Source organism: Salmo salar, chromosome ssa09, assembly GCF_905237065.1.
Source record: "Salmo salar chromosome ssa09, Ssal_v3.1, whole genome shotgun sequence".
NCBI classification, from domain to species: domain Eukaryota; kingdom Metazoa; phylum Chordata; class Actinopteri; order Salmoniformes; family Salmonidae; genus Salmo; species Salmo salar.
In genome coordinates this window covers 118,536,518-118,589,616 of record NC_059450.1, presented here as the reverse complement: position 1 = coordinate 118,589,616, position 53,099 = coordinate 118,536,518, and the positions used below count along the sequence as shown (strand labels likewise).

The window sequence follows — 53,099 nt, the reverse complement described above, 5'->3', positions numbered from 1 at the left end:
CTGGTCCTCAGTCACTGAGGTTGGGGGGGTGGGGGTAATAATATTGACTTCTTGAGGGATATGAAACCATATTGCTAACATTTCTCGAGTGGAATTAGGCGGATGAGACTCCCAGCAGCAGGGCCGAGCAGCCGCTTGTTGAGTGGCTTTTGCTGTGTGTCTTGTTTTGCACGCTTTGTACAAAATAATAAAATGCAGTACTACAGGATATTTCTTAACGTAGCTCTTTATTAGCTAGCTACAACTTGCATGTTCACGTATCTCCAACCATGATCAACTGACCATGACCTAACCATCTGGGTGGTCTTAACCAATCATAGCACAGTATGATATGGCGGTAAAATGCATCCAATTATAATTCAGTATGTTTACACATGAATATTACATCCCCCTTCTTTTAAAACAAAAAATGTTTTACATATTCTAAGCGTTTCTTTTGAATACATGCTCTGTAGTTTGAACTCAAGGTAAGTAATAAATTATATTGCATACTACACCAACTGAATCAACAGACTCTGAACCAATGATCCAACATACTGTTACTTTTCAAACAAGGGATTCTCAGCAACTCAGCTTTCACTGTAGAAATGACATCTTAACATTTCAAACAAATACAGTACCAAAGCATTTCAAGTGAACTTTCAATAACAAGTTTACAGCCTGGAACTCTTTTAGGGCAGCGATCCGCCTACACCCTTTGACATTTCACAGGTCTAGGACAGCTCTGGGCTTGACCTCTCTTCCTGACCTTGTGCGATATGATGCTGAGCATGCTTCTGTGTCAGTCAACAGCTCTTGTGGTGTTGCAGCTATGTATGGTGTATGTTGTGCTGTGTGTGTGTGTTTAGTCCATCACGTTCTCTTTCAGGGGAACAGTTCATCTCATCAGTGTGTTCTTTTGTGTTCAGTAGGTGACGACAATAGCGGCGGTACACTGCTCCTTCTGTGGTGCGGACGTGATATGAACGTTCAGTGTCAGCTGGCTGGATGACGACTGCTGGCTTCCAGAGGCCATGCTCCTGGATTCTAACTGACTCTCCGTCAATCAGTGGTGGCAGTGGTCTAGCTGACCTGTCGTAGTATCGCTTTTGTTGTTGTCTCTCTGCACGTTTTTCATGCATTTCCTTGTAGCTGACGACCTCAGGTTGCAGGTGCTGGGAAGGGTTGAGCGAAGTCTGCGGCTCATCAACAGCTGGGCTGGTGATTTGAAGTTGTCAACTGGAGTGTTGCGGTATTCAAGGAGACTGAGGTAGGGGTCTCTCTTGTCTGCTTTTGCTTTGTCCATGAGTGATTTAGCAATCTGCACAGATTTTTCAGCACGGCCATTACTTTGAGGGTAATGTGGGCTTGTGGTGACGTGTGAACTCCCATGCTTTTGTGAAGGATTCAAACTCATTTGATTTGTAACAGGGCCCATTGTCAGATATTAAAGTCTCTACAATGCCATGCCTGGCAAAGGCTGCTTCAGCTTGTGTATCACAGCTGCAGATGTGGTGCTGTGAAGCTTTTCGAGTTCGAAGTATCTGCTGTAGTAGTCCACTGTTACGATGTAGTCCTCGTTGTTCCAGGTGAACAGATTGGTTGTCACGACCTGCCAGGGTCGGTCTGGGATACAGTGAGGTAACATTGACTCTTTGGTGTTTGAGGGGAGTCGTTCAAGACAGATGGCGCATTTACCAACAATGTCCTCTATTTGTTTGCACATTCCGGGCCAAAACAAAATTTCCCGTGCTCTCTGTTTGCACTTTTCCGTGTCCAGCATGGATCTTTGTCAAAATCTCTTCTCTGAGACTGGTAGGAATAATGATTTTCTCTCCTTTGAAAATGATTCTGTTGATCTGTAATAGTTCATCATGATGGTTCCAGAATTCTGAGATGCTCTGAGGGCATTTTCTCCTCTCCTCAGGCCATCCATCCTGTATGACTTCCCTCAGCTGTGTGAGTTGTGAGTCCTTTTCTGTTTCTGCTTGGATCTCCTTCAGTTTTGTCACTAACTGGTAACTTTCTGTACACAGTGTGCACTTGCATGTCCATGCCCTCACTGAGGCTGCTGTCCTTGTAGGTAAGAAACTTCCTGGAGAGTGTGTCTGCGACAGGGATGTCTTTGCCTGGACGGTGAGTGATTGTGAAGTCGTATTTTTGTAGTTGAAGGATCATTCTCTGTAGCCTTGGCAGGGCTGCGGCTAGTGGTTTCCTCATGATTGACTCAAGGGGCTTGTGGTCGGATTCCACAATTACTTTTCGTCCATACACGTACTGATGGAAACGTTTACATCCGAACAGAATGGTGTAGAGCTCCTTTTCGATTTGAGCGTAGTTGATTTCACAGTCTGTGAGATTTGGAAGCGTAGCCGATGGGCTTTCCTTCTTGCAGTAGCACTGCACCTAGTCCATACTTCGACGCGTCCACTTGGAGTCTGAGCTCTTTGTTGGGGTCGTAGTAGGCAAGGATTGGTCCTGGTTCTCTCGTGATCAAGTCTTTCACATTCTGGAAAGCAATGTGTTGTTTGTCCCAGAGAAACTCACTGGACTGCTTTAGCAGTTGATGCAGGGGTGAATTAGCATTGGAGAGGTTGGGTGCGAACTTGGCTAAGTAGTTGACCATGCCAAGCACGGTTTCCAGCTCTGCACGGTTCATTGATGGCTCCATTTCTTTTATGGCTGAGATCTTCTGTGGATCTGGCTTGATTCCATTCACAGTGAGAAGATGTCCGAAGTAGCTGATCTCTTTAGTGCCGACTATGCTCTTCTCGGGGTTGAGCCGGACTCCTCTCTCGCGGGACCTTTGCAGCATCGCGCGGAGGTTTCGGTCGTGCTCCTCTTTGGTTCGACCATAGACAAGGATGTCGTCCACAATTGTCACAACTCCGTCGAGGCCTTCGTACACTTTGTCGATCTTTCGCTGAAACTCGTCTTGGGCTGAGATAATCCCAAAAGGCAGGCAACGGGACCTGTAGCGTCCAAACGGTGTGTTGAATGTTGTGAGCTTAGATGACTCTTCTCTTCTGTGATAGCCCAGTAGCCTGATCTAGCGTCCATGACACTGAAGTAGTGTGCTCCCGCTAGCTTGTGTGTGATGCCATCTAGCGTCGGTAAAGGGTAATGGGGGCGTTTGATAGCCTTGTTCAAGTCTCTTGGGTCGAGGCATACTCGGAGCTTGCCTGTGCGTGGTTTCTCTACCACCACTAACGCGTTTACCCAGTCAGTCGGTTCTGTAACCTTGGAGACTATGTCAGATTGCTCCATGCTCTCCAACTCTTTCTTCAGACGGGCACGGAGAGCAAGGGGAATCTTTCTCGGTGGGTAGACCACATGGGTTGCGTCTGGGTCATGGTGAATGGTACATTCTCCTGGGAATAATCCTATTCCTGTAAAAACATCAGCAAACTCCTCCAGTACATTTTCTGTCTCTACTGGTGCTGTCACTGATACAACTAGCTTAATGAGGTCCATGTCTAAACATGCTTTAAGACCTAGCACTGCAGGTGCTCTAGTGTCAACAACGTAAAAGTCCAACATGTCACTTTCATTGTATTTGCATTTGAAAGTGCATGTGCCTTTTACTGGGAGCTGTTCATCACCATAACCAGTCAGTCTGTGCATGGTGGGCTGTAGCTCGCACTCAATGTCAAGCTGTGGTACTTATTCAGAGGAATAATGTTTACTTGTGCACCAGTGTCTAGTTTGAACTTTAGCTGCACATGCTGTTTGTACTTACGCCATGCATCGGGTAAGTTTGTAGACTCCCAGTCCATTCGAGGTGAAGGAACTCCTGCAAAATCCATCTTTTAAGACCTTTTACTCTGACACCATGTCTTGTTTTGCACGCTTTGTACAAAATCATAAAATGCAGTACTACAGGATATTTCTTAACGTAGCTCTTTATTAGCTAGCTACAACTTGCATGTTCACGTATCTCCAACCATGATCAACTGACCATGACCTAACCATCTGGGTGGTCTTAACCAATCATAGCACAGTATGATATGGCGGTAAAATGCATCCAATTATAATTCAGTATGTTTACACATATGAATATTACACTGTGTTTTCACTCATAAAGCCCAGGCTCAAAATAGAACAACTTCATTAAAAGAAAGTCTAGATCATTTACCCCATCTCTCCCCCTTGAAATTCCCCCTAAGGCTGATGACAAAAATGACATTCTTTGTGGTATAAATTATGATTTGGCAATTTTGAATAATTTGGTTACCATAAAGTAGGTCTAAATGTTTTGAAGTGCCTGCTGCATATCAGATGTCGAAATCAGGGAAAACAAGTAATTTATTTTATTTCATGATATTTGAAGATATTTTACATTGACAAATAAGGTACAAAATCTTAAAATATCTTGATATTAGATAAATTACTCGTATTAAGCCTTTTTACGGTTAAAATAATAATTTTGCATGGTAAGAACCCCCCCCCCCACACACACACACTAATTGTAAGTTATTTATTACTCAATATAAGATTGCTTACATTTCAACTTTTTGCAGTGTAAATAAATCTGAGCTGCTTTTTTTCTGTCAGGACCATGGGCTCAAAGACAGATTGATGTCTCAGACTCATTACCAACATATTTATCCATATTTAGCCCTAATACTTAAGTCTCAGATAAACATAAAATATTACAGGTTTAGGCAAGATTCCAAATCTAGAAATGGAGAAATACAAATATAACAATACAAATGAAATGCTACACCTGTCTCAATTCACTGCAATTGGCTTATCTGTGTTTCTTTTGAATAAGTTTCTTTTAGATCTCACCGCAAGGTGCCTGTCTGATGGGTTAACATTTGTAGACCTAAGAATGGCCACAAGGGGGTTATGGCCTCTGTCCAATATCAAGATCTATGAAGTGTGGTGCCCATTGGATGCCCAGTAGTAATTCAAGTCAATAGCCAATTCGGTGGAATCATTAATCGGGTTATCTCTTGAACCATTCAAGAGCAGAATATTTCTGATTTATGTCTCCATATACATTTTTGGATCTCTGTGTATAAATATAATTAGAATGGAATGAATCCTCTTAAAACAAAGTACATATTTTTAGTAGGAAAGTGGGAATAACTGTTGGATGTTTACCCCTTAGAGATGGTGATTCAGGACAGAAAATAAGCAGATAGGCCAAAACAGATTCCAAGTAAAACCGCAGTGGGTGGAAGAGTTTGACTTGGGTCTCCCACAAAACATAAAATGATGCTTGACATCTATTTGACTCTTTGACACACGTCTAGCCTGTGCTGAGTCTGTTTACCATGCTTCTGAACCCACTGTGTTCCCATAGCCTACCCCACTGGAGAGAAGCCATCTCCCTTTCACTCTCAACGAGGACCGTTTAATTGATCACCTTCCAGTACACAAGCCTGGGAAAGCTGATACGGCATGTCTTTCTCTCTGGTCTTGTGTGCAGTATTTATGTCGGCCATTATGAATCAATCTCCAGCTGGATATGCAGAAGAGATACACTGGGATTCCTTTTCCATTTGTGGCTCGCTTGTGAATTATAGATGTGCCCATAAACGTTCTCTCTTCTACTTTATAGCCCTGACATCCCAGCAGACTGGATGAAAGACTAATTGGATCTCACACCATCACAACGTAGACTCACAGGTCATGTGGACAGATGCAGTGATGCAGTTTTTACAACACCCGAGTGACCACTGAGATGAAAAGTCTACAGTGGGGTCCAAAATTGACAGCCTTGATAAAGATGAGCAATAATGACTGTATAAAGTAAATTATTCAAATACTGAGCTATATTGTACGCTCCCAAAAATTGGGAAATGATATTATTTGATACTAATACAATTGCGCAGAGAAAGACATTTTGTTTAACAAGGTAGGGGTCAAAATTATTGATTGTTTAGTATTTTGTCCCATATTCCTAGCACACAATGACTACATCAAGATCTTGACTCTACAAACTTGTTGGATGCATTTGCAGTTTGTTTTGGTTGTGTTTCAGATTATTTTATGCCCAATAGAAATTAATAGTAAATAATCGATTGTGTCATTTTGGAGTCCTTTTTATTGTAAATAAGAATATAATTTGTTACTAAACACTTTTACATAAATGTGGATGCCACCATGATTATGAATAATCCTGAATGAATCGTGAATAATGATGAGTGAGAAAGTTACAGGGGGTCAAAGATCATACCCCCAAGACATGCTAACCTCCCCTATTATTTGTAATGGTGAGGTTAGCATGTTTGGTGGTATGATCTTTGACAGATTTCAGAGCCCACCGTATTTCCACATCATATACTGTGAGCAGGAATGTTGTTGTCATCATGTGGGAAAGATACCTGGGTGAAAAATTGTAATAGATACCTGCCCTGGGTGAAAAATCCCCTTATCTATGTTTCAGGCTTTAATCCTCCATGTAACAATAATTGAATGTTTATATGTAGTATATAGATGTGTAATGTATGCTTCAGGATATACAGGTAGGAAATATTTGTAAATCCTTTGGTAATGTTTATCACGTTTCAGGTAAGACCCAAATGCAGACTGTGTTGAAGTAACAATGTTTATTACAGCAACAGGGGCAGGCAAATGACAGGTCAAGGCAGGCAGGGGTCGATAATCAAGAGTAGTGGCGAAGGCATAGGACGGCAGGCAGGCTCAGGGTCAGGCAGTGGTCAGTAATCCAGAGTAGGTGCAAAGACACAGGATGGCAGGCTCAGGGGCAGGGGCAGGCAGAGTGGTCAGGCAGGCGGGCTCAGAGTCAGGACAGGCAAAGGTAAAAACCAGGGGAGTGAGAAAAAGAGACTGGGGAAAAACTGGAGCTGAGACAAACCGCTGGTTGACTTGACAAACAAGACGAACTGGCAACAGACAAACAGAGAACACAGGTATAAGTACCCAGGGGAAGATGGGCGACACCTGGAGGGGGGGTGGAGACAAGCACAAGGACAGGTGAAACAGATCAGGGTGTGACAGTTTGTAGAAACCTGCCTGGGTGAAAAAGTCCCTTCTTTAAATGTGGAAAGGTTTAGGCTTCATTAATGACATATTTATGGTGTGCTTATAGATGCCTAATGAATGATTCCTTATACAGTTAATGTAAATCATTACCAAATGTATGTGTAATTCATTCTCACTGTGACCTCTGTTTCACATTCTCCCTGTGTAGACTGGATATAGTATTTATGACCTCTTCAATAGACCTTCTATCAATACTATAGTCTGGGTTATATCAGAATTTCCAAATCTGTTTGATAGCTCAGTTATTTCGCCATTGATATCCTCTATCTGGTGAGCTCTGCCCAGTACAAAAGGACAGGGAACAGAGGGTAATTTCTCTCCAGAATACATGTACCAGTCTCCTCTCTGGGAATATTTCACATATCCAGATACTACTTTTTTAATTATGCTAACTTTTTATTAATCAATCATAGCAGTCGGCCTATGTTATGAAGTCATGGTCAGTAAAGGCTATTATCTCTTTACAAGAGACTACAGAATCATTAAAGCATGGTGATGCAGCAGTGTTCTGTCCAACATTTTGTTTACAATATGTGTTACTGGAAAATTGTACTCAAAAAAAGAGCCTGGGTTTGGCCTGGGTCAAACCCCAAGCCAAGACAAAAAGACACAGCTAGGAATGTATGTCCATAACAATAATTAATTGACACTACAAGGGATCCATACACTGTGCTTTTGAAGTGGAATGTTGATGTTTCTGTATTGAATGGCTGCTAACTGGTGCATGATGTACACTGAGTATACAAAACATTAGGAACATTTTCCTAATATTGAGTTGCACCCACCTTTGCCCTCAGAACAGCCTCAATTTGTTGGGAATGTTGACTCCAATGCTTCCCATAGTCTGGGTGTCCTTTGGGTGGTAAACCATTCTTGATACACACGGGAAACTGTTGAAAAGCCCAGCAGTGTTACAGTTCTTGACGCAAACCGGTGTGCCTGGCACATACTACCATACCCTGTTCAAAGGCACTTAAATATTTTGTCTTGCCCATTCACCCTCTGAATGGCACACATACACAATCCATGTCTCAAGGGATATCAAACCTTCATTATCCTGACTCCTGCCTTTCATATACACTGATTTGAAGTGGAATTAACAGGGACATCAATAAGGGATCATAACTTTCACCTGGATTCAGCTAATCAGTCGATGTCATGGAAAGAGCAGGAGTTCTTAATATTTTGTACTCTCAGTGTATATATCCTGCAGTGCCTTGAAGCTTTGCAGTCCCCGACATTTGTTTACTGCTTGGCCCAGTGCTTGTAACAGTAGAAAGTTCAGGCTTTTACAGGATTGAATGGCTGCGCATTCTGAACTCTGATGAGAGCGAACCAGATAGCTGAGATGGGCTCTGAGTAATGTAGTAATTAATGTAGGCTACACTGTTGTATTGTGTGTGTGTGTGAACTAAAAATGGATACCGGTAAGTGGATTATTTTGTTTATTTTTATCATGGACACAATGTCCTCCTCCTGTCACGGTGTTGACTCGTGTTCAGAACATACTGGGGTACTTGGTGGGAGGAGCTCATAGAATATAGAAAATAATGTGTTTTTTTATGGTGGAAAAACTTGCATCTAGCAAATAAGCATTTGATCTGACGTGGAAATCTGTATAAGCAACAATGCATTGCTCCATAGGCTACTGTAGGTAGGTTACTATGACTCCAGACCTGCATTTGACAAACCCCTTGCCGTTATCGCTCCTGTAGATTCTAATCGCCCAAGGCTATCTATCTCCGTGTCTCTTTGGAGGTTTGGTTTGATCAGAGCTGTTTGTGCTGTGCATTTGACACATTCCATTTGCCACAGTAGTGGGTCGGCAAGGCATAGTGCGGTACACTCTCTCATTCGGTACAGTGCGGTACACTCTCTCATTCTCTCTTACTCTCTCATTCTCTCTCTCTTTATCTCTTGAGTTCATCTGGTGTAACACATGATGAATTTCTCTGAAATGGAGCTATGCACCGTAAAATAAGGAAGGTAGCTCTTTTAATGGACTGGAATGACTCTGTTGTTGCTAGGATTGAGACCCTTTAGTGTGATGTACAGAAAGATGGGCCTTGATTTCATTTCACATCGAATCCCTCTTTTTGTGTTGACCATTACTTTCCAATCATTTAAGGTCTTGTTCATGGCTGCAATTGAATCACTCTCACTCTCTCTCTATCTTTCTCTCTCCACCACCTCATTACATACAGTGCTGGTATAACAGTTTATTTGAAGTATCCCACTGTTGAGGTGAACCTGTAAATGTTCCAATATTATGAGTATGAAGTACTGTTTTCATTCAAAACTCTGCCCCGGGATCCAGCCCAAAACCCCATCTTGGCTGTCACGGTAACGGCACTTAAATCTTTTCTGAGGTGCAGTGCATTCGGAAAGTATTCAGACCCCTTGACTATTTCCACATTTTGTTACACTACAGCCTTATTCTAATATTGATGAAAATATTTGTTTTTCTCATCAATCTACACACAATACCCCATAATGGTGAAGTGAAAAAATGTTTTTTAGAAATGTTTGCAAATGTGTTAAAAATAAAAAAATGAAACACCTTTTTTACATAAGTGTTCAGACCCTTTGCTATGTCACTTGAAATTGACCTCAGGCGCATCCTGTTTCCTTTGATCATCCTTGAGCTGTTTCTACAACTTGATTGGAGTCCACCTGTGGTAAATTCAATTGATTGGACATGATTTAGAAAGGTACACACCTGTCTATATAAGGTTCCACAGTTGACAACGCATGTCAGAGCAAAAACCAAGGCATGAGGTCGAAGGAATTGTCCGTAGAGCTACGAGACAGGATTGTGTCGAGACACAGATCTGGGGAAGAGTGCCAAAACATTTCTGCAGAATTGAAAGTCCCCAAGAAGACAGTGGCCTCAATCATTCTTAAATGGAAGAAGTTTGGAACCACCAAGGCTCTTCCTAAAGCTGAGCAATTGGGGGAGAAGGACCTTGGTCAGGGAGGTGACCAAGAACCCAATGGTCACTCTGAAAGAGCTCCAGAGTTCCTCTGTGTAGATGGGAGAACCTTCCAGAATGACAACCATCTCTGCAGCACTCCACTAATCAGGCCTTTATGGTAGAGTGGACAGACGGAAGCCACTCCTCAGTAAAAGACACATGACAGGCCGCTTGGAGTTTGCCAAAAGCCACCTAAAGGACTCTGACCATGAGAAACAGATTCTCTAGTCTGATGAAACCAAGATTGAACTCTTTGGCCTGAATGCCAAGCATCACGTCTGGAGGAAACCTTTAGTGGCAGGGAGTTGGAGACAACTCAGGACCAAGGAAAAGAGGAACAGAGAAAAGTACAGAGATCCTTGATGAAAACCTGCTCCAGAGCGCTCAGGACCTTAGACTGGGGCGAAGGTTCACCTTCCAACAGGACAACGACCCTAAGCACACAGCCAAGACAACGCAGCAGTGACTTCGGGTCAAGTCTCTGAATGTCCTTGAGTGGCCCAGCCAGAGCCCTGACTTGAACCCAATCGAACATCTCTGGAGAGACCTGAAAATAACTGTGCAACGACACTCCCCATCCAACCTGACAGAGCTTGAGAGGATCTGCAGAGAAGAATGGCACACCTGTATTTTGGGAGTTTCTCCCAATCTTGTAGTGTAATACCCAAGAAGACTTGAGGCTGTAATCGCTACCAAAGGTGCTTCAACAAAGTACTGAGTAAAGGGTCTGAATACTTATGTAAATGTAATATTTAAGTTTTTTATTTGTAATACTGTACATTTTCTAAAAATTCTAAACCTTTTTTTGCTTATGCGGTATTGTTCGTAGATTGATGAGGGGGGAAGAATTTAATCAATTTTACAATAAGGCTGTAACATAACAAAATGTGGAAAAAGTCAAGGGGTCTGAATACTTTCCGAATGCGCTGTATATCCATGTTTAGTTTTTTAAATTATCTTTCATTTGAGGATTTTGTTATGGGAACATTAAGAACTGAAACAATCAATGGCAATATGTTTTGCCATATTGAGTCTTAAAATCAACCCAAACACTTTATAGTGTTAGAAATAAAAGCTAAAAGGTATTTCCATCCCTCTAAAAAAAAATCACAAGTGAGTGTTATTTTTCAGCTCCACTGCTATCCAAGATTATTACAGAATATACCAGGGGCACCACTTTAGTTTTAGAAGTGGGGGAGACAACCTGGTGGGAGGTCTTCCCCCATAATATTTTGGGGCATCTAAAGCTCATTTCCTGCATTTTTACAGAATCCAATATGCGGTCTCCGTTTAGAACAAAACGTAAGCAAAAATGCCCACAGTCATCAAACTAGGCAAGAGGTCAGTATTAAATATGTTTAAGTGATTCATTAGACTGAACTATATCAAAGGTAATTCAATAATAAATATTGTGTTGTACCTTCAACAAATAATAAATGAACAACTCTTGAAAAATGTTTGATTGTCTTTATTAAGACATCCTCTAGATCAAATTTCAGACAGACCGACCAGCCAGCCCAAGCCGCCTGCACGCACGACCCCCACCAGTCTACTCAATAACTCAACTCTCTCTCAACACAGTTTCCTTCCCTGTTCACAGCTTGAATTTTGGGAAAGGTTGGGAAAAAAAAAAAAACACATTCATCTCAAATATACATTAACACACAGAAACAGCAAAATCCTCCATATAATTAATCTCATAGGACTAATAGTACTGTAGAGCTCTTTTTACACAATATAGCTGGGTCACCCCGTATAGCTGGGTCACCCCGTCCTATCACTACGGGTACCACCACCCTGCAGCGCACCATCCCAACACACCCCACTCAGCTTTAGGATCTTAGTGAAACATCCAATATTGGCTTCGGGTGTGTTAGGCCAAGGCCAGACTGACAACCCACAGGACGGCAGACCACCAGGGCCAGCACTGAGCAGCACAGCAGCTAGGGATTGCCTAAATAGGTATCTCCCCTGACGTGGGCATGTTTTCAACACAGACTTCTTTCGTTTTACTGTATTGCATATAAGGCATCCAGACCTTATGAAAGTTGCCCAGTTACCCTTAATCTTGTAATAAATCAAATCTAGTGATGCATAACTTGACATTGTGGGAAGATAACCAACCTTCCAATTAATGGCAATGCACTTCTTAGCTGCTATAAATGCTTGGTTATGCAGTCTCCTCCGATAACAGTTTCCAGTATCAACGTTTCCAAGCAAACAAAAACAGAGAGAAGGGCATATCTGTGGACATGCTGAGATAAAAGAACACATGCATAACATATGCAAATATGTCCCTTTGGGGTTGTACACCTCCAGTAGAGGAATGACATGACTGCATGTAATTCAGTTTCACTGGCATACAGTACGTTCTATGGATGGCCTTAAACGGCAGTCATTTATGTCTGAGATGATATGAACATGACTGGGCATTCAAACATATCTGTATACATTCATCATCATCATCCATAGCTTCTACCAGGTCTCCTCACATTTTTGTTTTACATGTTTGGTTGTTTTTTTGGTTTTGTGTCATCGTGAAAAGCCTCTATCAAACCTTGATACAGTTTGGATATCAACTGTGGAGGTTTGTCAGACTGCCTTATTAAAACATGATCTGGCTTGTCCAGTGTTTGCTGCACAGAGAGAATAAAGTGTTGTATCTTCAAAACGTAATTTCCCTCCATGGCATTCCCTGGCTGCCTGACCCTGCTGAGACACCTGTCTCCATCTGATCCTCCTAAAACGAGGCATGATAAAGAATTACCTTGGTGTACTTTTAGACATTGATTCTATTCTTGTATAATATAATGGTTCAATAATTGAAATATCCATTATTTTCAGATCCCAGACTGTAGCTTTAAGCTTAAGCTGCTGTCCTGTACAGATCCACAAATGATGCAATCTCCATTGCACTCCACACTGCCCTTTCACACCTAGACAAAAGGAACACCTATGTGAGAATGCTATTCATTGCGGGCTCAGTCCCCTCCCCTCCTGGCCCTGTCCGGGGGTATCATCGGATGGGGCCATAGTGTCTCCTGACCCCTCCTGTCTCAGCCTCCATTATTTATGCTGCAGTAGTTTGTGTCGGGGGGCTAGGGTTAGTCTGTTATATCTGGAGTATTTCTCCTGTCTTATCCGGTGTCCTGTGTGAATTTAAGTATGCTCTCTCTAATTCTTTCTTTCTTTCTTTCCTTTCTTTCTTTCTTTTCTTTCTTTTCTTTATTTCCTTTCTTTCTTTTCTTTATTTCCTTTCTTCCTTTCTTTCCTTTCTTTTCTTTCTTTCTCTCAGAGGACCTGAGCCCTAGGACCATGCCTCAGGACTACCTGGCATGATGACTCCTTGCTGTCCCCAGTCCACCTGGCCGTGCTTCTGCTCCAGTTTCAACGGTTCTGCCTGCGTCTATGGAACCTGTTCACCGGACGTGCTACCTGTCCCAGACCTGCTGTTTTCAACTCTCTAGAGACAGCAGGAGCGGTAGAGATAATCTCAATGATTGGCTATGAAAAGCCAACTGACATTTACTCCAGAGGTGCTGACCTGTTGCACCCTCGACAACTATTGTGATTATTATTATAAAAAGAAGACCGAGCACGCCCCCATTCTCATCGACAGAGCTGCAGGGGAGCAGGTTGAGAGCTTCAAGTTCCTTGGTGTCCACATCACCAACAAACTAACATGGTCCAAGCACACCAAGACAGTCGTGAAGAGGGCACGACAATACCTATTCCCCCTCAGGAGACTGAAAAGATTTGGCATGGGTCCTCAGATCCCTAAAAAGGTTCTACAGCTACACCATCGAGAGCATCCTGACTGGTTGCATCACTGCCTGGTATGGCAACTGCTCGGCCTCCGACCGCAAGGCACTACAGAGGATGGTGCGAACGGCCCAGTACATCACTGGGGCCAAGCTTCCTGCCATCCAGGACCTTTATATCAGGCGGTGTCAGAGGAAGGCCCTAAAAATTGTCAAAGACTCCAGCCACCCTAGTCATAGGTACCGGAGTGCCAAATCCAGGTCCAAGAGGCTTCTAAACAGCTTCTACCCCCAAGCCATAAGACTCTTGAACATCTAATCAAATGGCTACCCAGACTATTTGCAGTGCCCCTCCCGCCCCCTCCTTACACTGCTACTCTCTGTTGTCATCTATGCATAGTCACTTTAATAACTTTACCAACATGTACATACTACCGCAAATAACTGGTGCCCCCGCACATTGACTCTGTATCAGTACCCCCCTGTATATAGTCTCGCTATTGTTAGTTCACTGCTGCTCTTTAATTACTTGTTACTTTTATCTCTTGTTCTTCTCTGTATTTTTTTGAAACTGCATTGTTGGTTAGGGGCTCATAAGTAAGCATTTCACTGTAAGGTCTACATCTGTTGTATTCGGCACGTGACTAATATAATTTTATTTGATTTGTAGCTTCTGTAGGTCTACCCATCAATTCAAAATGGAACTTTGTATCATTCACTGATATTGTTAATACAGGCATACTGCAAAATTCACCTGAGCTCCGTGGACTGGTCTTCCCTGGCTGTCTGACCCTGCTGGGACCACTGTCAACATCTGATCCTGCTAAGACATGAGCATAGTGTTGTGTACTGACTGCACTAGAGGGTTGCATTCCCGCGGGATGCCTGCAGGTCTCGACAGAGATCGGGCGATCAGACAGACGACTTTGGGATGAAAATATTTTTGTTGTCCCACAGATTATTTGGAAACGGTCCTCTTTCTGCTTTGTATGTGTTAGCCTACCTATTGTATTAAAAGCACATTTTTCACATTATTTACACAGTGATTCACTGCTTCAACATCAGTAGCCAACATCTCCTAGCTGGGCATGAGAGTTCAAGTGTGCCTAGTATGTGTGGTCTCTCTAGTGTGGGTGCCTACATGGGCACAGAACCAAGTGGCAGTTAACTTGAATATTAAATTAACTTAAATATGATTAGAGACTGGGTCAGTCAATGACTAATATACTAATACTCTTAGTAAAAGTATTTATCTTCAACTCGCAATCTGTGGATTCTATTCAAGTAGATTGAAATTGTATGTTAAACATCACAGCATAGTTATATGGTGCATAGAAATCCAAAGAGGGTGGCCAGCAGAAATGGGTGGGATGGGCTAAGGGAAGCTGAGGGTTGGGATGTGGAATTGGAGACAAGTGGGAGTGGAGTTGCTGGGGGGGGATAGAATGATGGTCAGAGATAAAAGTAAAAAAAATAAAGTCAAAATAAAACATAAGTTTGAATGACACTGAGGGGCAGTGTTGTTACAGTTAATGCCGGTTTGCCTGAGGCTGAAGCTGTGCTGGTGTTTGTACACATGCAATATACACACACTCTTATGCTTCTTGAGCAGGGCGTTGACCCTGGTTGCTTCTTGAGCAGGGTGTTGATCCTGGTTGCTTCTTGAGCAGGGCGTTGACCCTGGTTGCTTCTTGAGCAGGGTGTTGATCCTGGTTGCTTCTTGAGCAGGGCGTTGATCCTGGTTGCTTCTTGAGCAGGGCGTTGACCCTGGTTGCTTCTTGAGCAGGGCGTTGATCCTGCTTGCTTCTTGAGCAGGGCGTTGACCCTGGTTGCTTCTTGAGCAGGGCGTTGACCCTGGTTGCTTCTTGAGCAGGGCGTTGACCCTGGTTGCTTTTGAGCAGGGCATTGACCCTGGTTGCTTCTTGAGCAGGGCGTTGACCCTGGTTGCTTCTTGAGCAGGGTGTTGACCCTGGTTGCTTCTTGAGCAGGGCGTTGACCCTGGTTGCTTCTTGAGCAGGGCGTTGATCCTGGTTGCTTCTTGAGCAGGGCGTTGACCCTGGTTGCTTCTTGAGCAGGGCGTTGACCCTGTTTGCTTTTGTGTGTCGCTCTGATGTAGTTGTTAAGCGGCTTCACTGCAAGTATATTGTATGTTTTAAATATTCAATAAAAAAATATAGAATAAAAAATATGAAAAATAATATGATTAGACTAGTTTATTACAGTATCTGTAAATAAATATTGATAATGGAAAGAAGTGGAGGGCGCTCAACCAATATGAGTCAAAGTGCAATCAAAAAATGTAATCATCATTGAAAAGGAAAAGGCACAACGCGCACATAGGTTAGGCTACTATGATGAGCGACCACTGCATCTTTTCATTTTCAATTAAAATTGATTACCCATTTTTTTGGTCTCTGCTTGCAAATCGTCCTCCTTAAAGGTAGGCTATATCCAATTGGCCTATGCAAAATGCAGCAAGTGTTGCTGTCATCATTTTTGCGGCTTCCAGTTCAGTAGTCATACCTGTGCTTGTGGTCTCAATTAAATATAATAGGCTATAGCCTATACATGGGCGGAGGCACGGGGCAGTTATCTTTCCAAGGAAATGTACTTCCTATAGGTCTATGATTAGGATATAGTTTACTATATTGCCTAGAAATATGACTGAATATTGATCACCCATATTTCTCCATCTGAAAATCTTCCCACTCCTAACAGGTAGGCTATAAAAATAGCTCAAGAGAAAGTGCAAGTCTCTCTCTTCAAATTACATCTATCATATTGGCTGACATAGCCCAATAATAGCAATGTAAGGGCCATGTGAGAATCTCTGGTAATTGAATCTATTTCTTAAGTTATTTCTGAGCATTTGATATTGCCTATGGGTGCAAAATTGCTGGGTCCATGGCCGGCAAGTGAGCTGCGTCACATACGCCTAAAATAACATTGTGGGACTGTGGTTGGGTTTGGGACCAGTTCTTGCAGTAGCAGGTAGGAGTTGGACAGGCAGCCAGTGGGAGCAGTAACGTTAGAGCTGTTTATTACTGTGTGAAAAGTAGGGAATTAGCTAGGGAAACTGACAGATCAATAACATTACATTGCCATACTGACTAATTAAACTAACACTGCACTGAAAAATCATCAGAATATCAATCTTCAATCATTTGGCCGATGGTTTCATCGTTTGATTCAGGTTTAGTGTGATTGAGAGAAAAATAATAGCTCATTTTAGCCAACTTTTGGCCAGCACTCTCTCTAATGCTACATCAACTGGTGAAAGCTAGCCAAGTTAATTCACTTCTGAAATGGAACAAAATAAAGGCTAGAAAACATTTCCGTACAAACAACAGCTCTTAGATAGCGATATGAGGCGGCTATTATTACTATCTGACAGATCATTAGAGGCTAGTGCTGACCTGGCTGTGGTAGCTACTAGCTAGCGTAGCTTATTCATTCACTTCAGTTGAGGGGATGAAACATTAGCTAACGTTACATGTCAGTTACAATACTAGCTTAGCTAACGTTACATGTCAGTTACAATACTAGCTTAGCACTGCGAATAAACACTAGTTTAGTTTTTTTCTGTTAAGTTAAACAGAAGTTACCTTGCCAGCTACATCATTAAACTAAAGAGTAGCCAGTCTCTGCTCTGCTTTCTTTTACAACTCGTGAAAGAGCGCAATACATACACACTGAACTTTGCTCAACTCTCCCATGCTGGTCCAGCCAGCCTTCCAGAAGCTTTTCCTTCATCCAGCATGTCAGCCCGCTCTGTGGTGTCAGGACCATCCCAAATCCAGTCAGCTGAACACGCCAAACAGCCTACCACACCGCTTGGAGGCGTCCGCATGGTCTTAAAGCCCAAGTTGCCGCTTTTTTTTATCACATTGCAATGATAAAACTGTGGGTGACTAAAACGCAGAATGTGTGAGGTGTGTGTGAGGGGCATGACCCCTGTCCCCAGTGAAAATTGCACCCCTGGAATATACTTTATCAGTGGATGAAAAGTTAACAAAAATGTTAGTCTTCCTGTAAACCTACTCTCCCCCCCCACGATGAATTTTTCTGAAATGGAGCTATGCATCATAAAATGAGGAAGGTAGCTCTTTCAATGGACTGTAATGACTTAGTTGTTGCTAGGATGGAGGCCTTTTAGTGTGATGTACAGAAAGACGGGCCATGATTTCAACAGGTTTCATTTCACACTGGATCCCTGTTTTGGTGTTGACCATTACTTTACAATAATTGATGTCCTGTTCATGGCAGCAATTGAATCTCTCTATCTATCTTTCTGTCTCACACACGAAGGCACGCCCTCTCATATAAGCACGCACTTTTTCTCTCACTCTCTCGCTCTTACTCTCTATTTTCCCTCTCAATTACTTGTTGGGGTTTTCCACAGAAGTTAAAGAAATGCAATGTCCGATAAACAACTGATGGCAAATATGAAGCATTCTGCCAGATAGACTACAATGTGCAGATTGCAGACGCGTACCGCGAGTGCAGTGTCCCAGTGGCGCCATCTACAAGGTGAGCAAAGAAGAAGTCGACACATCGCCGGACTCTCTCTCGGAGGAATAAGGAGTGTATTTTCGGAGGAATACACAGTTAACTCAACGAATCAGTTGTACTATAGACAATGTAGTGGAGGTAAATTGACACCGAACCTACCTGAATGTAAGTGTTCCACCGTGTATTTAATGTAAACTATAAATGCCAATCTAGACTTTAGAAGTGCGCGCTCCTGTTATCACCTGCTTGAGAAAGGATGGGCATTTATTTTAGGCATATGTTTTGTACCGTAATTACATGTATCATTGCCTTTTTATTTTAATAGATCTCTCTGTTTTCTATCTATCTATATCTATTTAGGGTAGGCCTATCGAAAGTAACGTAATAGTGTGAATTCCTGATAAGATAACATTTGCAATTGTTGATGGGTCTAGTGAAACGTGAAAATGAAAGTACTATATTGGCAGCATTTATAGTAACTTTATTTAAAGGTTTTACTATCTCTACTTATTTAACAGTAGCAAAAACAGTTAATTGAAAGCACGTCCTTAAGAGAATTGCTCTCCTGCTATACAAAAACATATTCAATTGAGTATTAATGGTGTCAAGTCCAATGCACATTGGGGGTCTTTTCTGTAAACATTCAGCACAATGTAACGTCTTGTTCCTTCTTCAAAATGATCATTGGCTGCATTGATGGTTGTAGTATTTACAGCAGAATCTCACCCTTTAAAAACTCTGTATTGTATTCAACTAATTCCCATTTCTGAACAAGGAGAAACGATTACCCTTTAACGGGTTGAGCTACTGACCTTCAAGACTCACATATAACAGTGTGGTTTGCTAAAAGCTCTGGAATGATTTACACTGGCTTATAGACGGTGTCGTCTTACCAAAGCGCTGCAATTAACTGCTACTGCTCACTTTCCGTGCTTTTATAAGCCATTTATTCAAACATTGTAGGCCTTTACAGGTTTATACTCTCCAGTAGCGATGCGTGGGTAAAATCAGTGGGGAAGCCAAGCCATAAAAAAAGCCATATTACACCAACCCTACGTGTTGTGATATGTGCGTTCTTTGCTCGAGAACCTGTTAGTTCATAAGCCACACCTTTGTTTCATCACAAAACCAGAGAGCAACATCTGTCTGGTGGAGTCCACAAAGACTGACGCTGGCTGCAAACTGGTCTCAGAGCATTTCGTATTATTTAGTATGATATGTTACATTTCGTATGGTATGTATTAGTTTGTGGATGTCCATGACCCATTTCGTATGATATGTTACGAATTACAATTTGTATTATATGTAGCTAAAAAGTAGCAAGTTGTTGAAAAGTTGCTAATTAGCTACAATGCAAAATTTGGCCGTTATAACATTCAAACTCACAACATTTGGTTTGCTAGATGTGTATATGCCCACTGGAAGACAACAACATAACGAGATGTCAATAACGTTTGGCTTTTGATTGATGCAACAGGACCATTCAGAGTTGAGCTCACTCAGTTTAGCTCAACGCTGATTGGCTATTATTGTATCATTTTCTTATCAAGGGAGGCCAAATGCTTGCTGGCATCCCTTGCATTCAGTGCTACAGGCGGCAACAATATTATACTAGTTTTGAACAGACAGCATCAGATAGATGGGCTGCAGAGACAGAGGGGCGCAGTTTCGCTCGCTCAGATGCTTTCTCCAGTGAGATACATTCAGCCTCTTGCAAATTGAAGGACAATTATGAAACACAGAGAGATGAACGCTAAATTATTTAATAAAACAAATTATTGGTACATTTTTGGGGGAAGCCTGGCTTCCCTTGGCAACCATGAATACACGCCACTGATACTCTCCACAATACCTCATACGTTTAATCGGGTACATCCTTTCAAATCCTAGCTTAAAAAGGGATAGATCAGCAATTTAGATTTTCTTTTTTTTTACATTAGTTTCCTTACCTTGAAAGTGGTGTATGGACAACGAATGTCTGCAATCCACACTTTGGTTTAGTTACACTTGCCACTGCAAACAATTAGCAGCATGAGCATTGTGGGATCAATGTTACAGTCACTCCTGGTCCATAGACTGGAAACAAATATCAAAATATATAAAAATGATATCCCTTTAACTTGGTGAGTTATAGTACAGTACTCTTCTTATGCACTCACTGTGTATTGGGTTGTATGCTGGCACTGTACCTACTGTAGTGTACTGTACCCCACTGAAACGGAGCTGGGGAGGGTTTTACTGCCTCATTGACTGTGTTTTCATGGTATCATATTAAATCATGTCCACACACAATGACTGGTGGTTGATCTCTTCCAGGTCAACCACTCATGAGGGTTCATTCAGTAGCTAGTCCTCCTGCCTCTGCCTGCCTGCTTGCAGGCCTTTCTCTCTGGGGCTGGGTCCTCAGTATCCAAGGTCACTGAAGGGGGAAGCACTCACACATTTAATCTAGCCGAGCTAGAGCCACTTGATTGCTCACAGTCTCACACGGGGGACGTGTGATAAGCATGGACACTTAAAGCTGCAATATGTAACTTTTTGGGCGACCTGACCAAATTCACATAGAAATATATGTAATAGATCTGTCATTATCATAGAAAGTAAGTCTAAGAACTGGTAGAGCTGTTCTATGTGTGCTATTTCTATGCTTTCGTTTTTTGTGAGTTTTACTTTAGGTTTTGTACACCAGCTTCAAACAGCTGAAAATACAATATTTGTAGTTGTGGAAAATATATTTCACAGCGGTTTAGATAGACAATGATTCTTCTCTACACTATACTTTTTTGTTTTGTCACATGAACTGATATTAGGTGAACTATTCGAATTTTAGAAACCAGGAAAAGACGGAATGATTTCTGCACAGTGCACCTTTAATAGCCTGACAAGTGAAGTGGTTATCGTCAAATAACGAGCGGGGAGCCTCAGCCGGCCCAACCACAGCTTGGTCTAATTGGATATTGTTTTCCAGGCAGAGCTGGATTGCCTGCTTAGGTGTTGTCATTGGACTGTAGTCTCTAATTTGTTGTGAAGGCCACTGAGGTCCACTGAGAATATGCCATGAAAATACTTTTGACATGTTTTCAAGTCTCTTGTTGAAGGAGTTGGATTTTCAGCTTAATGATGATGCATTGAAACTTTTCAATCAACATACCTACTTTTCATCCTAACTCTACATCAAATCCACACACAAAGTATGAGCTCATATGTGACCCGTTTTAGGAAAGTAGGTGTATGTCGCAAGTCACGACTACCCAGGAGAGCCATTTTAACGTTTTTAATTTTTTTTATCTAAATGTTTTTTTTATTTTTAAGAAATGCCTACTGGAACATGTGAACTTTCATGTGCCTTAATAATACAATTGTATGCCATCTGTAAATACGAAATCAGTGGAATTAGATTATGATAGCTAAAGAGATGGAGAAAACACCTGTCTCCGGATTACATCTTCAAACTAAGGGCAACCGTGGCATGGCATCCGTGACAGGGAGACGCGTCCATCATGCATGATGATGTACATGGGTAAGATAGTCTAGCGTTAGCTAGCTACATTTTCAGATATTACATGTTTCTAATTTTGACAGAAAGTTGTTTCATTTCAAGCTAAAGTGTACGGTTAGCTAGCTAGCTAACTTTAGCTGGCTGGCTCCCTAGCTGACATTATTATTCGTATCCCAGAGCCGTTTGAATTGCTAGTTAGCACCTAAGGTTAGCTAGCTAACATTGAACCTGGTTGGTTAGGTCCCAGCAAATTCATGCAGGGTAGTAACAACATGATTTGGTACTATGTTAATTGTTGTTTAACTAGCTAACGTCAGCTGGCTGGCTCGTTAGCTAATGATGTTTGTGATCTTACACGTTGTTTATCTAGCTAGGTTCATTGTTTAGTTCACAACACCCGCTCTTCACTAGATACCAAAACATTCAAAGGCCATTTTCTCAAAAGTGAGTTTACAAGTTCATCAACTTTCAAAGCAGAATTGCTTTCCCATTGTTCCTCAAAAATATAGTGTATGATATACTGTTTTGTAATGCTGAGTCTCTACTTTTATCCAATGTAAAAAACACAATTTCCAATGTTGCTACATAAGACCGAATCCAGGTGGTGAGTCACATATGCTACTGTAAAAGCTCCAAATGCTTTCAAGGGACACATCTCCCCATTGTTCAGGCATATCCCTAGATTTGCTGTACCCTCATGAAGCTAACTGGAATTTACATTGCAACAATCCATCTAGTTACATCTCCCATGCTTGTTTGTGTTCTATTGGTAAAGCAACAAAGAAAATATTTGTATATTCAAATATTAAAGGACTTATGCCCATCTGTTTTTTTTCTTCATTTTTGCTTTATGACAGCTGTGACCAATACCATGCCTTATTTTACATTTTTAAGTCAGATTTTTCATATTATAGAATTTCAAAGGTTTCATTCTGGTTTTCAGGCTTGATGACCTTTGCTGCTGTTTCTGACATCCCAGGTTTAGCACCTTGGTCGGGGTCAATTCCATTTCAGCTTGCTCTATTCAGAAAAGTAATTCATACTGAACTGACTCTATTAACATTGGGATTAGGGATGTTAACGGTTAACCGTTAATCGGCCCAGAAATACATTTGACCGGTCATGCATATTGATTTATTGGTGCATTTGCATAATTTAGTGGCATTAAATTGGCCACTAAATGGTATTTTAGTTAGTCGTCATGTATCTTATTTATCACATGCACACAGCATACATACTGTACAGAGCCTAGTTTGAGGAGAGGAATAGGCTATTACCTGTCAGCTGGTATTGGAGTAACACATGTGCTTTTATAAGCCCAGCCATTGTGCATTGCGCAACAAATAACTATTCTAAATGCAATTGCGTGTTAAAAACTGTTTTGATGGCCACGATTAAATAGAGGTGCTTGTAATTTAAGCACGCATCCCATTCGATAGGCTATAGTCAACAGTAGGCAGCTATCAGCGCGTCACCCACCACTTTGCAACATGAGCTTGACGCAGTATAATTGTTTGAAACCTGAACGTTTTACTTTACTTCAAATAATGAGGCATGTCTTACCTTGCTTCATAGTAGCCTAGTGAAAATCCAACCTTCATTCCATTAACCATAATTTCTCTACGGTTCTATTGGTTTTCATATCAACTTTCTTTCATTGTCCAGAAGCCAAAGGCACAATCCTAGCCATGTTAGTTGTTGCTATTAGATTCCCCATCTTTCTAAGTTTCAAACTGAGATTTTCATCTCACTGTTTAAACTGTGTTTTCCTGTGAATTGCATTTTGTCAAATGTTTGAAAATTACGTTTTATTAGCTGCTTCATTACTTGAGTTGCTTGTTCAATAATAACCTTATAGCCTTTTGACTTTAAGACGATAGGCTTGCTATCCCCTCCCCCCCAGAAACCATGTTTTGCACCCCTTTCCACCCTGCCTAGCAACACAAGTTGGTTGTCATTCCCCACTCCCCCATATCTCTATCTGCTCACCCCCCCCCCCCCCCCCCACCACTTATCCCCTAAGACACCCCCACCCCCATAAACATTCAAGGTTGCTTGTTAACCGTGAATGTTTTTACATCCTCCCTCCCTCCCTCCCTCCTGGCGAACCAGAGAAAACCCTCCCCATACCACCTCTTCCCCGTGGGCCTGAAAGGATGCATAGTATTTTCTGTTGGTCACATCGTTTTACTGTTTGGGAAGATGTTTACCGTTTGTTGACCGTTTAATGAGGGTTGGCTAGTTGACTGAAATGTGCATCCCTAGTTGGGATTGATCAACTGTACGGTCTGTCTCAGTGTCTCAGATGTGTTATGTAAACGGGATTACCATGTAAGAAGTAATACTAACAGATATTTGAAAACCTCTTTGACCGTGTCTCTGTACACCTTTGTGTAAAGATTTAAACACGTGTCTCCAATGTCCCGCTAGAACAAAGAAGCAGCCTCCCAAGAGAGGAACGCTGTGGCAGAATAGTGTGTTTACAGAGACACGGATGATGACCTCATGGACAACAAGCATTTCGAGATGGCGTCAGGTTGTCAGCACTTTCACAAAGACATCAGAGAGGGAATACAAGCCTCCGAGTGGTCTGCACTCTGTGTGCACCTGCTACCAGCACTTTGCCTAATCTGCAGGCCATCGATTACACAGCACTCTGAAAATGTAAGTGCATGTGGATGAAATATCATATAGGTAGAAAGCCTCTGGGTTAGAGGAGGAAGACTTCTTCTTCCGTGGGTGGAAAGTGCAGTCATAGATCCAGGGTACTTTATCCATGAGTGCTGTTGTGACAAACATGATTTGTATTGTGAATGTGAGGGGCAATGGATTGGCATAGCAAAAGGGTTGGTTTAGTTTTGGTGAAAAATGATGGTGGAAATAACTAATCTATCCAAAAATCGAATTGAGGGACCATTTCTAAAGGGGCCGAGGACCATCCTTCCTGTCAGAGGTTGTTTTTCTTTCATATTCACTGGCATGGGGAATGCTGCTTGTAAACTGTAGGATTTCCTAACTTTGAGTGGTGTTTTAAACAAAAGATGGGAAAAACACACATAGCAAAACATGCCAATTTGAGTTAGTACTGCCTCAGATTCTCTGGCGCTTCACAAAAACCTTTTATGGTCGGCTAGGCCTCTTTCCACCTTTTTAAAAATAAAAAATAATGTGTCCTTTCTCACTGTGAGGACAGAGGAAAGCTTGTTGGGGACTTGTATTCTTGACCGTTAATCAAGTAATGTATGGTTCATTTGGGCACCCGTCCCGTACTTCCTTTTTGGTAATATAAAGCTCATTCTGGTTCTGAGCTCCCATGGGGATCACACAGCTGGTTACTAATGCACACACAGACAACACACACACATGAACTAGGGAGCACCGTGCTCATCAACCCACAACAGCACCATAGTCTGTGTATTACGGTCATGTCTCATTAGGTTTCATTCTCTATCCAGGCGCCTGAATGCCTGGCCCTGGTCACCAGCATTATAAGAAAGGACTTCACACAAACGGTATGAATTAGAGCTTTGATCTGCAATAATTTAGTTTGGTTTGAGCTTTTATGTCCTCATGACACGCTGCTTGTGTCCCCCAGGACAGTACTAATTAACTAAACTAAACTAAGTTGGACAGAACAGGAAGGTACACAGGGACTGACAAATCCCCAGCTGCACCCATACCTCCTCCACCCCAGAGCCAGACCTCTCTTCATTGAAGTGATCTATTTGCACTCTGGCATTCGCCTTGTAGTACCACCGTGCATTTCCTCTTGCGGGCAGCTGTTTTCTTTGTCTAGGAAGTGTCAGTGGCATTCTTCCACTGTGTACTCTGGGTCTGCTGCCATTTCAAGCCTGTCAACCAGCAGGCTGATAACAGTTACTTGTGGGACTTTGGCTCAGGGAGGATTTCAAAGCCTGAATTCAGACTCAAACAAAAGCAGCTTTCAGCTGTGATTACTCAGACTCATAAAGTGCTGGCGTTTACAAAAATCCCACAGACCTTGTTGATCTGTGGCAACTTGAATGCCCCGGTGTGTCCCTGGAGCTGACTGGTACTTCAGCATCCTACCTCAGAGAGAGAGAGGAAAGGGTGATATGTCAGATGTCTTGTAAGAACCTCAAAGGGTTTTCGGCTCAGAGTGTGGCCACAGTCCAACACGCAATAATTCATTTCCGGCACAACAAGCTGATTGGGCCAAATTAAGGCTCAGCCAATAAAACCCACCGGTGGGAATTTGGATGGAAAATGTGGCACTTTTATTGAAGTCATTAATTTTCCCTGCAGGAAGCCTGCCCAGGGCTTTATAGAGACCCAACGTTGGCTCTCCAGCCAAGCGTGAAATGAGCAGCCTGCTAGGCCAGGATTAAATACCTGCTCTCTGCTTAGGGCCAAGTGAAGGTTGCTGTAGCCGACACCGCACACGGGCTGGGCTCCCTCTCATCAGTCACAGGCTGTATTAAGTCACAGGGGTGATGCAGGGAGCTAAGGACACTGTGCTGCAATGGTTTGCACTGCAAACATGGGGGCCAAGGGCGATGGCAGCTGAACTTGCCCTTCATCTCATGGACAGTACAGTATTTCAGATCATAATGTCTGTGGAATGGGATGAATGGGTAGCTGACCTCTTATTTAACCTTTATTTAACAATGTGTCCGTCACTTTAAATTGACAGACTTTGTCAAAGAACAGATGGCCACCATCCAAATACAGGTCAGCGTTCAAGATAGAGAAATGATAGAAAAGTAAAAACACGTAATAATACAGTTGAAGTCGGAAGTTTACATACACCTTAGCCAAATACATTTCAACTCAGTTTTTCACAATTCCTGACATTTAATCCTAGTAAAAATTCCCTGTCTTAGGTCAGTTAGGACCACCACTTTATTTTAAGAATGTGAAATGTCAGAATAATAGGAGAGAGTGATTTATTTTAGCTTTTATTTCCTTCATCACATTCCCAGTGGGTCAGAAGTTTACATACACTCAATTAGTATTTGGCAGCATTGCCTTAATTGTTTAATGTGTGTCAAACATTTCGGCTACCCTTCTATGAGCTTCCCACAATAAGTTGGGTGAATTTGTGATCGCCACTCCAATACCTTGACTTTGTTGTCCTTAAGCCGTTTTGCCACAACTTTGGAAGTATGCTTGGGGTCATTGTCCATTTGGAAGACCCATTTGCGACCAAGCTTTAACTTCCTGACTGATGTCTTGAGATGTTGCATCAATATATCCACATAATTTATAGTTCTATTTATGTTTAATCAGACCAGAGGACATTTCTCCCAAAAAATCTTTGTCCCCATGTGCAGTTGCAAACCGTAGTCTGGCTTTTTTATGGCGGTTTCAGAGCAGTGGCTTCTTCCTTGCTGAGCGGCCTTTCAGGTTATGTCGATATAGGACTCGTTTTACTGTGAATATAGATACTTTTGTACCTGTTTCCTCCAGCATCTTTTCAAGGTCCTTTGCTGTTGTTCTGGGATTGATTTGCACTTTTCGCATCAAAGTACATTCATCTCTAGGAGACAGAATGCGTCTCCTTCCTGAGCGGTATGATGGCTGCGTGGTCCCATGGTGTTTATACTTGCGTACTATTGCTTGTACAGATGAACGGGTACCTTCAGGCGTTTGGAAATTGCTCCCAATGATGAACCAGACTTGTGGAGATCGACAATTTCTTTTCTGAGGTCTTGGCTGATTTCTTTTGATTTTCCCATGATGTCAAGCAAAGAGGCACTGAGTTTGAAGGTAGGCCTTGAAATACAGCCACAGGTACACCTCCAATTGACTCAAATTATGTCAATTAGCCTATCAGAATCTTCTAAAGCCATGACAAAATTTTCTGGAATTTTCCAAGTTGTTTAAAGGCACAGTCAACTTAATGTATGTAAACTTTTGACCCACTGGAATTGTGATACAATGAATTATAAGTGAAATAATCTCTCTGTAAGCAATTTTTGGAAAAACTACTTGTGTCATGCACAAAGTAGTTGTCCTAACCGACTTGTCAAATGATAGTTTGTTAACAATACATTTGTGGAGTGGTTGAAAAACGAGTTTTAATGACTCCAACATAAGTGTATGTAAACTTCCAACTTCAAATGTAAATACTCAATGAGTAATGATAACTTGGCGGTATACACAGGGTACCAGTACCAAGTTGATGTGCAGGGGTACGAGGTAATCGAGGTAGATAAGTACAGTCAACAGGATAGATAATAAACAGTAGCATCAGCTTATGTGATGAGTCAAAAAAGTTACTGCAAAAAGGGTCAATGCAGATAGTCCAGGTAGCTATTTGGTTAACTATTCAACTAATTATTTAGCAGTCTTATGGCTTCGGGGTAAAGCTGTTCAGGGTCCTGTTGGTTCCAGACTTGGTGCATTGGTACCGCTTGCCGTGCGGTAGCAGAGAGAAAAATCTATGACTTGAGTGGCTGGAGTCTTTGACAATTCTTAGGGCCTTCCTCTGACATCAGTTGATCAGTTGTCATACCAAGCGAAGATACATCCAGTGAAAATGCCCTTAATGGTGCTGCTGTACAACTTTTTGAGGATCTGAGGTCTCATGACAAATCTTTTCAGCCTCCTAAGGGGGAGAGGTGTTGTCGTACCTTCTTCATGACTGTGTTGGTTTGTGTGGACCATGGTAGCTCCTTAGTGCTATAGAGGTCCTGGATGCCAGGAAGCTCAGCCCCATTGATGTACTGGGCCATACACACTACCCTCTGTACCACCTTGTGTGGACCATGGTAGCTCCTTAGTGATGTGGACACCGTGGAACTTAAAGCTCTCAACCCGCTCCATTAAAGCCCTGTTGATGTGAATGGGGGCGTGCTCGGCCCTCCGTTTCCTGTACTGCATGATCAGCTCCTTTGTCTTCCTGACTTTGATGGAGAGGTTGTTGCCCTTCTTCTTATAGGCTGTCTCATCGTCGTCGGTGATCAGGCCAACCACCGTTGTGTCGTCAGCAAACTTAATGATCGTGTTGCAGTCGTGGGTGAATAGGGTGCAGGAAGGGACTAAGCACGCACCCCTGAGGCGCCCCCGTGTTGAGGGTCAGCATATTTAAATCGCAAGTCACGTATTAAGGTTGGTCGAATACTGTAGATGTAACTGTAAACAATAAATTACAGTTTTATCTGATATGATCAAATAAATAACTCACAGAGGTGTGGAGGCCGCTGTGCTTCAGCTGTGTGACTCCTGTAACTTAGCATCTGCTTCATCGGACCATTTCCCTATTGAGCAGGTACTTCCTGTTTGATTTTTTGCATGTGAGCAGGAATCAGGAGGATAGAGTTATGGTCAGATTTGCCAAATTGAGGGCAAGGGGGAGCTTTGTAAGTGTTTCCGTTTGTGGAGTAAGGTGATCTAGAGTTTTGGTCGACCTCTAGTTGCAATGGTGACATGCTGGTAGAAATTGGGTAAGACAGATTTCAGTTTCGCTGCATTCAAATTAAATTGTTTGGGTTCGATCCCAGGCTGTGTCACAGCTGGCCGTGACCAGGAGCCCCATGGGGCGGCGCACAATTGGCCCAGCGTCATTTGGGTTAGGGGAAGGTTTGGCCGGGGGGGATTTCCTTGGCTCATCGTGCTCTAGCGACTTCTTGTGGCGGACCGGGTGCCTGCAAGCAGACTTCAGTTGTCAGTTGGACGGGTTTCCTCCGACACATTGGTGTGGCCAGCTTGCGGGTTAAGCAAGCAGTGTTTTAATAAGCAGCGCAGCTTGGCAGGTCATGTTTCGGAGGACGCATGACTCTCGACCTTCGCCTCGCCCGACTCCGTTGGGGAGTTGCAGCGATTAGACTAGATCGTAACTACCACTTGGATATCATGAAATTGGGCAGAAAAATAAATAATAATAACAATATGTGTGTATATATATACACTGCTCAAAAAAATAAAGGGAACACTTAAACAACACATCCTAGATCTGAATGAAATAAAAAATCTTATTAAATACTTTTTTCTTTACATAGTTGAGTGTGCTGACAACAAAATCACACAAAAATAATCAATGGAAATCCAATTTATCAACTCATGGAGGTCTGGATTTGGAGTCACACTCAAAATTAAAGTGGAAAACCACACTACAGGCTGATCCAACTTTGATGTAATGTCCTTAAAACAAGTCAAAATGAGGCTCAGTAGTGTGTGTGGCCTCCACGTGCCTGTATGACCTCCCTACAACGCCTGGGAATGCTCCTGATGAGGTGGCGGATGGTCTCCTGAAGGATCTCCTCCCAGACCTGGACTAAAGCATCCGCCAACTCCTGGACAGTCTGTGGTGCAACGTGGCGTTGGTGGATGGAGCGAGACATGATGTCCCAGATGTGCTCAATTGGATTCAGGTCTGGGGAACGGGCGGGCCAGTCCATAGCATCAATGCCTTCCTCTTGCAGGAACTGCTGACACACTCCAGCCACATGAGGTCTAGCATTGTCTTGCATTAGGAGGAACCCAGGGCCAACCGCACCAGCATATGGTCTCACAGGGGGTCTGAGGATCTCATCTCGGTACCTAATGGCAGTCAGGCTACCTCTGGCGAGCACATAGAGGGCTGTGCGGCCCCCCAAAGAAATGCCACCCCACACCATGACTGACCCACCGCCAAACCGGTCATGCTGGAGGATGTTGCAGGCAGCAGAACGTTCTCCACGGCGTCTCCAGACTCTGTCACGTCTGTCACGTGCTCAGTGTGAACCTGCTTTCATCTGTGAAGAGAACATGGCGCCAGTGGCGAATTTGCCAATCTTGGTGTTCTCTGGCAAATGCCAAACGTCCTGCACGGTGTTGGGCTGTAAGCACAACCCCCACCTGTGGACGTCGGGCCCTCATACCACCCTTATGGAGTCTGTTTCTGACCGTTTGAGCAGACACATGCATATTTGTGGCCTGCTGGAGGTCATTTTGCAGGGCTCTGGCAGTGCTCCTCCTTGCACAAAGGAGGTGGTAGCGGTCCTGCTGCTGGGTTGTTGCCCTCCTACGGCCTCCTCCACGTCTCCTGATGTACTGGCCTGTCTCCTGGTAGCGCGTCCATGCTCTGGACACTACGCTGACAGACACAGCAAACCTTCTTGACACAGCTCACATTGATGTGCCATCCTGGATGAGCTGCACTACCTGAGCCACTTGTGTGGGTTGTAGACTCCGTCTCATGCTACCACTAGAGTGAAAGCACCGCCAGCATTCAAAAGTGACCAAAACATCAGCCAGGAAGCATAGGAACTGAGAAGTGGTCTGTGGTCTCCACCTGCATAACCACTCCTTTATTGGGGGTGTCTTGCTAATTGCCTATAATTTCCACCTCTTGTCTATTCCATTTGCACAACAGCATGTGAAATTTATTGTCAATCAGTGTTGCTTCCTAAGTGGACAGTTTGATTTCACAGAAGTGTGATTGACTTGGAGTTACATTGTGTTGTTTAAGTGTTCCCTTTATTTTTTTGAGCAGTATATATATATATATCATTCTGTTTCATAGGTACTGTAGTAACCTAGATGAGCCAAAGTGTGACATATGATGAACTAAGTTTGTGTGTGTGTGTGTGTGTGTGTGTGTGTGTGTGTGTGTGTGTGTGTGTGTGTGTGTGTGTGTGTGTGTGTGTGTGTGTGTGTGCGCTCTGCATGGGAGATGTGTATGTTTGCTCTTAAGACCTTTACCAAGACAAAATCCTGACATAATCCTAATTAGGGGGCTAAGTGCATGTTGATGACTGAGCACACCACATAATCTAGACGGTGATAACTGCCCTGACACCTAGACTATCCCTATGGTTAGCAAGGCTGTAACAGTCTACTGTGTCGTCATGCCTCCAGCGCCCATTCTGAGCTGGTTTACATCTATGAAATAGGAACTGAAACCAGGGTGTCTATTGAGCAGCAAACACGTTGCTTCCTATGATCTTATAATAGAAACAGGATCTCATTCCCATGAAAGACGTATTTGCTGACCCTATCGAGCCCACGTTTCAGCTGATCAGTGAGTCGGATGAAACAGATGAGACCATGATCAAAAGCCAGCCTCTGTAAAGTAGAGCATTGTTTTTGTCAGAAGAGTAGAGACTGTGTAATGAATGTGTTCCTGACCTGATTTTAGCGCCTCTTATCCATCTCCCTCTCGCTGTTCCTCGCTAAATAGAATTTTCTTGCTCCTGGTTGGGTTTGGGGCACTTTTTATCTTGATATTTTCACCAACCGCCTCATCTTTGATAGAAAGGACAAACACACACACACACACACACACACACACACACACACACACACACACACACACACACACACAACAAAGCTTTGGTCTTATGACATTCAACGACTCATACTTAAAGACAGTACGGTCAGAGTGAGTGACGATAATTATGGTAACTATCTCTTGCCCACCGTACTAAGTTTGGATTTCTTGTTGTGCCACCTATATGTTGGTCATGACTCTGTTGCCACCCTTGCGGTTTTGTTTGGCCGTGTAATGTACTCTTATGAGTACATTTTTCAGTTCCAGCTAGTGTACAATACAGATACAAGCACAGCTGGTAGGAGCATCCAAACACCTAGTTATCAGTAATCTAATGTAAAGAATATAACCATGACTCATCTGTAAAAGGAGTAGCCTAACATTTGAAGTATATTCATGGTCAACTCTGGTATCCAGTTAGACTAGATGGGAACCATTGATAAGTCACCTATGCGTTAAGAAAGGAATGCTTTTGTGCCGGAGTCTGCCCTAGTGGTTAGCCCTCTAGACCATATACCACTGGCGACGTGGGTACCAATCCCGTCTCAGTCCTTCCTCTCTGTATATGTTTCCCCGTCATTGTAAATAAGAATTTGTTCTAAACTGACTTGCCTGGTTAAATAAAATTAAAATGTAACCTTCATTTCTGACTATCACTGTCTAAAAAACAATGAAATATACAAAACATTCTGGCTAACAATTAAGTACTTTACTGTGATTGTTTTCAATTAAAATGTTTTTCAAAAAGAAACTGAAATAGCTTCTTAGCAAAGAGCAATTTCTAAAGCAAGTATTTTGCTAGGACTGTCTGGGAGTGGTCTGAGTGGGGAGGGGAAAGTGAAAACTATCTGTTATTGGCAGAGAGGTTTGGAACTCTTATTGGTCTATTAACTCATTTCAAATCAAATCAAATGTTATAGTTTACGCCCTGGGGATGTCACCAGGCAGGCCAAAACTCCGTCCCACCTAAACAGGTTGAAATTTCAGGTTGTCTTTTCAAACAGCTTTTACACTAAAGGGGCATTATCATAATTTTCGCAATTTCACAGTATTATTCCAACCTCCGTAGTGTGAATAAATATACAAGGAAATAACGTTTTTTGACTGCACTGGGCCTTTTAAAGGATTTCTTTTGAAAATCTGAACATGGCACTTTCTATAATATACTTCCTGTTACCTAGTCACCTTACACAGCCCTGATAAAGGCCATGTCGAATTTGTCATTATATGAATCATTTGAATGTGAACATCTATTCATTGTGGGTCTTGTAGAGTTGTACCCTGCTCGGCTTCCTTGTGACAAACCAAACTACGTGCAGTTCTTCATTTGAACAGATGTTGTGTTGACCGTTGCAAAAAGGAGAACATTAGATCACTTCAAAGCCATCACCAGGCCAGTGCGGCCACACAAAGTGCCTGTATCTTCACATCTGAGTTTGGCCTCTGGCAAACATACTCCAAACAGTGGTGACAGAGGTTTTTGAAAACAGATGCCCTCAGCAGTCAGCTAGCTCTGGTTCAGTTGAGTTCGGTACAGGACGTTGTGTGACACCAGAGACTCAGCACAGTGTGGCCTCTCCACCAGCTGGAAGAGCAGGATTCCCCGGAGAGCACAACAACATATGAGCTCGAATGTGTTGAACCTAAAGAAGCTCTCAACTCTTATCCACATTCGGTAGATAGCATTGCTGTGTTATGGTACAGTACATTAAGAAAATAACACCCACGTACTCTTATGGCTCTTATGCAGTACATGTAAAAGATACCAACAGTTTGACAGCTATGCTGCCCTCATCAGGGTTTCATCTTGTACTATTTCCAATGGCAGTTGGAAAATCTTACGACTTTCTTACGACTTTCATTTCTTTTGATGAAAACGATGTGTGATTCATAGCTAGACGTATGAGTGGCAGCATCTGCATTATGTTGGTTAGATATTATTTTTCCACTCCACCAGTTATGATGTCAGCGGCAGCTGCTAGCTTGAGTTATGTCATATCATTTCCTACCCACACGGCACACACTGGTTGAATTAACGTTGTTTCAACGTAATTTGTCGACGTATTGTGACGTGGAATCGATGTGGAAAATACATTGGATTTGAAAAAAGCCATCATCCAGCACTGTTTTCATCTCATGTCAACCAGCGTTGTAAACATTGAAATTAGGTTAAAACGTCAACTTAAAAACATTGTCAAGAACTGCAACGCTGCTGGGTTTTTCACACTCGAGTTTCCCGTGTGTATCAAAAATGGTCCACCACCCAACGGACATCCAGCCAACTGTTAGAAGCATTGGAGTCAACAGGGGCCAGCATCCCTGTGGAACGCTTTCGACACCTTGTAGAGTCCCATGCCCCGACGAATTTAGGCTGTTCTGAGAGCAAAAGGGTAGGGGGGGCAATATTAGAAAGGTTTTCTGAATGTTTGGTATACTCAGTGTGTATTGGGGTGGTTGACAGTATGTAGAATATCATATTTGATAAGACATATTTTGTATGTTTCTGTGGAATTTTCATTGAAATTCAAATGTATACATAATTCTGATGATTATGTTGAAATTAGATTGATGTAACAACCGGTTAAGTCAATGTATTTAAGTTGAAGTTTTACCCTAATTTCAATGTTTACAACGCTGGTTGACATGAGATGAAAACAGTACTGGTTGATGACTTACTTAAAATTCAATGTATTTTCCGTGTTGGGTCCACATCAGGTTGACAAATTACTTTTAAACAACGTTGAGCAATGGAGCAAATGGAGCAGCTGCACCCCCACTTTCAAAATAGGGGTGAAAAATTGGGTTTTTGTTACACCCTCTTTTTACCAGAAAATGAACATGATCCATTGGGTAATTTGTCATTTTCAATGATTAGTAATGTTTTGAGCTAGTATGTATTAAAATAGATATGCCAATTTTATATATGATATAATAATTAACAGATTGCATTTTGCACTCCCTCCCCCGTCGCCTCAAGATGAATGGTTTTGACCACTCTAAAGTTTTGCTTCAGTGCAGTTAGAAAGCACTCGTGTGCTGCACCGCTGTTGTTTTAAAATGAAAAGGCACCTGAAAAATAACATTGTTTATCTATTTTCTGGTGCCGTTGTTACATTTGTATCGTTGTTTAATGTCCGATGCACTCAGGGTGTTGTCACATATCATTTTAGCTGCGTGCGCCACAAGCAAATTCATTGGATCCTTTCACGTTGCCTGTATGAACCATCATGTCTGCTTTTCTGTATCGCAGCCTCTGACTCTGTGGCTGGCCCTTCCATCAGCCTACCAAAGGTTGCACCTTTGCAAAAAACTGCGTGCCCAGTAGCTGTGCCTGTATGCGCCTTTGTGCAAAATAAAAATGCATGGGAAATGTTTGATTTGGTTTTTGATATTTGTATCTCAATGAAACAACTCTGCTTAGCTTGGTAAGTAATATCGACCAATTAAGCCATTTCTACTCTTGTTGCGTCAAATGTGTATGCTGCTGAGACAAGTTAAGTGTGCCTTGAATTCTGAATAAGTCACAGACAGTGGCCACATCTACCACTGTGGGTGGGATAGTCAGGGGAGGAGCAGGATATATGTGAGTCACAGAGTTGATAGGGTTTCAGACCTGTCAATTAATTATTGGGGGTGGGATTTTCAGGAAAGGGAGTAGATTAGTAATTTAGTCCTTAAAACACTGTTTCAATATAATTTTTTTGTGGCAAACCTTGTAGGTCCTCTAGACCCCCTGCCCAACCAATGGGTAATCAAGTATGTATTTGGGGATGAAATTACACATACCAGAATGATGTACATTTATTCTGATTTTTTTTACATTGTTTTTAACATTTATATTTTTTGTGCTTTGATTGATAATTATTCAAATAATCATCTCACAATCATGACTATCTGATGAGCCCATTTGTTATTCACACTTGTGGAACTGCTGATGAATGCATTCCCATTAGAATACAAAGTCCAAGTTCTTCAGAGACCAGAGTCAGAGAGTTGCAGACGACATGATCCCTTTGACCTTTCCCTGTGCTCTATGCATTCAGTCGAACACAAATAACCCTTGGCTGACCCCTCTGTTTGTTGTCTGTTTAGGAGACCTGCCAAACCCTCTCGTAGTATCCTCTCACCGATCTGCCCTAATGAATGAATAATCATGCAGCTCAATTTTAGACCCATCATTCTCTCTCTCTCTCTCTCTCTCTCTCTCTCTCGTGTTAAGTGAGGGGGAAACAGAAGCGCCTCTCTCTCTCTCTCTCTCCCTGGCATTGTTGGTGGTTTATTGAAACACTGCCAGGTTCGTGCTCACCACCCCTACTGTGTTTATTGTTGTGCAGCTGATTCGATAATTCAGGGTCTTTCCCACCCGACCTCAGAGAGGGGTCCTCGCCGAGGCCATCAGGAAGCCTATGTGTTTACACTCATTATTAAACTGGGCCGTCTACTGGGACGACCTATCCAAAACACAGACTTGTGAATGCATGAGACACTGTCCAACTGGTAATGTCACTTGTCCAACTGGTTCTGTTACAGGGAGTGAACAACCATCCTTACCATTGCTAATATTAAGTAATGTTGGGTCAGTATGGTGATGGTATAGATTGCTTATCCGCACTGATCTGGAGTGAGGTCGTCACTACTATTGAGGTGAGGAGTAGGAAAAACTGATCTTAGATCTGTGCTTTGAAGCATATATTACCTGGAGTGTATTTACTATGTCACTTGTGTCAAAGAAATTCTACTTTAGAAGTTTATTACAATCTCAAAGTTTCCCTATGAAAATGTCATAGGCTAAATGAATGTAAACCGATTATGAACTGTCTGTTGTGGCCCTAGCTTCTCAATTGTCCGTTCATCATAGGGTTCACCAAAAGGGTTACTTTTCTATCAGAAAAGGAATAGTTTGAATAGTTTTGAGTGGTTGCTGTGCGGCTTGGACAGCCATCGCCAAGGTTAGATAGAACTGTCCGAATGAGACTCACATCCTTGTGTTTTCTGTCCCAACCCAAGCAACACTGACAATTTCTCCCGAGCTGAAAATAGATGAAATGATTATATTATGGTAAATGGTTTTCAGAACAGTGTCAGTTTTTAAGTATTACGTGCCGTTTGAACATTGGCCAGGGAACACTGCTAATTCAGTTGAACAAATGCACTTATTCATGTGCAGTAAAATGGTGACTGTCGTTGGATCTAAAGAGCGCAAGTCACCATTATGAAACCTACGAAGGTTGGTCAAGTAGATATAACTGTGAACAATAAATCACAGTTATCTGATATGTTTCAAAGAAATAACACCCAGGGGGATGGAGGTTCTTCAGCTGTGTGACTCCTGACTAACCTGAAGCTAATGGTCCACTAACCTAAATTTAACAAAGACACAAACCAAGGCCTATGTGTTTAGTGAGTTCAATACTGTGCAAGCTCTGTTTTCATTGGCATTAGGATTAGTTCAACAAAGCTGACCAAATAATCTCAATAGACCGTATCCTAGTGTTTTTCCTGTGGCTGTATATATCAGAATCACTAGTTCATGATGGTACAGTATAGAGTCTAATGGGCTAAGATTAAGAAGACCATGTCTAGGCTCCTTCGTCCTGGATATACCTGTGTTGTTGTGTTATGCATTGAATTGTTAGCCGTAGTACTTTTACTCCAGTGTTTCATTGTCCATGTGAGTGTTTGGCTAAACCGCCAGCTAGTTTCCGATTCTCCTGAACACACCGTCGTCTTGTGTCTGAGTGAGAGCTTTCTCACAATGTTAGGTCCATCAGCTTTTGCTCATGGTTAAACCGCTAGACATCCAGAAATGCTCACTGGGAGCTTCCTGTAATATTAGAGCTCCTTGTTAGAGCACTTGTACTTAATCACGCTTTGAGACCCGTTATGCTGTGGTTCTATGGAAAAGTCTTGTCTATTGTTCATTGATTATAGAGGGTGACCTACATGTGCCCCAATTACCAGAGTACAATGGCACAGACCAACAGCACTCTTGTGTGAGTTAGGACATCATGATAACTTCTACACAAAGGTGGCGCCAAGATCGTGGTAGGGCTCACAATGACTTTGTGAAATTAGACTGAGTTAAATTGGGATCCATCATTCATCAACGTTTTCAATTAGTTTCAGTTACCCACTGTATTATGGCATAAGAGCACATTCTCATGCACGCTATAGCTGAATATACCCGGGGAAAGACATCCAACGTATATACCCCCTTGACAATGGAAATTTCTGAAACAAAAGTAAACAAAAGACCTACAGACCAAAATCAGTTGAACGGAAATGACATTTGTAGGAGTGAGCAAAACGTGTGGGCTAAGCACATTTATGGGAGTGAAGGGCGAATGCATTGTGCGGGGGTGCTGGGCGCGACAGCCAACGTGGCGGGCTTTGTGTGGCGGGGCTTCGATAATCCTAGATGGCAGCTGATCAAACGCCACGCTTTGTTGCACAATGTGTTCCAGGTTAGCACAGGCTCCCCTAGTTCTCCCTGCTGCTCCCACTGGAATCTATAGGCTGTGTGGCCAACAATGTCAAGCCCTCACAAACCACTGGCTAGTATAACGTCCAATATGGCACAGGTTTAGACGGAGCACAATTCCAAGGGTCATCCAGCCAAGCAGGCCTGGGCTCGACTGACGAGGTAGGAGGACACGGGACAAAAACCCTTCTGATGAGTTATATCATACAGGCTGAGGCTTGTAAGCCAAGGCAAACGGTTGGAAGACGTTGAACCTGATGAATGTTGTCAGTACGCCTACAACCTTCAAAAGACTAGCGCAGGTATGATGATAACATCAGTGTGGTCACTGAGCCATGAAGGAAGAGTTATCAACACGGTCTAAGTATAGAAAATTTATATACCCAGGCAAATAATGTAAAAATGTAAAATCAACAGGGTGAGCATTAATAGAAAAACCTGTGCATGATTAACTTCAAAGTCAACCCAATATCAAGCATGTTAAGTCCAGTTGTGTCTCAGGGTCAGGTAAAGATCACAACTACATTATATTGTAGTTGACATTGCAGTGTTAAGATTCCTCCTTCACATGCAAACACTCGGAGATAAGCGTCTGAAATTGACAGTAGGCACAAACCACATTCTTCAGTGTCAGTGTTCATCATTTTTTTTCCTGGAAAGAAACCAGATCCACATAAGCTTTAAATCTGGGAAAACCAAAATAACCCCAACAGCATAGAATGTAAAATCCTGCCATCATAATATTAGTGCTGGCACTGATGTATGCAAGTGTCATTAGACATTTCGGAGGATGAATTGAAGCCTACTTGCATTATCTTTCCTTACAGCATTACTCTAGCCTGTCTCTGCTACTCAGCACCTCTCCACTGCTCCTCCCCGTGGTAGATAAATCAATAAACAGAGGGAAAAGTCTTGACATTATTTTACAATGCAAGTATGACGGTTAGGGTGTAATAGCTATAAGCATGCTGTGTAAATCCCCATGAAAACTAACAAATGTGCCTGTAATTGAATGGTGATAGGAAAATGACACCTTGATACAACACATAGTGGAATTACACCATGTTGTGACCTGGATACACTAGAATTATGTTGAATTATTAACATGCCCTGTCTTTTACTTTTCCGTATCCTAGTCATTAGGGGGTATTCCCAGGGATAAATGTACCCGTAGACCATACACGCAAACACACTCACACACACGCACACACGGACGTACTTGCAAACTGACGAGAATGATTTACATTATTGGTCCCTCGTCACCATGACTGTGTCATTTTATCTGTCCTATTGTGGGTACTTACAGAAGCCGTAACGCTATGGCTTGCTATGGCTTGCTGACTACGTGTTTTGTGACCCAGTTATTCTGCTGTATATCAATAGGAGTGTTCCCATTGAACTGTATTTGACAAGGTCACCATAGGAGTGGTCCATCCTTCCTTTCACTACAAAGACTAGCATGGTATCTTTCAGGGCCATACTGTAACTACTGTTCACTGTTCACTACTGAATATTATGCTACTAGTGATTGGTGTAGTTTCCATCAGAATTGTGACTAATTGGACCAATCATGACAGGTGGATAAGACAGGGCTGTCCCTTGTCTGTATTTCTGTTCAAGAAGGAGGACCTTGGAATGTGGCTGTGGTGATTGCTGTGTTTTCAATAGAAAAGTAAACACTTTCGTATCAAGTATGTAATTATACTCTTGTGTAAAGCATACGCTATGAGTAAAAATATTAGAAACTGAGAAAGACCGGAATGATCTAAGAATAAATAGTAATGGCTTCAACATGAAAACAAGCAGAGAGGTGAGGAGTATTGGAAGTTCAACGTTAGACTACATACCAGAAACAATAGGCAGCAGAAAGCTGATATAGAGTAACTTGAGAATTGAATGGATCTGACAATTCAATTCAAGTGCATAAACCTGAACTGTATGTGAAAAACTGACTGGGTTGGAAAACTGAAACGAATTGGAATTAGCAAGACACACTATCTCACACGCTCTCCTTTCTTCTGTTTCAGGTGGGCAGAGCCTGAGGCCTGAGTTAACAGATCTCCTGCTGCGGCTGTGTGCGTGGCATGGATCGTCACTGACTCTCTTGGAGGAAGTGTGTGTGTTGGTTGGCCTTTGAAGAGGTCTCATCCAGCACAGAGTGGCCCGGTCCTCCCCCTCCACCCCATCAACCTCCCCACCCCCCTCTCCACAGCTAGCGACAGACCCCGGACAATAGTCTCTCCAAGATTTATGAGGTCCTTGTGGGGGCCTGGCTCTTTGTCAATAAGAGGGGTTTTATTTCACCCTTCTCCTTTTTTTCTCTTCTTGTCTTCTTCCTCTGAAAAAGGTGTGGGACCCAACTGTGAAATGGGAGACGGCTGTTTGACATGTGAAGCCCGCCTGGAGAAAACGTCTGCTTTCAGGCCTGGATATAAGGAATTACTCAACAACAAGAAGGAAATGTCACTGTACGGAATGTCGTTTTCCCTCTTTCCTTCTCATTAACAACAACATGTCGGATTGTCCTGACCCTGCAAATGCTTAGTGTCAAAATAACAATGCACCTACAGAATATGAGGACAATGTGCAACATTTCCTTCTGCAATGTGGACTCGAAGATCGACCAGTACTTCCAGCCTACGCTGTACATCATTGTCATCGTCCTGGGCCTGCCCACCAACTGCATGGCTCTGTGGGCTGCTTACTTGCAGGTGAAGCAGAAAAACGAGCTGGGCATCTACTTGATCAACCTCTCCGTGGCTGACCTCCTCTACATCGGCACCCTGCCCCTATGGATCGACTACTTCCTCCAGCACGACGACTGGATTCACGGCCAGAATTCCTGCAAGCTCTTCGGCTTCATCTTCTACACCAACATCTACGTCAGCATCGCCTTCCTCTGCTGCATCTCCATCGACCGATACCTGGCCGTGGCCTACCCGCTCAAATTCGCCAAGGTCCGGCGGGTCAAAACCGCCGTGCTGGTCAGTTCCGTGGTGTGGACCATCGAAATAGTGGCCAACTCTGCACCCCTCTTCCACGACGAGCTCTTCCAGGACCGTTTCAACCACACCTTCTGCTTCGAGAAGTACCCCATGCAAGACTGGGTGGCGGGCATGAACCTTTACCGGACCTTTCTGGGTTTCCTGGTTCCCTGGCTGCTCATGCTGGGTGCTTACCGGGGCATTCTGCGGGCGGTGCGCGGCAATGTGTCCACGGAGTGCCACGAGAAGGCCAAGATCAAGCGCCTGGCTCTGAGCCTAATCCTGATCGTATTGCTATGCTTCGGGCCATACCACGTGCTCCTCCTGTGTCGCAGCATCCTCTTCCTCCAGAAGCCCTGCGACTGTGGCGCAGAGGAGGACCTGTTTGCAGCCTATCACGTGGCGCTGGCGCTCACCAGCCTGAACTGTGTGGCTGACCCCATCCTCTATTGTTTTGTTAACGAGGGCGCACGCCATGACGTTGGTCACGCGCTCACCACCCTGCTGGGGGTCTTCAAGCGGAACTCGTCCTCGCCAGCTGACGCACTGACAGCTGGATCTGTCACCTTGGAGACACCACTGTCCACTAAAAAGCAGATGGGCCTGTACAGCGAGGTCAAGGCCAGCACCTACAAGACAGAGCTGGTGGCCCTCAAAGAGGACTGTCTTCAGATGACCATACTCAGTGTTAAGAAATGAACAGCCATCCTGATCCGCAATGGGCGGACATGAGAAAACACAAGACTATGTGGAAGTGGGGGATGATTGAGTTTATGTAGAATAGAATGTGGGAGAGATTTTAGAATTCTCATGTGAAATCTTTGAGCTGTTTTATCAGTTTTGGGGATGACACCTCATATTATGTACCTCAAATGGTAAACTGTGATTGAAATGTGTTTGATACAGATGAAAATAATCAAATCAAGATTGACCACGAGTACATTGTGACGACCGTAAGAAAGACCACAGTAAGTTCAGTCGCATAGATGTGATGCAAAGTGAAACTAAGGATGTTTGCCATCAAACGGTTTCTTTCTCCACCTCATCATCTATAGTAGGTATGTGTTCTGGGTGGGACAAGGTTATCTAACAATGGATTTGACATGTTTACATTTCTCTTTCAATGAGCCTCCAGATGCCTTGTAACAGCTCCAAAAATCCTAAATGTGTTCTGTCAGCCAGAGAGTGAAGCACAATGCTATGTGTCTTTGTGCGACAATTTCACTGGGAAATAAATTAAGTATATCATCGTTTCAACTGTGTTGTGTCTGCTGTAATGGTACATTGAACAAATATCATGTCAGGAAACCGAAGTCGGAGGGTCAACTGTACGGTTGATGTGTTGCCGTAAAAGCATTAGAGTGTTGACCATGGGCCTGATAACAGTGTTGTCTCTGTGTCTTTCTTCAATGTTCATTGTCATACACTTAAGGCTACTGTATATTGTCTTGCAGTTGGTGCCTATTTGAATAGCTAGAATAACAAACACTTAAGATTAATGTCACCATTGACATTTCTTGTGTCTTGTCAGTCATATCTGAAAATCACACGTAATGACATTCACACTGCAATATCACACCATTCCCTGATGTGAGAATGAGGATGATGGGTAATTCCACTGTTCCCCCGCCCTGTGCCTGATGGACCGTCGATGGGACTGTCACATTGTTGCACGCGGAGGGTGGGTGTTCTTGAGATATCAGGGAGACTTAACTCCTAATGGTGACAGTACAGAGCAAGTTCAATAAAGGTGAAATAAAATACAAATAAATAGATCCAGGTCTACACTACATTGGCATTGCAAGACCTGCATGATGTGCCTATTTAAAGTAAGCAGGGCAAGGCAGTTATCACCCTCATCATCACCGCTTACCTGCTAATGAACCAGTGAGATTCCTAATCAGATGCGATCACAGCTCTGCCAGTCAAATGTTTCCCAGATCAGATTGAGGCCATCTGCAGCCTTTCACTCTGCCTCCATGGTTTTAATGGTTTTGCTCAATGACATGGAAATGATTAAGGTCATTAGTCCAAATACAATGGGCGTCTTATCTCCGAGAGGCAGGTTATGTTTTATTTGATATTACTGGGTTTAAAGCGAGCCTGGTGACCTACTTTGTTAAGTCAATATGGAAATACGAATGAGTGTTTAGATTAGATTAAGCTATGTCTTAAAATTGATTTTGAATCACCTAACTGTGGAAAATTCAGGAGGAGGTGTAAGCAAGTGACATACACTAGGTTTGTCTGGAGTATGTACAAAATGTTATTTCTAAAGGAGCTCTCGTCACAAAAATACTCCGAGAACGAACGACCAGTAAAATATCACAGCCTTAGACTATTCCATTCCACTGATGTTTGTTGTTGTTATCTTAATCAGATTTAATAATGGCCATGCTGTAACCGAAACAGTCATTTCTGTATTATTACACTTGTGTAATCTTAGCATGACAGCCCACCACTTGCTTTAGTGAGCACCGCTTAGAATCGGCGGAACAAATCACGCTGTATTGCTTTCAACTCATTTTACCACAAACAGGTCTCTCCAATGCGTCCTGCCAACCTACAGATAAAACACAAACTGCAGAAACAAGGTCTTCCATTGCTAATTCATTGGCATCATAAACCCATGTGAATACTGATCTTTGTAGTGTATTGCTACTGTATTTGGGATTGTCATGCATATGATAAGTGGTATACTATATTACTCTCTGAGGAACCCAAGCTTGAAATTACTGTACGTTTTTACCCAAATTAACCCATTCATTTGTATGGTACAGTAGGACACACTGTCAGAGCAGCCTGGTCTCATAGACTAGTCATAACATAGTAAATGAAAATGCTTGCCACTCAAATTAGTATAATATTTTATGTTTGGTATGGTATTAAAGTGTCATCAAACGCACATCCTTTAGTGGGGTGCAAGGCCAAAGAATAAAAGTTGGCATAAAAGAAATAGAGCCCGCAAACAAAAGGAGGGTGGTTGGTTGATGTGGATGGGTTGCCATATAATGTGACCGTCTAGCAAACCAAAGGTTGCATGTTCGAATCTCATCACGGACAACTTGGGTATTTAAGCTAATTAGCAACAACCACCTAGTATATTTTAGCTACTTTGCAACAACTTAGCATGTTAGCTAACCCTAACCTTAACCCTTTAACCTAACTCCTAACCTTAACACAAACCCCTAGCCTAGCTAACGTTAGCCACAACAAATGGGAATTCATAACATATAATATGTATTTCAAATTTGTAACATATTGCACGAATTGCAGTTCATAACATATCATACGAATAGTACAGTGAGGGAAAAAAGTATTTGATCCCCTGCTGATTTTGTATGTTTGCCCACTGACAAAGAAATGATCAGTCTATAATTTTAATGGTAGGTTTATTTGAACAGTGAGAGACAGAATAACAACAACAAAAATCCAGAAAAACGCATGTCAAAAATGTTATAAATTGATTTGCATTTTAATGAGGGAAATAAGTATTTGACCCCTCTGCAAACATGACTTAGTACTTGGTGGCAAAACCCTTGTTGGCAATCACAGAGGTCAGATGTTTCTTGTAGTTGGCCACCAGGTTTGCACACATCTTGGGAGGGATTTTGTCCCACTCCTCTTTGCAGATCTTCTCCAAGTCATTAAGGTTTCGAGGCTGATGTTTGGCAACTCGAACCTTCAGCTCCCTCCACAGATTTTCTATGGGATAAAGGTCTGGAGACTGGCTAGGCCACTCCAGGACCTTAATGTGCTTCTTCTTGAGCCACTCCTTTGTTGCCTTGGCCATGTGTTTTGGGTCATTGTCATGCTGGAATACCCATCCACGACCCATTTTCAATGCCCTGGCTGAGGGACGGAGGTTCTCACCCAAGATTTGACGGTACATGGCCCCGTCCATCGTTCCTTTGATGCGGTGAAGTTGTCCTGTCCCCTTAGCAGAAAATCACCCCCAAAGCATAATGTTTCCACCTCCATGTTTGACGGTGGGGATGGTGTTCTTGGGGTCATAGGCAGCATTCCTCCTCCACCAAACACGGCGAGTTGAGAAGATGCCAAAGAGCTCCATTTTGGTCTCATCTGACAACAACACTTTCACCCAGTTGTCCTCTGAATCATTCAGATGTTCATTGGCAAACTTCAGACTGGCATGTATATGTGCTTTCTTGAGCAGGGGGACCTTGCGGGCGCTGCAGGATTTCAGTCCTTCACGGCGTAGTGTGTTACCAATTGTTTTCTTGGTGACTATGGTCCCAGCTGCCTTGAGATCATTGACAAGATCCTCCCGTGTAGTTCTGGGCTGATTCCTCACCGTTCTCATGATCATTGCAACTCCACGAGGTGAGATCTTGCATGGAGCCCCAGGCCGAGGGAGATTGACAGTTCTTTTGTGTTTCTTCCATTTGCGAATAATCGCACCAACTGTTGTCACCTTCTCACCAAGCTGCTTGGCGATGGTCTTGTAGCCCATTCGAGCCTTATGTAGGTCTACAATCTTGTCCTTGACATCCTTGGAGAGCTCTTTGGTCTTGGCCATGGTGGAGAGTTTGGAATCTGATTGATTGATTGCTTCTGTGGAAAGGTGTCTTTTATACAGGTTACAAACTGAGATTAGGAGCACTCCCTTTAAGAGTGTGCTCCTAATCTCAGCTCACTACCTGTATAAAAGACACATGGGAGCCAGAAATCTTTCCGATTGAGAGGGGGTCAAAATACTTATTACCCTCATTAAAATGCAAATCAATTTATAACATTTTTGACATGGGTTTTTCTGGATTTTTTTGTTGTCTCTCACTGTTCAAATAAACCTACCATTAAAATTATAGACTGATCATTTCTTTGTCAGTGGGCAAACGTACAAAATCAGCAGGGGATCAAATACTTTTTTCCCTCACTTTACTTCCTAACATATCATATGAAATGGATCCACAAATTAAAACATACCATACCAAATGTGACGTATCATACTCATTTGAGTCCAGGTTGGTCAGAGGTGCACCTGATAAGATTGTGATCAGGAAAATGTGAAAACAATGTCTGTTGTTGCTTTCCTTCATGATGTCATGCTAAACTGGTGTGCTATTGCGCATCGTAGTCAGGTTTTGTCATGCCTCACTTGATCTTTAACAACGGTCAAAGGCCCTTTTGGGGTGTTGTGTCAAAGTCAACACTACATTTAGTGTGTTTTTCCCCGTGCTGTTGGTCTCATCATATGCTCTGATGGAATTAAGTCATTTTTCTCTGAAAAAAATATAGTAGGCCCCCATATGAAAATGTGTTTACTATATCACAATGATACACAGTGGATACATTTAAAGCAGTGACGTGTGATATTGTGAATTTTCATGCAGAGCTACAAATAACCTCTTACTGTATGTAATTATTGTCTCATTGTGCTGGCTTTTTCAATTCACACAATCATAATTTTCTTTACGACAGTATTTTGTGATATCCTCTGTAAAACAAAAGTGTGTCCTTGAATCTCATACACGGGTTTGCTTCCCAACACGTGCTGTTGAGAGGATAAAGATAACAGGGCTGTATTTATGGAAACTGGGTTGTTTTCACCAGATGTAAAACCTTTTAATCTAAGGTTTCGTATTCATATCCATTCCATGAAATCTGATATCCAGCTAGGATAACTTCTCTTTACATAGTTGAAATGTGGAATAATTTTATGTACAAAATATTTACATATGAAAGAAAATATATTTTTCTATTTATATGACATACTTTATCAGAATGGATCCTTTACCCAGTAATACAAATTGCTTAATTATTTCATTGTGATCTAGTTTGGTGGTTCCTATTAAATTACCTAATGTACTGAATTGACAAAATGTAATATAATTTTGTACAAATGTAGAATAGCGTTAGCATAGACCATTGAAGCAATTTAACACCAGGACAGACTGTACACTTTTAGAAAAAAGTTTCAACCTAGAACCTAAAAAGATTTTACGCAATGGCGTCCCATTGCTATTGGACCTAGGCCTTCAGTGGGGGAATTTTTTTTTCTTACAACATGTTGTACCAAACTCAAAAATCAAGAGAAATTACAGAAACATAGCATTGCGTATTAATGCGCCCAACTGAATCATACAGGCCTGAGGCTGTGCCGTTTGAGTTGAGGTGTTGTATCACTGGCCTACACATAATACCCCATAATGTCAAAGTGGAATTAGATTTTTTAGAAACGTTGGCAAATTAATAAAAATTGAAAAGCTGAAATATCTTGAGTGAATAAGTATTCAACCCCTTTGTTATGGCAAGCCTGAATAACTTCAGGAGAAAAATTTGCTTAACAAATCACATAATAAGTTGCATTGACTCCCTCTGTGTGCACTAATAGTGCTAAACATAATTTTTGAATGACTACCTTATCTCTCTACCCCACTAATAAAACTATCTGTAAGGTCCCTAAATTGAGCAGTGAATTTAAAACACTGATTAAAACACAAAAACCAGGGAGGTTTTCCAATGCCTCACAAAGAAGAGCAACTATTGGAAGATGGGCAACAACAAAAAAACAGACATTGAATATCCCTTTGAGCATGGTGAAGTTATTAATTACACATTGGATGGTGTATCAATACACCAAGTCTCTACAAGATACAGGCATCCTTCTTAACTCAGTTGTCGGAGAGTAAGGAAACCGCTAAGGGATTTAACCATGAGGCCAATGGTGACCTTAAAACAGTTACAGAGTTTAATGGTCATGATAGGAGAGCTCTGACAATGGATCAACAACATTGTAGTTACTCCACAACACTAACCTAATTGACAGAGTGAAAAGAAGGAAGCCTGTACAAAATACAAATATTCCAAACATGCATCCTGTTTGTAGCAAGGCACTTAAGTAATACTAGGGGGAAAAATGTGGCAAAGCAAGGAACTTTTTGTCCTGAATACAAAGTGTTATGTTTGGGGCCAATCCAATACAACACATTACTGAGTACCACTCCATATTTTGAAGCATTGTGGTGGCTGCATCATGTTATGGGTATACTTGTAATTGTTAAGGACTGGGGAGTTTTTCAGGATAAAAAAGAAATGAACAGAGCTAAGCACAGTCAAAATCCTAGAGGAAAACCTGGTTCAGTCTGCTTTCAATCAGACACTGGGAGATGAATTCACCTTTCAGCGGGACAATAACCTAAAACACAAGGCCAAATATACACTGATTGCTTACCAAGAGGACATTGAATGTTCCTGAGTGCCTAGTTACAGTTTTTACTTAAATTGTCTTGAAAACGATTAAAATCTGTCTAGTGATATTTTAGCAATTTCAATACATTTGCAAAAGATTATAAAAACATGTTTTCATTTTGTCATTATAGGGTATTGTGTGTAGATGGGTGAGAAGAAAAAAAAAATACATTTTTATTTCAGGCTGTAACACAACAAGGTGTGGAGTAAGTCAAGGTGTATGAATACTTTCTGAAGTCACTGCACTGTAGATAGAAGGCATCTGCTATTCAACTTTATTAGGGCAGAATTTTGGAGTGACAGTGGAATCAACCAATCACATTTTGACTTGTAATAGGTGGGACCGGACAAAAACGTATGGAATCGTCCACCTTCTCAAAGGCCGACAGGTCACTGCGCAATAGCGAGTAGTAGTTTTCCCACAGTCTAGCTAGCTACCGACTGCAGTAGGTGTTATCCTAGCCAAGTACAGTATATCTCAACACCACAATATTACATCCGCGGAGTTGAGTGCAGACTAGAGTTTTTGGAGTGAACCTCCGACTCCTTCGAGTCGCTTCTGCCCTAATACATTTGAATGGCAGACACCGTTTATCTAACTTCTGAGGGCCTAGCCAATGGCTCACTTAGCTAGCCAGATTTATCACCCCAGAGACCGCCAAAGAAAAATACTGATTCTATCTTTTTTTTCTCTTCAGCATTAACCCTTTCCAAGACAAACTAAAGAGATTAGATCAGAATATCATTGAAAATAATAACATAATTAGAATATCATTGAAATATTATTGAAAAGATAAAATAGAAATGAAAAGGAATTTTACAGTTTAAAACTACAATTATTTTATAAATCCTTAGGCCTTAGGCATAGAAGGCCCTAACTGTTCCCCACTGGGCTATCCCCATGGTAGAACCCCTTGAAGGACCCTTTTGGGTTCCGTGTAGAACCCTTTCCACAGAGGCTTAAACTTGGAACACAAAGGGTTTTTCAAAGGGTTCTGCCACAGGTACATCTGGAGTGTAATAATAATAATAATAATGTTCCATTTAGCAGACACGTTTATCCAAAGCGACTTACAGGCATGCGTGCATATATTTTACATATTGGTGGTCCCGGGAATCAAAACCACTATCCTGGCGTTAGAAGTGCCATGCTCTACCAACTGAGCTACAAAGTGTAGGCTGTTCCAACTTGGTAGTCTATGGGATGATTATGGGCCAAAAAGAAGGAGCAGGAAGTCAGCACTAAGACGCATCCCACTTCCTGCTGGTGTCATCGTCATGGTGATGGCTCGTGGTTCGTCACACTGTTGGGTCACCGGGGAGACAGGATTCCAGCTGGTCCCACAGTGTTGAGTCCAGGGGGACCAGGGGAGACAGAGACAGATTCAGGATGCGGTCATGTTTCCCGCATTCCCATCCCCTCTGTAAACACACCCTCTAAGAACTCCGTGTTCTGCACCAGTGGGGAGCCTGAGAGACAGACAGAGGGAGAGAGAGCGCGAGAGAGAGAGAGAGAATGGTGGATGATGACGAAGCGTACAAGCGACAGGCCTAAATCCCTAAAGAAAGAAATGGTCAGACTGTTGAGACATAAGGTACTTTCATCAACAGGTTTGCTTTGGAAGTTGGCTCGTTATGGCTAATTGTATGTCAAAAGTGAATTTGAAAATGTATGCCCCTGTAAGTCCTCTTGACAATCTCTTCAGCGCACAGTACAGGCTTGGAGATGGGAATGACCTCTTAGCATTGCTGTAATTATTTCCTGCCAAGCATCATGCACTGCACGGCCTTAATAAAGAGCAACTGCCTTTAAAAACAACAAATCTCTTTGAAAATCTGGTCAAAAACAGAGTTTGGAACATATGTGTGTCACAACGGGTAAATGAAGGCTGGGATGATGTCCATTTGCCCCCAAATATGGGGTGAACAGCTGCGGTGATTGCACTCTATCCAATAGCATAGACCATGAGACAGACCTGCCCAGCAACTCCGACTTTGTTTACAGACATGTTGCAAAAAAATTCTACTTGAGAAATACTGCACCAAATTGCGGCACTAAAACATGTTGCACATTTTTTTACTTGAGAAATACTGCACAAAATTGCGCAACTGCAAAATTTACTACAGATTTCTTGAGTTATCTTACATTCATTCTGGGAATTTTGAGGAAGTGAATTAGGCTTCAACGTCTCGTGGGGAACAAACATCATTAACCAAATGCGGAATCTGTCAGGAAACACTTTCAAGACTGAAATCTCGTTTTTCTAATGAGCAACAGAAAAACACGTGCCAGTCTGGGTGTTCAATGGCTCTTTAAGTACATTACAAATTGACAGTGTCTTGAGAAACACACATAAAGCTGTCTTCTCACATTTTGAAATGCCAATGGTGATTTTACAATGCAATTGCATGTTGATGATTAAATCCTCTTTCTTTCTTTCTTTCATGATTAAATTGGTGTGATTGATGGTCTTGCAGTAATGGGAGACTTCAGGAAGGAGAGAACAGTCTGTTGGAAAGAACTGAGAACACCATTGGACATGACTGTAATTGGCTATGTGCTGCAGAGATGTGGTATCAGTAAACATAATCGACTAAAAACAAACAACCAAAATCCTAAGCACGTATTTGAGTGTGCAGCACAAACTTAATCAATTTGTATTGTCTACAAACTATTTTTTTTCAAGAGTTTTAAACTATTAACAGATCTGTGGGTTTTGTTGATTGTTTTTCTTTGCCTTAGTTACGTGTATGATTGTCTAGTACAGGTTTTTGTAGGCTATGGGTAGGGAACCAAAGTGGGCCCTGGGCATGTGAGTGGTGGGCGGTGAGTTATGAGAATCAATTTATAATCACAATTATTTATTCTTAATTTGGGTAGTTGGAGGACGATTTGTGTCACAGAAGGATGGTCCGTTTCTGATTTGGGTCTCGAGCTGAATTTCTTTTAGAAACCGTGGTCTAGTGATTGATACCCAAGGGTGGAATAAAACGAAAAAACTCACCACTGTAAAATCTGCAGGAATTCTGCCCCAATGTGTCAGAATGGGTTTCACTTGGGAACTTCACTCCTGTTGATCCTTTGTTATTGTATGGCGATGAAGATGAAGAAGCCAATGAGGATGTGGCCCACTGATGGGCCTGCGAATGCAAGGCATCCAGACACCAAGACAGAGACAAGGGTTGCCTAATTCTGCATTGAACCAGGGATAATTTTCCCACACAATCCAAACAGAAAATAACGTTGGAAAAATAAACATAGAGTGGTAAAAGAATATCATGTACATGATCGTAAGATCTGTCTATTTGTCTTCCATCAACATATCATATGTACCAACATCCACTGTGGGGGACAATGTCTCTGTGCTAGAAAGGCAACAACAGACCATTTATATCTCTTCACACTTAAAATATACTAGTATATACAAATATATGTACAAATGTATGATAAGGATGCCTTTAGCGGAACATCTAGAAATTACTTGCTTATAATGTTGTCCCTAAACTAGATGATGAAAAGAAAACAACACTTTGGCAATATACAACAAATACACAATGTTCAGTATGTTTTATAGGTGTCGATGTACCACAATTGGCCTTGTACCACAAGTACACAGCTGTTGCTATTAGAACAATTAAAAATGGATAAAGAAAAAGACACAAGAGCGCCACCTAGTGTACAATCATGTGCACCTTTCTACATTTTCCAGCTTCTGCCTGATAGTCTGCATCATTATCTTTACCTGCGCAGCTATTGCCACACAATAACTCCAGGGAGAAGTCAATGATAAATATCCCTCAAATTTGTCAACACTATTAAATGAAATCACACTAAATAGTGGTCTAGTGCTTCTGTGGTAATAAAACGGTGGCAGAACAAATGTTTTGGTCAGTGTTTCACAAGGGACCTTAATTAGTGGTGGGCATGCAGAAAGTACATGTATAAACACATGGATAATGTCTAAAGGGAATCCTTAGGATGTCCCAACTCTGACCATCACCCCACTGAAGTTGAAACTTAAAACTGTTAAAGGTTCAATGCAGCTGTTTGTGTATCAATATCAAATCCTTTCTGGGTAACAATTAAGTATATTACTGTGATTGCTTTCTATTAAAATGGTCAAAAAGAAACAAAAATAGCTTATTTAATAGCAAAGAGCAATTTCTCAATAAATCATTTCGCTAGGACTGTCTGAGAGTGGTCTAAGTGAGGAGGGGAAAACTGAAAACTAGTTGTTATTAGCATAAAGATTTGTAACTCTCTTTATTGATCTATTAACTAATTTACTGACTGGTGATGTCAATAGGCAGGAGGCAGGCCAAAACCCCATCCCACCAAAACAGAAGAAATTGCAGGCGGTCTTTTCAAACAGCTCTTACACTAAAAGGGCATTGTCATAATTTTCACAATTTTACAGTGTTATTCCAACCTCATAGTGGTATAT

At 42.2% G+C, this 53,099-nt stretch overlaps 1 protein-coding gene across 1 annotated transcript; it reads left to right on the top strand.

Moving 5' to 3' along the window:
• Positions 1-18,007: 18,007 nt before the first annotated feature.
• LOC106612694 (G-protein coupled receptor 4) lies at positions 18,008-42,695 on the top strand. The gene is made up of 2 exons (XM_014214112.2): positions 18,008-18,409; positions 40,486-42,695. Exon 2 carries the CDS (start codon positions 40,996-40,998, stop codon positions 42,139-42,141), a length of 1,146 nt encoding a protein of 381 aa, XP_014069587.1. The 5' UTR covers positions 18,008-18,409; positions 40,486-40,995; the 3' UTR covers positions 42,142-42,695.
• The last annotated feature ends 10,404 nt before the right edge of the window (positions 42,696-53,099 follow it).

Coding starts and splice junctions, on each gene's coding strand:
- LOC106612694 (XM_014214112.2), top strand. CDS start 40,996: ATGCTTAGTGTCAAAATAACAATGCACCTACAGAATATGAGGACAATG.